The sequence below is a fragment of the Ovis canadensis genome, chromosome 10, assembly GCF_042477335.2.
Source record: "Ovis canadensis isolate MfBH-ARS-UI-01 breed Bighorn chromosome 10, ARS-UI_OviCan_v2, whole genome shotgun sequence".
Taxonomy (NCBI): domain Eukaryota; kingdom Metazoa; phylum Chordata; class Mammalia; order Artiodactyla; family Bovidae; genus Ovis; species Ovis canadensis.
The window spans coordinates 70,674,916-70,747,004 of record NC_091254.1 but is presented as its reverse complement, the minus strand read 5'-3'; positions in this window follow the sequence as shown (position 1 = coordinate 70,747,004).

The following is a 72,089-nucleotide window of genomic DNA, read 5'->3' as shown; positions in this document are numbered from 1 at the left end:
TCCTCTTCAAAGAGCTTTCTTTGGTCTCCAGAATTTAACATTTCAATGGAGGAAAGATAGGTGGCTCGGATATGAATCTATCATAGAAATACGTTTGACCAAGCAAACCATTTCATGTGTGTATGTATGTATATAAAATTGTGTGTGTACGTATGTATGTAATAGATGTTATCTGTATATGCTTTAGAAAAAAAATCAGAAAATAGAACAACATATATTGTAATAAATATTTCAACAAATATGCCTCTTATTATTCTCATTTTGGTAGACTGGCATCCCATGATGAAGAGGGGACCCATAGATATAAAACAGCCTTTTTAGGCTGATAGCCACTGTTTTCAGGGATACAATGCTCATGTGTAGCATTGAGAAACTTTTCCATAATTTTTATGATATAGCAAATTACCAGAAATTAAAAGGATTCAGGGGAGAAGATATCCCCAGTAGCAGTTGTGATGATTTTCTTTATGTTTTAAGTCTTTGGAAATCAGGATACCAGAAAAAATATGAAAAGCAGAGAAGTCTCAGTTACCCTGACATACATTTCCAGGCTCATTCTTAAACACTTATCCAATGTGGGTCTAGACTCTTATCAAATTGACAAATAACTACCTTGAAAGGATATTAAACTTTTCTTCAGAGTAGGAAACATATTGACATGATTAAGAAATCAAATCAGAAACTTGCAACATATTAAAAAAAAAAAAAGAGGGAGCAGAAAAAGTATAGAAAAGCATCCAGTTCAGTTCAGTCGCTCTGTTGTGTCTGACTCTGTGACCCCATGGACTGCAGTACGCCAAGCCTCCCTGTCCATCACCAACTCCCAGAATTCACTCAAATTCAGGTCCATTGAGTCACTGATGCCATCCAACCTTCTCATCCTCTGTCTTCCCCTTCTCCTCCTGCCTTCAATTGTTCCCAGCATCAGGGTCTTTTCAAATGAGTCAGTTCTTCCCATCAGGTGGCCAAAGTACTGGAGCTTCAGCTTCAGCATCAGTCCTTCCAATGAATATTTAAGACTGATTTCCTTTGGGATGGATGGGTTGGATTTCCTTGCAGTTCAAGAGACTCTTAAGAGTCTTCTCCAACACCACAATTCAAAGGCACCAATTCTTAGGTGCTCAATTTTCTTTGTGGTCCAATTCTCACATCCATACATGACTAGTAGAAAAATCATAGTTTTGACTAGACAGACCTTTGTTGGCAAAGTAATGTCTCTGCTTTTTAATATGCCATCTAGGTTGGTCATAACTTTGCTTCCAAGGAGCACGGGTCTTTTTATTTCCTGGCTGCAGTCAGCATCTGCAGTGATTTTGGACCCCCCGAAAATAAAGTCTCTCACTGTTCCCACTGTTTCCCCATCTATTTGACATGAAGTGCCATAAGTAAAATTTTAAAAGCTGCTACTTGGGTAACCATTAAAGAGAAATATAACAACAGATATCACTAAATAGGTAGTAAATTTATAATTTTCTTTTTCCTTCTTGCATTGCTCAAACTGTCAACTTGTATCAGAAAACCCAAATAAGACACATAAGGGATAAGGAAACTAAATTTCAGCAAAAAATGAGGAAAATATGAGCAATTGATCACTTAAATTATTTGGATATGTTTAAATTCCTGGCTCCTGTAGTTTCAAGACTAGAATATTTTCAACTACCTCAAGTTATTAGAAAGTTATCAGCAATCATTATTTTTTATAAATGAAGAAAGTGTAGAAGATGGCACTGAGCCTGGAAATGCCAAAGTAGTTTTTGTGTTCCATGAGATAAAATCATGTCTGTTTTCATAACTTTGCTTCATATTTAACAGATACTCCTGAACATCTATTCCAGGTTCTGACCTAGAAAATGGAGACAAAAAGAAGAATATGTGGGGCTGACCTAAGACAATATATTTGTAGTGAATGTAGTTTTGTGAGATTGTGTATAACAGAAACTGAGTTCTCATGTAGAGATAAGTACAATGTGCTGCCCAGGAGAGAAAGTAATCAATTTTCACTGTAGGAAACATACAAATAAGACCTACATAAGAAATGGCATCATAACACATAAGGAGATATCTGAAGGGCAGAGGAAGCAGCATTAAATGAATCCTGAATATCTATTGCTTATTCTAAGACTAATGGGAGTGACTAGACAATAGGACTCATGTGAAATACAGAAGGAGAAAGAGTTAGAAGATAAGGTTGTTAAATTAATTTGGGATAAGATTCTATATGCCACAACAAGAAGTTTGTTTTAACCTCAAGACCTTTGATATAAGGAAAAAAAGGGTTAAAATACCATTTTTTTCCTGGGCATAGTAGCAATTTGTTGTTTTAAGTTGTTTAGTCGCTCAGTTGTGTCCAACTCTTTTGCAATGCCATGGAGTGTAGCCCAGCAGGCTCCTCTGTCCATGGGATTCTCCAGGCAAGAATACTGTAGTGGGTTGCCATTGCCTACTCCAGGGGATATTTCTGCCCCAGGGGTTGAACCTGGGGCTCCCCCATATGCCGGGAGCCAGCTTGAGGGACTCTGCCCTTGGCAAAGGTCATGAGGAAGGGGGCTCGGCATATGCAAAGGCAGGATCGAGCCTCAGGAAACCCCCTGTTCCCGAGCATCTACCCCAAAACCAGAGTCTCTTTTATGCTTTCACCTATACCTCTGAGTTTACAGGGGGCTCCCCCCATCACCATTTCTCTCGGAGAAGGAGTTAACTTGCAGCTCCAGTCAATAAAAATTCCTAGGTGTGACAAGGGTGTCTCAGGTCAAACCTCTCTGCTGGCAAACTAGCTTGTGTGACCGGATTATCCATACTCCTGGCAAACACATGATTGTTTACTACTTCTCAACCGTAAACAGCATAGAGAGTTTGGAGTATTTTGAAAGTCTTAATTAGCATAGGGCTTTTCTCATTGTTGAGTCAATGATTGCCACCACGCCTCCATATCCTTAGGCACCTAGGAATATATTAATCAATGTATTTGGAATATAGAAAAGGAAATAGGGTATTTTTGATGTTAGCAATACTAGACTTTTTGAGTTAATGAATTTTATCTTTTGTTATAGATCACTGTACTTTGTTATAAATCACTATGTTCTTGCTATGCAAAAATGTAACTTTATCACAATCTTAAGACTGAATAGATCTTAAGGGGAACAGTGGTGAAGGGTTTTCATTTGTTAGGCTGATGTTTGCTGCTAAGTCTCCATATTCCCTGCCCTTATAATGAATATAACTAGCATATAGGAGAAATAAGTATTAACCTTTAGGATTAATCATGTTAACCTTCAGTTCAGTTCAGTCGCTCAGTCTTATCCAACTCTTTGTGACCCCATGAATGGCAGCACGGCAGGCCTCCCTGTCCATCACCAACTCCCGGAGTTCACTCAGACTCACCTCCATCGAGTCAGTGATGCCATCCAGCCATCTCATCCTCGGTCGACCCCTTCTCCTCCTGCCCCAAATCCCTCCCAGCATCAGAGTCTCTTCCAGTGAGTCAACTCTTCGCATGAGGTGGCCAAAGTACTGGAGTTTCAGCTTTAGCATCATTCCTTCCAAAGAAATCCCAGGTCTGATCTCCTTCAGAATGGACTGGTTGGATCTCCTTGCAGTCCAAGGGACTCTCAAGAGTCTTCTCCAACACCACAGTTCAAAAGCATCAACTCTTTGGTGCTCAGCCTTCTTCACAGTCCAACTCTGACATCCATACATGACTACTGGAAAAACCATAGCCTTGACTAGAAGGACCTTAGTCAGAAAAGTAATATCTCTGCTTTTGAATATGCTATCTAGGTTGGTCATAACTTTCCTTCCAAGGAGTAAGTGTCTTTTAATTTCATGGCTGCAGTCACCATCTGCAGTAATTTTGGAGCCCCAAAAAATAAAGTCTGACACTGTTTCCACTGTTTCCCCATCTATTTCCCATGAAGTGACGGGACCAGATGCCATGATCTTCGTTTTCTGAATGGTGAGCTTTAAGCCAAATTTTTCACTCTCCACTTTCACTTTCATCAAGAGGCTTTTTGTTCTTCTTCACTTTCTGCCAGAAGGGTGATGTCATCTGCATATCTGAGGTCATTGATATTTCTCCCGGCAATCTTGATTCCAACTTGTGTTTCTTCCAGTCCAGCATTTCTCACGATGTACTCTGCATATAAGTTAAATAAGCAGGGTGACAATATACAGCCTTGTTCAGTTTAGTTCAGTTCAGTGGCTCAGTCATGTCTGACTCTTTGCGACCCCATGAATTGCAGCATGCCAGGCCTCCCTGTCCATCACCATCTCCTGGAGTTCTCTCAGACTCACGTCCATCAGGTCCATGATGCCATCCAGCCATCTCATCCTCGGTCGTCCCCTTCTCCTCCTTCCCCCAATCCCTCCCATCATCAGAGTCTTTTCCAATGAGTCGACTCTTCGCATGAGGGAAGTCCCATGTTAACCTTAGGTTAAACAAATTCCTTTCTTAGTTGTAACCCACTACACCCTCACCCTATAGGAATGCAAATTTATCTGCTACCTTCAGAAGGTAGCGCCTGGTTTAAGAAAAAACACCCTTGGATAAAATAAGATTTTTGGTCATCAGAAAGAAAGCATCATAAAATGTCAGCAGGCCTCATAGCCAGAAGATGATGTAAAAACCATAAGACCTTTGTATAATTTTATATGAAGCACCTGATTTTGACAAGGGTCAGGTCTGCTGACCCCCACTTGTCTCTGTATTCATCCCTATGTATAACAAAAAGTATATAAGCAAACCTGAAAAATAAAGAAATGGGATCAGTTTCTGGAAAGACTGATTCCCCCGTGTAGTTCTCTCCCCTTCTGGCTGAATTCCCATCTGGTATGTGGGTACTCACCAAGCCTGCTAATTCTGCCTGGGCTTCTAAGATCGGACCAGGGAGACCTCAGTGCCTCCTCTCCTTCGGGAGAACGGAAAGACGCCTGTGGTCTACATAGGTGGTGATTGGTATTCCACATAAACCAAGTTATTCAGCCTCTTTTACTCCACTAATTTTCCTGCTACACTATCCATTTCTAATCTCTCTATATATCTGTAATTAAATAAGTTTTTCCTAGGACGCCTACTCCGTCTTGCCTTCGAACTACCCTGGATCCACCAGGGCTGGACCCTGGCACCCATATATGTCTCCTGCATTTCAGGTGGATTCTTTACAGTTGAGCCACCAGGGAAGCCCTATAGTGTTAATAAATATAACTTATTTTGTATACCTGTCACCCATGTAAACATGGCAACAGGGGCTTACAAAATGGATGTTGGAGCCACGTGGCTGGCTTTGGTCTGGCACCTAAAAAGTGGGAACACATATGCACACACAAGGACGTGGACTCGCAGCAGCTGTGCCTGTGCCAGCCAGGTGGAGGGAGGGGACAGTTGGGTAAAAGGCAACCCTTGTGACTCTATGCCAGCTGACACTCCTTTGTCCAAAGTGCCAAGGAAGCTGGAACAGCAGAAGTTACTCTGTGTGCTGGCTGAGGATCCAGGGAAGGTTTCTGTAGGCCACTGCAAGGAGTTCAAATTTTTATCCCTAGATAACAGTAAATCATTGCATTTTAAAAAGTAGTTCAGTAATGAGTTTGTGGAAGATACTTCAGTAGTATGGGTAGAAAGGATTACTTGAACCAAGGGCAAACAGTGTAGAGACACCAATTTAGATAACATTAGCATTTAGGTAATAGTTGTATTAAAGCAGTGGACCAGCCTTTTGAAGTGAGGGTGAGATGCGCAGGAATGCCATTGGTCAGCCTGTTTAGTAGAGTTTAGTTAGAATTGGAAGGGATGCAACCATGGAGAGTGGGTGGGAGGGCAAGTCAGAAAAGACAGTGCTAGGTGTGCTTAGTGATTTTTTAGATTACAATAGGGTTTTTGCATTATATAATCCTCATGCTTTTATTATCACATTTTACATTTGAAGAAGAAACTGAGACTTAGAAAATTTAAGTTATTCGAGTCAAATTTAATAAGTATTTCACAGGAAAACCAGAATGTGAAACTGTTCTAATTCTTTAGTATTGTTTCACTAGAATACATGGAAGAACAAAAGCAAACAAAAACATTCAAAACTGTATAAGCAAAGAAAATCAGAGGATATTTATGGTTTATGGAAAAACTACAATATTCACAGTTGTAAGTCATTTTCTTGATTTTATACTGCCTACTAGTAACCAAGAAGTGCTAGGATGATTTTGTATTCGCCTTTGCCAAACTCTGAGCCTAAAGTGGCCATTATTTTTGTAAATAAAATTTTATTGGGACTTGGCCAAATCTAATTCATTTACTTATTACCTGTGGCTTTTCTTGAGTTCTAATGACAGAGTTCAGTTGCAGCAGTAATTTATGCTTAGCCAAGCCTAAAATATTTACCCTCTGATCATTAAAGAAAAATACTACTGAACCTTAATTTTGACCATTTACTGTACTACCTAACAATTTGTATTTTATGTAACCAGTTCTTAAATATATTGAAATATAATCACATATCACTGGTTGTATATTAAAGGAGTAGAAGCTAAGAAGTGTGATAAAAGAAAGAGGAAATTTCATGTTTACTTAGAAGGAGATGTAAAATATTTCAAATTTGAAGATATTATTGCAGTTACTGTGATTTGTCCTCAACTTCTCTATTCCAGTGATTTGCTTTTTTGTTTTGTCTGTTCTGTTATTGGTTGTTATATCTAAAAAGTCTTTACCATATCCAAAGTAACAAAGAATTCCTATTATCTATTTTCTGGAAGCTTTATCATATTTCTGTTGTAAGTTTAGGTCTGGGCCCCGCACTTTGCTGTTTGTTTTGTTTTGTTTTTAATTGTGGCTTATATGAATCAGTGAGTCTGTTTCACTCTCCCTTTTTCATATGAATACCCAACTGTACATATATCATGTTTTCAAAAGTCCATTCTGCCTCCATTTGGTTGTTGATTCATTGTTTAGTTGTTAGTCTTTTCTGATTCTTTGCAAACCCACGGACTACAGCATGCCAGGGTTCCCCATCCTGTCCTTTACTATCTCCCATGGTTTGCTCAGATTCACGTCCTTTCTTTTCTCCTTCTACCTTCGATCTTTCCCAGAATCAAGGACTTTTCCAATGAATCGACTCTTCGCATCAGATGACCAAAGTGTTGGAGATTCAGCTTCAGTATCAGTCCTTCCGATGAATATTCAGGGTTGATTTCCTTTAGGATTAACTGGTTTGATCTCCTTGCAGTCCAAGTCTTCTCCAGCACCACAGTTCGAAAGCATCAATTCTTCGGTGCTCAGCCTTCTTTATGGTCCAACTCTCAGTTTTGGTATCTATCATAGATTGAATTGTGTTTCCCTAGAATTCATATGTTGAAACCCTAATCTCCAGTGTGACTATAATTTGAGATAGTCTGTTTAAAGTGTTTGTAAAACAAAATGAGATTTTAAGACTCTGGCTGTGATCCAATAGGACCTACATCCTTATAAGAATAGAATGAGATGCCAGAGCCCTTTTTCTCTTCATATTTGCACCATGTGAAGGTCATGTGTGCCGGGGTCCAGCCCCAGTGGATCCAGGGAATTCAAAGCGGGGATGGCGTTGGTGAGGAAAACTTATTTATTTATTAATATAAGATTAGATTAGGAAGAAATAGTGTAGTAGGAAAATTAAGTGGAGAGAAAAGGGCTGAATAACTTGGATTACGTGGAAGACCAATAAAATTCCAGACAAGGAACTTGCACCATCTACGTTGGGCCACCGGTGCTCGCTTGAATATCTAAGGGTGCCTCGCCTTAGACTCCCTTTCGTGCTGGTCTTAACAGCCAGGGCAAGTAAGTAGAATTGGTGAGCCTCCACGCCTCAGATGGGAATTCAGCCTGAAATTAAAGTAAAGAGACACGGGCTCTCCTTCTATTGTCCTTCAAGGCCTTTTATACTTTTGATTATACATAGAGATCAATGGGTAATACAAAATTATGTAGCGTTAGCAGCCCAGACTCTTTCTATATATCTTTGTATACAAAAGAGCTCAGGTGATTTACATTATCTTCTGGCCAAGAGGCTTGTTAACACTTTTTGGCTCTCTTCCTTAATGAATGTTAATTTCGTTTCCCCTGAAGTGTTTTTCTTTAATCTGCATCTCCTTAAAGCACTAAAGTTACATCTCTATAGAACAAAGGCGCAGTGGGTTATAACAAAGAAGGTACTTAACTCAAAGATCTAATGCTGCTACTTGTTTTTCTATATACCAACTATATCAACAAGTAAAAGATATGAAAATTTGGCAGCAAATATTGGCTCAACAAATGAAACTTTTAATCAGTCCTATTCTAATGATTTTGACTCTTTGGAAGCCCCTACATTCCTAGGATGTTTTAAGTTTCCTGTGCCTCCTGCGGTTAGGAGGCCTCAAACAATCACATGCGCAGCTGTAGAGTCCTGCAGCCAGGCTAGAAAGCCATCAGAGGGGTTTTTGGATTGAAACACTCTTTCAAATGCAGAAGACTAAAGCCCTGAATTGACTTTTTCCAGAGAATGTCAGAAGAGTGGAAAAGCAGGCAGATTCTTATTTTTTGGGGGGTGGATGCTCAGGAAATTCCACGGGGGAAACCTGAGGTCTGATTAGCCTTGCCATCAGAGCTCTGCCGCATAACCTTGTCACGGGTGGAATTCCTCACGCTGGCTCCCAGCACATGTGAAGACACAACAAGGCAGCCATCTGCAAGCTGGAGAGCCTTCACCCAAAAGTTACCCTGCTCACACCTTGATGTTAAACTTCCAGCCTCCAGAACTGTGAGGGAAACACATTTTTGTTATATGAGCCACTCAGGCTGTGGTATTCTGTTACGGGAGTCCAGACAGCCTGCAATAGCATTCTTGTCAAAAATTAACTGATGAGATATATGGGTTGTATTTCTACTCTGAACCATTGATATATTTGTTAATTCTTATTTCAAAGCATAGTCTTCTGACTAACATGGCTTTATCATAATGCTTGAAATCAAGTAGTATGAGTCATCCAACTTTGTTCAGATTTTTTAAATTATTTTTTTTACCTGATCCTTTACTTTTTCATACAAGTTCTAGATTCAATTCAAAATCCATTCTGGGATTTAATTATGATTGTGTTTAATCTGTAAATGAGTATCAGAAAGATTTATAACTTAGCTATATTGAGTTTTTCAATCAATGAACACAGAACATCTTTCCATTTATGTCTTTTTTAATTTCTTTCATCAATGCTTTGTAGTAAGCATATATTATATTTGATTAGTATGTATGAAAAGTGAAAGTCACTCAGTAATTTCTGACTCTTTGTGACACCATGGATTGTAGCACACTAGGATCCTCTGTCTGTGAAATTCTCCAGGCAAGAATACTGGAGTGGGTAGCCATTTCCTTCTCCAAGGGATCGTCTCAATCCAGGGATTGGACCTGGGTTTCCTGCATTGGAGGTAGATTCTTGACCATCTGAGCCACCAGGGAACTCTAATCCATACCTAATTATTTCATGTTTTCAATGTACTTTGAAAAATTGCAAATAGTATACTTTAAAAATGTAAATTTCCTATCATTCATTGAGAGTATAGAAATGTTTAAATTTGTTATCTTTATATCAACCTGTCCTCACTGTTTTGATTATTATGATTAATTAAATATTCTACTCATGAGTCATCATTATTTTATTGTTTCACATTTTTTTTAGTTTTATTGAGATATATAATTGATGTACATCACTGTGCAGGTTTAATACATACAGTCTGATGGTTTGAGTTACATGTATTTTGAAAGAATTACCACAATAGGTTCAAATAACATTTAGCATGTCATATAGATATAATAAAAACAAAGAAAGAAGGAAAGAAAAAGATGTCTCCTTGTCTTTACACCATTCCTATGTATTATACAGCAATGTTAACTGTAGTCAGCATGTGATAAATCATATCCTAAGTCCTTTTTTATTTTATAATTGGAAGTTTGTAGCTTTGATCACCTTCTTCCGATTCCCCTTCCCTCCACCCTGTACCTCTGGTGATCACAAGGCTGATCTCTTTTTCTATGAGTTTTTTTTTTTTTTCAATTCCACACTTGAGTGAGCTCCTACAGTATCTGTCTTTCTCCGTCTGACTTATTTCACTTAGGTTTATGACTTCACAGTTTATCCATGTTGTCATGAATGGTAAGATTTCCTTAAGTTTTATGGCTGAATAATATTCATATTTAACCTTTATCTCAAAGATCCACAAAGCGTCAGACACGACTCAGTGACTAAACAGCGACAATCTTTATCTCACGACTTCATCAAGAGACACTTAGATTGTTTCCTTGTCTGGGCTTTTATGAATAAGTCTGTGATGAACATTGGGTGCAGATATATTTTCTAGTTAGATTTTTTGTTTGTTTGTTTTATTTGATGTATTCCCAAAGATGGAATTACTGGATCACATATTTGTCTTATATTTAATTTTTTGTGGAACCTTCATATTGTCGTCTATAGTGTCTGTGCCAATTGATACTTGCACTAGCAGTACACAAGAGTTTTCCTTCTCCATATCTTCACTGGCATTTTGTAATCTCTTGTCTTTTTTGATGCTAGCCATCCCAACAGGTGTTATTTCATTGGTGAAATAACATGAGGTGATATTTCATTGTGGTTTTAATTTACATTTTTCTAATGACTGGTGATGTTGAACATCTTTCCACATATATGTTGGGCTTTTGTGCATTGTTTTGAAAACGTTCCTTCTTTGGAAAAATGTCAATTTAGGTCGTTTGCCCATTTTTAATTGTTTTTTTTCTTTCAATTTTTATCTTTTATAAAAACAGCAGAATAAGGATGTTGTAAAGTTTCTTGGTAATATAGCACTACTAAGACATAAAACAATCTCTACTTGTCCGTATCTAACTTTATGCTCAAAAATGTGTTGACGTTTTGCTATATATAGTACTGTTTCTATTCTGGAACTTACAAACATAAAGAATCTGATACTATAACAACTGCCTAGCATGTCATTGTAACTTAAAATGTGACAGTTAATGATTGGGGTGAAGTAAAGCAAAAGGGGCAGGAGAGCTACCAGAGAATGTGAACATTTGAGAAGAGTCCTAAAAATGAATATCAGCAACTCAACAGAAGAAGAGAACAGAATTTCAAAGAATGATAAGTATATCCAGTATTGTAAAAGTATGGAAATGAATGGTATTTTTCTGAAATTTTAAGCTATTTATTTATATATATGATGTGTATGCCATGTTTTGTTGGAGAGGGAACAATTAGTATAGAAAGGTCGGAAGGATCAGTGAATGGAGGGCCTTCCTTTCAATACAGAGAATTTAAATGCATAAAACAGGGGGGAAAAGAGCAGTTATTCTGAAGGAGTATATTGAATTGGAGAGAGAATATGAAAGGGGCAGATTAATACAGTGTGCTGTGCTTAGTTGCTCAGTCATGTCTGACTCTGTGCAACCCCATGGACTGTAGTCAGTCAGGCTCCTCTGTCCTTGGGGATTTTCCAGGCAAGAATACTGGAGTGGGTAGCATATCCCTTCTCCAGGGTATCTTCCTGACCCAGGAACTGAACCAGGGTCTCCTGTATTGCAGGCAGATTCTTTACCAGCTGAGCTACCAGGGAAGCACCAGATTAATAAGGAGTGGTAACTAAATGGATGTGCAAGTTAAAGGAAAAGATTGCCTATAATTATTTCAATTGGGCAATAGAGTGATTTCTTTCAAGTTGTATCAGTGAAATCTCTGCTATTTCAATAATAGTATAAGTAAAATTTTTTAATTTTCTTTTTTCACTTAATAATCAATTTTGAATTCACTGCTATTACTGTAATAGCTTACATACTATTCTAGTAAGTGACTGTACTGAGTTTAGTTAATCTCTGCTTGACTGCTGAATATTTAATCTCTAGTTTTTCCTCTTAATAAAAGGAAAACATGCTCTTGCTAAACATCTTTATACTTTTTCTTCATTTTCCATTTTCCTTAACTCAAGAGTGGTAAGTATCAGTATGAGGAAAAGAGTTATGAATAGTTTTTGGAGTCTTGAATTTCCTTATTTTCCCATAGTAAAGTATAAAAATTACAGTTATCCCACAATCTCAATTTTTATCTATTTTATACCTTTTAATTTAATTTTATTTTATTTGTATTGTAAATAATTTATTTTTAACAATGGATCATTGTCAAAAGTTTTAGAAACCCACACTACACTCGTTTCTTTCAAAATAGGAGCTGGATTTACACAACTTCCTAAAATGACACTCCTTCAAAAAGCATGACTTCTAGAGTTTTTGAGTAGTATCATAGTGTAGGACTTGGGCACTTAATTTTATACCACTTAGGTTGCATTTTCATCTGTGGTAGACAGAAAATGATTCCCTAAATATTTCCACATTCGAATCCCTAGAACCTGTAAATATATTACCTTACATGGCAAAAAGAACTTTGCAGACAGGATTAAGTTTAAGTGTCTTGGGATGGAAAGAGTATCCCACATTTCCCAGGTGAAAACAATATAATCACAAAGGTTCGTACACAATGGAGGCAAAAGGATCAAAATCAGAGAGAAGCTGTGACGACAAAGCAGAGGGTGTAATGGAAAAAGTGGCTGGCAGAAAAATTATTTTTGTTTCCTTAATATCTACATAAGTAAGGTCATAAAATATCACTAGGATATAAAATAATGAATAATAATTTTGCATAGCTATATTATTAAAATTGTTTTTTGAACACGATTTTTTTAAGTTCAGAATTTCTGTGTTCTTAAGATATATACTGCAATTTTAAAGAATATTGAATAGAATTTAGAGAAGTTCATCATGTAAAATTTAAGCATTATATTCCTACTCCAACTCCAGGTAAATCCATAGGGTCAAAAAACAAAAGTCTAATTATTGCTAGTGTATGCCAGCTATAAATACCCTTTGGTACTGATTTCTTTTTTTAAGACAATATATGATATATTCAGTGTTTCTGTCTTGGATGTTCAAGAGATTAAATTCTTTTGTCTTTCTTAACACAGATTAAATTTACACAGGGAAAACACCCTTGAATATGGCTGAGGGTTTTTTGTTGTTGTTATTGTTTTATTATTAGAGTAAAAAGATTTAATAAAATATCTTTAGCTCCTTAGGGAAATAGAGCAATAAAAGTGCAAAATAATAAATATGGATGACTTTACAAGGCTACTTTATGAAGATGAAATATTCCTGTCCTACTCTCTCTAGATAAATGAAATATAGTGAAATAATAATATACATTATTTTATGTATTGGTTCCTAAATATCCATATCAGACAAGTCTATATATTATGAAAGCTAATATGAACACATTTAAACTTGTTTAAATTAAATGATTGGCTTCACTTAATCATAATTTTAAGGATAAACTTTAAAGAAAAATTTAAGTATCTTAAAGTAGAAAATGTCTACTAGAGGATAATTCTGAACTATGATCTTCAAAAATCAACACACAGAAATCCCTTGCATTCCTATACACTAATAATGAGAAAGTAGAAAAAGAAATTAAGGAAACAATTCCATCCACCATTGCAATGAAAAGAATAAAATACTTAAGAATATATCTTCCTAAAGAAACTAAAGACCTATATATGGAAAACTATAAAACACTGGTGAAAGAAATCAAAGAGCACTAATAGATGGAGAAATATACCATCATATATACCACCATGGAGATGGAGAAATATACCACCATATATTCTTCATGGATTGGAAGAATCAATATAGTGAAAATGATATACTACCCAAAGCAACCTACAGATTCAATGCAATCCCTATCAAGCTACCAGTGGTATTTTTCACAGAGCTAGAACAAATAATTTCACAATTTGTATGGAAATACAAAAAACCTCGAATAGCCAAAGCAATCTTGAGAAAGAAGAATGGAACTAGAGGAATCACCCTGCCTGACTTCAGGCTCTACTAAAAAGCTACAGTCATTAAGACAGTATGGTACTGGCACAAAGATAGAAATATAGATCAATGGGAAAAAAAAAAAAAAAAAACAGAAAGCCCAGAGATAAATCCACTCACCTATGGACACCTTATCTTCAACAAAAGAGGCAAGAATATACGATGGATTAAAGACAATCTCTTTAACAAGTGGTGCTGGGAAAACTGGTCAACCACTTGTAAAAGAATGAAATTAGAACACTTCCTAAAACCATACACAAAAATCAACACAAAAGGGATTAAAGATCTAAATGTAAGACCAGAAACTATAAAACTCCTAGAAGAGAACATAGGCAAAACTATCTCCAACATAAATCACAGCAGGATCCTCTATGATCCACCTTCCGAAATACTGGAAATAAAAGCAAAAATAAACAAATGGAATCTAATTAAAATTAAAAGCTTCTGCACAACAAAGGAAACTAGAAGCAAGGTGAAAAGACAGCCTTCGGAATGGGAGAAAATAATAACAAATGAAGCAACTGACAAACAACTAATCTCCAAAATATACAAGCAACTCCTGCAGCTCAATTCCAGAAAAATAAATGACCCAATCAAAAAATGGGCCAAAGAACTAAATAGACATTTCTCCAAAGAAGACATACACATGGCTAACAACACATGAAAAGATGCTCAACATCACTCATTATCAGAGAAATGCAAATCAAAACCACAATGAGGTACCATTTCACACCAGATAGAATGGCTGCGATCCAAAAGTCTACAAGCAATAAATGCTGGAGAGGATGTGGAGAAAAGGGAACCCTCTTACACTGTTGGTGGGAATGCAAACTAGTACAGCCACTATGGAGAACAGTGTGGAGATTCCTTAAAAAACTGTGAATAGAAATGCCTTATGACCCAGCAATCCCACTACTGGGCATACACACCAAGGAAACCAGAATAGAAAGAGACACATGTACCCCAATGTTCATCGCAGCACTGTTTATAATAGCCAGGACATGGAAGTAACCTAGATGTCCATCAGCAGATGAATGGATAGGCAAGCTGTGGTACATATACACAATGGAGTATTACTCAGCCATTAAAAAGAATACATTTGAATCAGTTCTAATGAGATGGATGAAACTGGAGCCGATTATACAGAGTGAAGTAAGCCAGAAAGAAACACACCAATAAAATATACTAACACATATATATGGAATTTAGAAAGATAGTAATGATAACCCTGTATGTGAGACACCAAAAGAGACACAGATGTATAGAACAGTCTTTTGGACTCTATGGAAGAGGGTGAGGGTGGGATGATTTGGGAGAATGGCATTGAAACATGTATAATATCATATAAGAAACAAATCACCAGTCTATGTTCGATGCAGGATACAGGATGCTTGGGGCTGGTGCACTGGGATGACCCAGAGAGATGGTACTGGGAGGGAGGTGGGAGGGGGGTTCAATATTGTGAACACGTGTACATCCGTGGTGGATTCATGTTGATGTATGGCAAAACCAATACAGTATTGTAAACAAAAATAAAGGAAAAAGAAAATAATGCTTCATGATTAATAGTTCTTTAAGTTCATCTTTGTTTGTAAAAACATTAGTAAATACCAACTTTATTCAGGTATGGTGTGTATTACTAAGACACAGAGATTAATAACTCATATTTATTGGCTAATTCTTAATGAAAAGTCATGTATAGCTTATGATAGTGTTTTAAAACATATAATGGTTATATTTCTAAGTGTTAAAACTATCCTTAAAATGTTAGGGTTGATAATGCATGACAAAACTTTAAAGAAGATGTTTTTCTAATTAAGCATAATGGGAAGCTTCTGGGGCAAATAACTTGGCATCACAGCACAGATACCAAAGTCAGAGACACATTGGAGTTAAAGTAACATTACAGCATTGAAACCAGAGAGGAGTATTGGGAAAGCTTGCAAACTTTCATATACAATAAACATTATAATGACTGAATGTCCTTACAAGGCCTTGCCTAAAAGGCCTACTGATCAAAAGCAAGTATAACAGAAAACAGTAGAGGCTGATTGCTTTCTGAATTTAAACTTTTTATAAAAAGCAAAAAGAAAATTCACAAGTAGAAATGTAGGGTGAACACTTCGAAATACTGCAAACACACTTACAATAGAGTAGGCTGAGACAAGAAAGACTGATTTAAAAAATACTATAGGCAAGCTAAGCAATGATAGCTATAAACTTTATGGATTCTTTAGCATTACTTAGAAATTTATTTGGTTAATTGATTTTTAAACATGATTTTTCAAAGTAGATTTATGCACATTTATTAAATTGTTATTTTGGATTGTATAATTTTAAATATTAAAATAAAGAGTCCAATTATTTTAATTGAGAAAAAATAAACAAGATTTTATATTTAAAATTTCTTATCTATTTTCTTACTCAAAGGAGAGTTATTATTAATCACCATGAGACTCTGTGTTGTTGTGCTAAGTTGTGTTTAACTCTTAGCAGCTCAATGGACTAGAGCCTGTCAGACTCCTCTGTCCATGGGATTTCCCAGGCAAGAATACTAGAGTGGGTTGCCATTTCCCTCTCCAAGAGATCTTCCCAATCCAGTAATCAAAGCCTCGTCTCCTACATCTCCTGCATTGTAGGCAGATTCTTGACCTCTAAGCCACCAGGGAAGTCTTATGAGACTCTGTAAGTACAGTTAAATCATGTAGTGAAGTTGTGTCTGACTCTTTGCGACCCCATGGACTGTAGCCCGCCAGGCTCCTCTGTCCATGGGATTTTCCAGGCAAGAATACTGCAGTGGGTTGCCATTTCCTTCTCCAGAGGATCTTCCCGACCCAGGAGTCAAACCCAGGTCTTCCACACTGCAGGCAGACTCTTTACCATCTGAGCCACCAGAAAACGAAATACCCATCTCATTACAGGCTACATATATGCACTTTTCTTAAAGGTGACTAGAACAGTATAATGGCAGTTAATTAGATATCACTTCATCTGAAAAATAAATAGAATTCATTTAAAAACTATAGAGAAGATTGAATATAAGAGTTATGTTAAAATCTCCTTTACCAGGATTATTGTCACATGCTAGAAACTCTTGCAGGCTTGATTTTTTCACTACAAATGTAGTTTCACAGCTAATGTCTGAAATTCCTCATGGGTCTAAAATTTGGGGGCATGACACATTTCTTTCCATGCAATGAGTCTGTAAAATTTATACTCTGATCCCCCAAAAAGGAAGAATAATTAAAACATAATGGAAACTATATATGTTGTTTGCTTCCTTTCCTTATTATATAATTTGGGAAGCATACTGAATATGTCTCTGAGCAGAACCATCATTTATTTATGTTAAAATTTCCCTCAGCCTCTAATACCAATCAAACCATGAGGATATCTGGAACATTAACCATCTTCCTACCCCTTAACGTAAGTAAGTTATGAGTTTATTGTTTTTGGAACTCAACTGGACTGATGCAGGTAATTGTCTCTGAAAATGTAAAATAGGCATAAATATAAGCTTTGAAGTATATTGATTAAAATGAAGCCTAATAATAAAAGAAATATTTATTTTGAATTTTAATGTGTGTCCAGTCTAAGTAAAGTTTACTTACAAATTATCTGAATTGCTAAAAATAAACAGATAAATTTAAATTAAAATTAGCAACTTTATACACTAGCCTTATAATGCATGATAATTGGCAACATTTTATTTGCTAGCTTTTTAAAGCAAGGTTATAAGAAGAAAAAACCTTTTGTTATATCTATAGAAAGAATGAAGGGGCTTCCCAGGTGGCTCAGTGGTAAAGCATCCAGGTTTGATCCCTGGGTGGGGAAGATTCCATGGAGAAGGAAATGGCAGCACACTCCAGTATCTTGCCTAGTAAATCACATGGACAGAGGACTCTGGTAAGACACAGTCCACAGGGTTGTGAAAGAATCAGACATGACTAAACAGCAACAATAGAAAGAATGAAAGAAGGATGGGAGAGAGGAAAGGGAAGAGTGAGGATGGGAGGTAGCAGGCATTTTAGTGAATTAACTTTAGAAATTCTCACACAGCTTAACTGAATGGATGATTTAAGTTCTCGGGGCCTCAATTTCATTATATTTGAAATGGAGAAACTAAGGAGCATTTATGTATTTTATGAAATTAAGTCTGTGAAATATCTTTGGAGAAATAGCAGTGTACAAAAAGAAGGTGTTAATTTTTAACTTCTTGAGGTTGTACAAATGGAAAGCTCAAAACAGAAGACAGAAGTCATACTGACTTGCAATCATCTGAGCTAACGTGTGGACAACTCAAATCAATACTGCGGCTTTGTCTGTTTGCAGAATAACTTTAAAGGTGACTGTAAAGGGAATTGTCAAAACTCCCTCAACTGGAGCAGGAAATGATGAATGCTAGTAATAGCTGTCTAAAGGGAGCACATTCGATACCCTATTTAGTATAATACTCACTTTTTTCTTTGTGGTTTAAACTTTTTAAGGTTTTAAATATCCTTTTTTAACTACTCTAATAGGATCATTCAGGATACATTTTGCCACAGTTGAGAGATCTTTGACAATTCCCCCAGTCACATATCTTTAAAAGTTACCAGGCAGTTGTATTACAAACTCAAGACTTTAAAGATTTCTACCTTTCTTACTATTTATCTCATTGAAAGGATCATTTACTTAAAGAAATCACATAATTGTATCATCCTGCACTGTGGTTAGGGCTTTTGGTATTTTAAAAGATTTTTTTTTTTAACATATGGGATATTTTGCTTAGGTAAAAGTTGCATTTTTGAGCTTTTTTTTTAAAACATATTTTCAATATTTTCAAAACATTACAAAATCGTTAGGAGACTCCCGTGTTAAAGTCTTGTCAGATATTTCATTATAAACTTACATTAGGATTCCACCTATTTTAAATCATCAACAGCTTCAGCCAAGCACAATCTGTTAGTAAAGCTGAAATTTGTTTAGGGAGTGTTGTAAATGAATTGCTATAGTTATATCTCAAAGGTGACAAAATGAATTTGCTGATAGAGCTCTGTGAAATTAGAATGGAACCATAAATCAGGGGAAGCTACTAATTTTCCAAGATTCAGTGACATACTGGGAATAATGTAGTTTATGGTCAATTCTTTTTTTATTGCAAAGTACTCCAACAAAGCAAAACAAGAGGAAGTTAAATATAATCAAATTTGTGATCAAATCTACAAGTGTACTTCAGCTTTCAGTTATTTGTATGTTATCTAAAGAAAATGCATAAACCTTATCTTGCTTTCCATTTGAAGGCATTCACTTCAGTTCAGTTGCTCAGTCCTGCCCAAACCTTTGCAGCCCCATGGACTTCAGCATGCCAGGCTTCCCTGTCCATCACCAACTCCCAGAGCTTACTCAAACTCATGTCCATTGAGTTAGTGATGCCATCCAACCATCTCATCCTATGTCATCCTCTTCTCCTCCCACCTTCAATCTTTCCAAGCATCAAGGTCATTTCTAGTGAGTCAGTTCTTCACATCAGGTGGCCAAAGTATTGGAGTTTCAGCTTCAGCATCAGTCCTTCCAATGAATATTCAGGACTGATTTCTTTTAGGCTGGACTGGTTGGATCTCCTTGCAGTCCAAGGGACTCTCAAGAGTCTTCTCCAACACCACAATTCAAAAGCATCAATTCTTTGGTGCTCAGCTTTCTTTCTAGTCCAACTCTTACATCCATACATGACTACTGGAAAAAACATAGCCTTAGCTTAATTTCTTTACAGTTCTGTAAAAACTCTTCAGAATAATGAATTTTTCTGGACTTAAAAAATTATAAAATGCATTTCAATAGTAAGACAATTATTAGAAAGGCACTTTAATTTCAAGCTGGATTTGTGTTCTAATTCTAATGTCAAATTCTTATAAAAGGATATATTATTAATTTAAAACATAATGTTTGGACTATAAATATATAGTATCAATTAGTAATTTATAAAGTCATTTCTATGTCATAAAAATGATGCTGGTTATGAATTATAAATTCATACCTAAATACCTAAATACCTACACAATTCAATTAATTGTGTAGGTATTTAGCATTTATGGGCTTCCCTCGTGCGTTTAGTGGTAAAAAAATCTGCCTGCCAGGAGACCCAGGTTTGATCCCTGCATCGGGAAGATCCCCTGGAGAAGGAAATGGCAACCCACTCCAGTATTCTTGCTTGGAAAATTCCATGGGCAGTGGAGCTTGGCAGGCTGCAGTCTATGCGATCACGAAAGAATCAGACATGACTTAATAACTAAGGAGGCTATGTTTGTAAAATCAAGCAAAATATAAACAGTGTGGTCCACAAAAATAGGAAAGATTCCTGATCTAACAACTCTACTTGAATTAATTTTAATTTTTGTGATGTCTAAAAAATGTCTTAACTGCTCTTTCAGTTGTGTTATTTGTAAAGAGGCTATGATAAGGCTTTTTCAGGATTGCCTTGCAAGACATGTCCTCAATAAAAAGTTTAACTCACTGCCTCCTTTATCTTTATGTGTGCCCCAGCAATAAAAGTAATTTTTTAATAGGGGTTATGGTGTGGGGAGTGTATTCCTGTGAAATCCACATAAAGTCTGCAGAGAACCATAGCCCAAGGATAGGTATTTGAGGGTATGATTGAATTTATATTGAACATCTTTCAAGGAGAGTACAAAAGGAGCATATTTTGTACCGTCTCCCAAGAGGTAATACTGCTCAATATGAGTGTGAGATGAAGAGTGGGTAATAATACCTGAGTAGATGAGACAGTTGAACAAATGTGCAGCTCTTCCTTTCTCAAGTCAAGTTAAACAGTTACATTTGTCATTTCTATGTACTATGTATTTTTCAAAATAGCACATAAAAAAACGTTCAAAATTGCAGTTAAAAAACTAGTACCATTGTGTTATCCACAAATCTACCTATTTATATTAGCACCCTGAGTGTACAATGCATTATATTAGGAAATGGAATTCTAAGGTTCTGTTTACCTTTGATTACAATATACATTTGAAAAGATGGTGTAAAGATCTCTGTAGAACCTGCACCATTCTTATACTCTACTCTTAATATCTTAAAAGTGTGTGTTTTTTTTAATTGAGTCTTTTCATAAATTAGTAGTACTTCCACAATAGTTTGACATTTCTGAAAGGAAGTACAATGAAAAAATCCAAATGACAGACCTTTATGAACTATCAACAATGATGATTCCTTGTTTTAGGGAAGAGACATAAGAATCATAATATCAATTGGTTCATCTTTTCATTTAACTTTCACAAGTATAGTAATCCAGTTATATTTTTGACCCTCAGAACAAACGCATTGTCAAAGGTCTTCAAAATCTTTAAGCCTGCCTAAAGTATTGAAAAAAAAGAAAATAATTCCAGTGAAACAATATAAATCCATTAATATTTCTTAGTAAGAAGAGCAAGTTTAAAGAGGCCACTTACTGTTAGTTCCCATCAGTGACTAATTTTACACTATTAATCATATCGCAGTTAAAAAAAAAAAAAAAGGTATGGATAAAGACCTACCAATGGTTGTTAGAGTTGAGGGTAGAACTCAAATCTCCTAAATCCTAGTGCAGCCCACTCCAAGCTCTGCAAATGATTTTGTTATATGTGAAGTATAAGCAGATATCTATCATATACTTCAGTGATCTTTCTCCTCCACATGCTTTCACTGTTAGTTGTCACGTTAAAGTCAACTGACTATATATTTTCTATAAGTTATAAGAATATTGAACATTGTAGAGCTAAAAATCTTAATTAAGAAAAAATACCTTTACCTTTTCTAATGTGGTTCATTAATGTTCATTGAGTATATTTGTGTTTTAAAATTTTCACTGGTCATTATTCTTTTTAATGAATAGTGACATGATAATATTTTGTGAAGAGACAGAAAGATAAAAAGATCTTTCATTGATCTTGTAGGCAATGCTCCTTTTGAAAATGACTATGCTGCTGCTGCTGCTACTAAATTGCGTCAGTCGTGTCCAACTCTGTGTAACCTCATAGATGGCAGCCCAACAGGCTCCTCTGTCCTTGGGATTCTCCAGACAAGAAATGACTATAGTAACATACAAAAGGCAATATTTGTTCTCTTGATTTTCTTCAAATTGGCAAGGCAAAATTTAACAATAAAATGCAAAGTTAAGCAGTAAAAAATTGAGGAAGTATTTTTTTCTAAGAAATAAACTTGATTGGATCATACCCTTAGTCTTCTATTAACAAAATATTGAGATATCCCTAGATATTTCATAAAACATTTCAGGAAGGCAAAAGACAGATATGTGAGATAGAATGGGAAAAAATGAGAAAATATATGACAAATGGTATTTAAAATGTGTTTTGACACTTCATTTTTATAATAATAATGTGCCTTTATGCCTTTTACTTAATGTTATAATTGAAATTTAAACTGACATTCACCCATCTGTTGCTTATAAAAGACAGAATCATCTGTCATTAATTTAAAGTTCTCAGGGTTTTATTTAATTGGAGTTTTGAAATTAATACCAAGCAAGAAAAAAGTTCATGGTGTTTTTCTAAAATTTGTACTAGAAAGGCACAATTATGTATCTACATTTATTCTTAACTGCTTCCTCTCTTAAGATTAAAAATTTTGGAATAAAAATGTTATTTGACTCTCAAATATAAAATCAATATGCCACCAAAATACATATATTCTGATTAATTTTTAAACAATAAGCATAACTATTTTCAACTATTAAAGTTTTCTTTTAGTTTGCACTTGGAAATATGTTTTCTGAAAATTCAAAGAGACTAAGAACAGTATCATATGCTGATGCTTCATTTAAGAATAACTTTATGTACTTCATTTTTATTTTGGCTCATGCTTTAATATTTATGTCAAAGTAAAACTGGATTCTATTTAGACTTTAATTGGAAAAGTGTTTTCAACATGGAATTTAAATTTTCCTAAGTTGGTGATAGATAGGGAAACCTGGCATGCTGCAGTATGTGGGGTCACAAAGAGTCAGACAGGACTGAGCAACTGAACTGAAGTCCTGCCAACCCAAGTATTTTAAAGTCAGAGTAATGGTTAAAGCTATGACAAACCATGACAGCGTATTAAAAAGCAGAGACATCACTTTGCCGACAAAGATCTGTCTAGTCAAAGCTATGGTTTTTCCAGTAGTCATGTATGGATGTGAGAGTTGGACCATAAAGAAGGCTGAGTGCTAAGAATTGATGCTTTCAAATTGTGGTGCTGGAGAAGACCCTTGAGAGGCCTGTGGGCAACAAGGAGATCCAACCAGTCCGTCCTAAAGGAGATCAATCCTGAATATTCATTGGAAGGACTGATGCTGAAGCTGAAGCTCCAATACTTTGGCCACCTGATGTGAATAGCCAACTCATTGGAAAAGACCATGATCCTAGGAAAGATTAAAGGCAGGAGAAGTGGACAACGGAGTATGAGATGGTTAGATGGCATCACCAACTCAATGGACATGAGTTTGAGCAAACTCCAGGAGATAGTGAAGGACAAGGAAGAGTGGAGTACTGCAATCCATGGGGTCACAAAGAGTCAAGCACAACTTAGTGATTGAACAACAACATATGGATAACCAACTCCTACAATTTACCATTGCAATTAGAGGACTCCAGTAGGATACTGGATTGAAATTGAAAGAGCTGCAAGGAACAAACTATATTTAGGGAGGAAGTTTTAGGAAAATCTAAGGACAACAGGGCTCTAGAGTGATTTAAAGTTTCTAACATCTATTGGTATAGCAGATATTGAGCTGAGCCCAAGCCTTGACAGATGAACATAAATCTCAAAATGAAAACATATTTATTTTGGTTACTGTTACCAATTCACTATGTCCCGACTTCAATATTAATTATAAGGCATGTTAAAAGTCAAGAGCCAGTACAGTTTAGAGGGGTAAAGCAAGGAGATATGCTATGGATTTTGGAATTATCAGACAGGGAAGTTAAAATTACAATGACAATATGATAGATTTGTAATTTAAAAAGTAGACACCACGCAGAACAGAAGGGTAGTATACATAGAGAGATAAAAACTCTTAAAAAGAATAAAAAAGGAAACACTAGGAATCAAAAACACATTCACAGAATTTTTTTTAATGTCTTTTATAGTCTTATCAGTGGATGAAATAACCCTGGAAAGAATCAGTGAGCTTGAAGATATGTCAGTAGAAACTAGCCAAAAAAATGTAAAAAAAGTGGAGCCTCCATCTTTGGAATAGTAAGAAGAGGTAAATGTGCAGAAAAAAATAATTAAAATAATAACATCAGAGAATATTCCCAAGTTAATGGCAGACCCCAAACCACAGATCCAAAAATCTCAGAAAACACTAAGCTGGGTAAATATCAAAGAAAAAGTTTTCTGGGTAACCTCAGAAAACAAAAAACAATAGGAAAATCTTGAGAGAGCCCAGATTATAAAAGTACAATTTCAATAGAGGAAAATACATAAGAATTGATAAAGAATTTTCATGAGAAATCATACAAGCAAGGAAGGAATGGAGTAAAATATTTAAACATGGAATAAAAAAGAAAAAGAAAAATCCTGCCAACCAAGAATTCTTTATCTGCCAAAATTATACTTTAAAGTGAAGGAAAATAATTTTTTTTTTTTCAGACAAGGAAATCTAAAGGAGTTCATTACCACCTGACCTATCCTGGAATAAATGTTAAAAGAAGGTTTTGCTCTGTGGCAAATAGAATATTTATTAATCATATTTCTTTATTGGTTTTAGGTCTATTAATTTTTTCTTCTTGATGAGGTCTTAACTTTTGTTTTTAAAGGCATTTTTCCATTTTGTATAATTTTTTTACCAGAAAGCTCTTCAAGGGATTTCATTTTAATTATTTAACTTCTATACCATAAATAATAATGCCTTCTTTTCAGGCTTCCTTTTGCAATTAGCGTAGTGTTTTTTTTTAATTATTGTTTATTGGTCAGACTAGCAAAAAGATTATGAATATTTTTCATGTTTTGGTTTTATTAATTTCCTTTATGTTTTCCTGTTTTCTACATCAATAATATCTAATCTATTTTGTATTTCTTTCCCTTTTATGTTTGATTTGAGTATAGATTTATCTTCCTTTTCTAGTTTATTAAGCTGGACACCTAAATAATCTTAGATCATTTTTATTTTTATACATGTGTACATATGTATAAAGATATAAATTTCATTTAAGTACTTCTTTAGCTACAAAAGTACTTCTTTAGCTACAGTCCATAAATTTGAATATGTTTGTTTACCTTTTATTTAGCTAACAATACTAATTTATTTTGTGAATTCTTTTTAATATATGTTTTCATTAATTTCTCATTTTTATGAATTTTTCCATATTCATTTTTAGTTAATTTCAAAATTTATTTTATTTAAAAAATATATTTTATGTGATTTCAATTCTTTAAAGCATATTATAACTTGCCTGAGTATATGGCTTATTTCGGGGAATGTTAGATATGAAATTGAAAACCATATGTATTGTGGCATTGTTGGGTGAAATGTTGCTCAGAGTTTAGGTCAAATTGTTTGATGAAGTTCTTCAAGTTTCTCATATACTTTCTAATTTTTCCACCAGGTTTTGAATAAACTACTGAGAAGTATGTTCAAACCTCCAACTAATAGTGTTGAGTTGTTTGCTTCTTGCTTAAATTTTGGTTTTGCTTCATATACATTGTGGATCTGTTGTTAGATGTCAATATGTTAATACTTGTTTTATCTTTTTGACTAGTTGACCTATGCAGAGTGATTATAAAATGTCCCTTTTCTTCTCTAATAGCACTCCTTTTACTAATTCTTTTGTCTTTTTTCTTTAGTTGGTGAATTTTTATAACTCTACCATCTAATTGACTAACTTTTAATCTTTGAACATATTTTTGATAGCTTTATTAAAGTCTTGCTCTGCTAAGACCTATAAGATCTGTAGTTCCTTCAGAGGTGATTTCTATTGAATCATTTTTCCTGTACATAAGTTATACTTTCTTGTTTCTTTGTGTATTTTGTAATTATTGGTCAAAAACTGAACATTTCTTAATAGAGCAACTCTGGACACAGATCTACCATCTTAAAGATTGTCATTATTGTTATTTGTTGTCTAGTGATTTGTCTGACTTAATTCTGGGGTAGGTAACTATATAGAGGTGTGTCACCACTACTCTTTCCTTTTTTTGTTTTTTTGTTCCATTTTTAAGGCTAGAATCCTCATAGTGGCACCTGGATTATCATAGCTTGGATTAAATCACCTGGATTAACCAGGTGATTTGGTTGGTTGGAACCATTCTTAAAAATCTTTCTCCAGCCAGTAAGCCTTCCAACTTTTGCTGATGGATATGCATATATAGGTTGGAGGAGGCATTCAAGTTCTGGCAAATTAAGACTATGTCCCAATTTTTGCTTTTCTACGGCATTCTCATGTCACCTTTGTTCTTGTATAAGACCTCAAACCAGCTAGATATGTGTAGATGACTATGTTGTGATTAGGAGTAAAGCAGTACTTCTCAACATAATTAACAAATAGATAAAAATATGTGCTATGAAATAGTAAATATGAAAAAGCAATGAATGATCTTGACAAGTCATGACATTTTACTGTTTGGTGTGATATTTTATTTATTTGATGGCTCAATAACACCAACACAGATTTTCAGTTAAGAACATACATGCTCTCATAACACCATGTTTTTCTTCCTAGTACTTATCACAGCTGTAAAGTTATACCTACTTAAGAAATTCTGTTTTATCTTGACCACTAGACTGTAAGCTTAATGAGGACAGAAACCATATCTGCTCTTGGCTCACTGTTTCTCTTCCAGAGCCAACTAAGCTGAGCGACACATAGTAGATGTTTATTCAACAATTAATGAAAAAATGAAAATTATATACAATGCTGAGTCTCAATTTCCAAATGAGAGAGGAGTGTGAGGTAAAGGCCACCATACGTGCCTTACCAAGCCTCCCACAACATATAGTATTTCTGAGCATTCCAGTCCAGATCTCAGCTCTCAGCATCCACAGCTCTGCGTGAGCGTACTCTCTGGGCCCTGGTGTCGGCTCCACAAAGGAGAAGGCCTGAAGTGCTAGGCCCTCCCTGGAATGGCCTTCAGAGCATATATGAGAGGGCTGGAGTGTAGATTTGTAAACTTGTTTGCCATTTGGTGGTCTAATTCTGAAGACTGTGTTCTCTACGCTGATAGCAGAACTCACAGCAGGATTAAACAACAGGTCCCACAGAGAGGACTTGTTCAATCACAGCATCTTTATTGGCTTCTGTTCCTTCCTATCTGAATTTCCTTGTTTTCCACTGGCATTTTCTGGGATCACATCCCAGAGAAACTACCTGTATTGGGATCCTTTCTTAAGACTAATTCTGAGGGAACTCAAATTAAATCAGACTAGTGCTTAGAACTGGCAAGAAGAAAGACTTTTTATAGAATGAGATTTATTGTAATCATCTTATTCTTGCCCAAGTGTTTTTGTTTGTGATAAAACTTATTTGTTAGTTATACTAATGAAAGTTTTATGATTTAGCATATATCATCAGTTATTTTTACACTGATATTAGAAAGCAGCAGTTCACATAGTCTTATGAAAAAGTCTCTTCCAGATCCCTAGCCTTAAAATACACACTTAGAGTCTTGGTTTCATTGGCTTTTTCATGTAAACCTAACAAGTTACTGTGTCACTTATCTTTCTTTTCACTAGTTCATCCATCCAGTGATCAGTCCATCGATTGGCCCATTTATCCACCTATCCTTTGAAAAATATTTTTTTGAGCAATCAAGTTGGGTGAATATATATATATTTTCCTATGAGTTCATAATGGCTCACTGCTGGGAGAAAAGTAGAAATTTTGCTAATTATATGCTAGAGAAGCTACATGTACCAGTGTTACTCCAGCCCACGAATGAAAAAAATAAAAATTTGTATTTGAATGTGAATTTGCTCAGTAAAGATGCCTTATGTATCAACTTATCAGCATATTTCATTAAAATAATTTCTGTCTTTAAAACTACTATGGATTATAAAACAGCATGCTGAAAAACCAATCTCCCAAAAGCATGCCAAATCTTGTTTAAACACATAATGATAACTTTTCCCAAATCCAAAGTATCTTGTTCATCTAATAATTTAAAAGAGACCAAAAAATCCAACTATTACCTTGTGAATATCTGAAACCTTCCATAATAGATATGAATAAACCAGTCTTGCCTTTAATGACAAAAGATTGTCCTCTTGATGGAGCTCAACTTTATGAATCATACCGTTTTTTCACTGAATTCAGTGAAGCCAAAACGTTTCCATGCTGGTATATCAAATTTACAAGTTTTACACATATAGTATCACATGACACACAAACTTCTTTGTTATCAAATGGATGTGTGAGTTAAGATAAATATCATCCACAGACAATCCACAAAGGCTGTTACAGCTAAGTGAAATGTATGAAATGCATTTCAAACTTCTATTTGTCTCCATATCATTCATTCCATTGCACCAGCAGATTGTACTTTTTAAATGTATCTGGTTGGCTTTAGCTAATAGGCAACATCAAATGTACTTCAACTTCAACTTCAGTTGTGAAGTACATTTGATGTACTCCCTTAGAATTAATAAGGGAGTTATTAATAACTGAACTGTTCAGTTCAGTTCATTTCAGTTGCTCAATCATGTCTGACTCTTTGTGACCCCATGAATCGCAGCACGCCAGGCCTCCCTGTCCATCACCATCTCCAGGAGTTCACTCAGACTCACGTCCATCGAGTCCGTGATGCCATCCAGCCATCTCATCCTGGGTCATCCCCTTCTCCTCCTGCCCTCAATCTCTCCCAGCATCAGGGTCTTTTCCAATGAGTCAACACTTCACATGAGGTGGCCAAAGTACTGGAGCTTCAGCTTTAGCATCATTCCTTCCAAAGAAATCCCAGGGCTGATCTCCTTCAGAATGGACTGGTTGGATCTCCTTGCAGTCCAAGGGACTCTCAAGAGTCTTCTCCAACACCACAGTTCAAATGCATCAATTCTTTGGCACTCAGCCTTCTTCACAGTCCAGCTCTCACATCCATACATGACCGCAGGAAAAACCGTAGCCTTGACTAGATGGACTTTAGTTGGCAAAGTAATGTCTCTACTTTTGAATATGCTATCTAGGTTGGTCATAACTTTTCTTCCAAGGAATAAGCGTCTTTTAATTTCATGGCTGCAGTCACCATCTGCAGTGATTTTGGAGCCCCCAAAAATAAAATCTGACACTGTTTCTACTGTTTCCTCATCTATTTCCCATGAAGTGATGGGACCAGATGCCATGATCTTCGTTTTCTGAATGTTGAGCTTTAAGCCAACTTTTCCACTCTCCTCTTTCACTTTCATCAAGCGGTATACAGGACATTTAAAATAACATTGAGGGCACCTTCCAGAGGTATATTTCTGAGATTATCAGACATTCTTTTTTGCCTCCTGCTTTCAAATTAAGAAAGTTAATTCATAATTAAAATAAATAAATTTATATTTAAAAAAAGAAAGTTAATTCATGAAGTACTTTAAAATGCTGTATTCTGTACTTGTGAATCACCACATATCACTAACAGTGATGAATATTGTTATTCTTTAAGTTTTTATAAAGACAACTAAAATGTCAGAAGGCAGGTTTGAAAAAAACTCAAATTGGGCTTTCATTAAACCTTATGGCGAAGTTTTTGTTTGTGTTCATAGTTTTGTTTATTTTTAATGGAAGAATGTTTATTCAAACTCTCCAAAAAATTAATCACAACTGATCTAGGATATTTTAATTATGAGAAACATATTTCTAAAATAAAATCATGGGAATAAATTTCATAGGTGCAGGATTTAGTGAAGTGTCACCTACCCAAAGACAGATTTATCAAGTCCCCAGGAGATACTTTTTATGTTCTCTTGTGTCAGTTTGCATTTACATTTTTAAAGTAGTTTTGTCTTACACATGTGAAGTCAATAGCTAAAATGAGGCCCGTCTACCAGAATGTCACACTTTTTGTAACAGGATAGCATACATCTTATAAAAGATTATTACTAAGTAAGAAAATAGGCAGGAATAGATGTGAAGAGATTTTCCATATCTGTCTGGAAGTTCCGATTGCTTCCTCAGAGAGGAAGAGATCAAATAGAAGTGGAGTGGTGGGGTCAAGAACAAAGAAAGCATCTGTTACTTACAAGTAAATGGATCTGGACTGGTTTCAGAATGTGTGGAAGGAAATAAAAAAGTGACAGGTAATGATTTTGGCTTCCCAAATGTCAGTGTTTGATGTGAGGTAGAATGGGAAGTCATTTCTTAAGAAGTGAAAGGGGAAACTAAAAATGAAAACAATTTTGGTGGCTTTTTAAGTTAATCCAAAGGGACAGAGAGGGAGAGAATTTGAGAATTTCTCCCAAGGAAAATAAGTACTACAATCTAAAATAGCTGGCTGGCTGAGCACCCATTCTGAAGGCTGTCACTGGAAATGTGTCTAATAATAATCAAAACAGTATACCCTACCTGGTGTTGAGCAGCCTAACCAGTGAAATCATCATGGAAATAAGCCAGAGATTGTGGAAAAAAATGGATAAGTATGTTGGTTCCTCAAAAAGATTCTTCTACTAAACTCATTTTTTATGTGCATCAGCCTCTTTAATGATTCTGTTGGAGAGGAGTAATAATCTTGATTTATTGATGAGAAAACTAAAACGCAAATGGTTGAAATAATTAGTCCAAAGTGAATTATATTTTAATGAGAGTTCTGTCTAACTCGTAAATTCCTCCCTCTGGAATAGTCTTCTATATTTTCACCTTCAGTTATGTAGAATTTATATTTTTCTGTCACTGAACACAAGATATATGTGTTTGTGTGTGTGTGTGTGTGTGTGTGTATATATATATATATATATGAAAGCCCATATATATGAAAGTGAAAGTGTTTGTCACTCAGTCATGTCCAACTCTTTGTGACCCCAGGGACTGAAGTCCCCCAGTCTAGTACATATGTGTGTGCATATATATATATATACATATATATGTATGTATATGTGTTTGTGTGTGTGTGTGTGTGTGTATAAATAGCTTCCCTGGTGGCTCAGACAGTAAAGAAACCACCTGCACTGTGGGTGGGTAATGGAATGGCTACCCACTCCAGTATTCTGGCCTGGAGAATCCCATGGACAGAGGAGACTGGTGGACTACATTCCATGGGGTCGCAGAGTCGGACACAACCGAGCAACTTTCACTTCACTTCGTATAGGTATATACATGCTTTAAGTTTCAAGATATCACAGAATTAAAATGTATGTATCTTAGCCATGTAAAACTTTTGCATGATTTAATAAAATCTCACCTACTAGTGCCCTAGGTGAAGTCTGCAGATCAGAAGCCTGAGAAACAATTTGTTGATGATCACATAATTCTAGGTGATAGGTTAGGGGATGAAAGGGCTCATGGATGAGTGAGCTGGCATTGGTACATGCCTATTAAACTAGCTTGTCACAGAGTGTAAGGATGACTGCATTGTTCTAAAATGAAAACAGAGAGGACTGGCATGGGATTCCACAGCTTCTATGTGGCTGAGCTCCCTTATGAATGATACTTTGAATAAAAGGCTAGGATGCATGGCCTTGAGAAGTAAATCTGTAGCATGCAGGTCTCCAGCCATAATCATCTCATAGAGAATCTCAAGGGATAGTTGGTAGACAAGTGGATCTGAGTGGAATATCATTCAAAGGCATAAACCAAGGAGACTGTTACTCTTGGGAAAGCCAACAAGGAGTAGGAGTCCCTACGAGGGAATTTATGCTTCTCTCTGGGGGAAAGTAAACCCGGAGTCTTGGAGTCCAATCGGCAGCAACACAAAGTAGCAAACGTAGACTGCCCAAGCCTGGTGGAACAGCACACTCCAGGGCAGATCCAGACCCAAACACTAGGTTCTTACCGTTCTGGATGAAACTGAATATTGCAAAAACTATAATTTGAAGTGTCAGAGTGTGGACTGGCTTTCAGAAATGCCCGAAAGCCTTCTGAGCTTAATCTATGTCGTTATATGGCTTCACTTTTCCTAAGTGCATGTAAAATAGGCATTTCATAAATAAGGAGTATGCTGATCACGTTATGTTATTTGAGTGGCACCTCTCCCAAGCCACATTAGTTCAGTTCAGTTCAGTCACTCAGTCGCGTCCGACTCTTTGCGACCCCATGAATCGCAGCATGCCAGGCCTCCCTGTCCATCACCAACTCCCAAGCCACATACCATCGTTTAAATATCTATCATCAGAAGACCTAGATTCTTTTGTGTAAACATATCATCTTAATATCACTGCATTTGAAATGCAAGTATTCTGGTTAGGTAATACCTATCAAAATGTCAACACAGATGTCTTTGACCATTTATCCTGATGGGAGACTGGAGGTATTTCTTATGATTGTCTGCAAATAGAGAGGAGGGTAATCTGAAAGCTTAGGTCTGTTGTGGTGAGAGAGGCAGGCAGCCATCACATCCTCCAGGGATACATGGTGATTGAAAACAAACCAGCAGAGCCTCTAAAATCTGGTTTTGTTTGTTTAGGTCCCCAAGGGGAACCCCAATGTCTTTGAAGGGCTTGTGCAGTACTTAAGAGTGGGGAGTATATTCCTAACAGTTTAAATCTTTACCAGGTGACTTCCAGCTGCCATGAATAATAATAGGCATGGTGATAAAAACAGTGAATAAAACATGCATAAAAGCCTCTATTATTATTTTACCATTTTTACTACTCAAGAATATTACAGCAATTTGTTTGTACTTGAGTTAGTTTTATTATTCTGCTGTTTTAAAATTTTACAAATAATATATCATATGTTTTCTTCCTTTAAATATGTTAGTTCACTGAAACATGACAAATTAAGGATTCAAGTGTCATATGAGATCTTGAACATAAATGAGCTTAAACATGGATAGAGGAGGAGAAAAGATGAGCGGCTAGATAATGACTGTGGAGAACAAAACGTTTAATGTTTGTATCAGAGCCTTAAGGTAGCCTAAAGACAAGGTGCAGGATCTTCAAGGTTTCTTCCCCCATAAACCAAATGATGATGTGCATGTGATAAAAATAACATGTTCTTGAACAGAACATATGAGCATTACTGAAAATTATTTCCTGTCAATGAACACATTATAAGTGATTATTTCATGTTAAAATGTCATCTTTTCTTATCAATTTGATCCTGTATTAGTACTAAACATATGTATAGTATTTTCACTAAAAACAAACAAACAAACTCCTTGTGGCAAAAATATTACATTCAAATCCCCCTCCACCAAAGCCTCAATATTGTCAACATTTGTTAAAATTCTATTCTACCAACATGGATAAATCAATGCAAGAGCATATGTTCTTTGACCCTCAGAGAAGACTGCCAAGTAAATTTTAAGAGACTGTTCATGTCTCTATAAATGCAAACAAACAAGGGGCTACCAAAGCATTGAGACTACATAATTCACCATGGCTCATTTGCACAGAAAATTATAGAACTTGGAGATCCTGGGAACAGAGCAAATGTAAGTGAGTGTTAGGCACCAAACATGTCAGTCCATAGATCATTTGGCTGCAGTATTACTGCCTACTCCCAGTGTATGCTATTACAACACAATGAGTATAATAATAATATAAAACATATTTATTTGTCAGATTCTAAATGTATAAACATTCATTTAAAATAGCTGGCATCTGTGTAATGATTCAGAAAAATGTATTTATTTAGCCAAGTTTATGTTTAAGTCATTATTCATAATCTAACTTCTGTTGCAAATTTTCCATAGAATAAGTAACTGTGTGACTAAAAGAATATCAGGAAAAAAAACTGTAACTTCATCTCATCATCTGAAAGAAACAAGTTTGTAATAGTTGTTTTACATGAAGAGGTGTGTTGAGATAATTGAATGCGATAACTGATGATTCAGAGACAATACTAATAAAGCACACTGAACATTCCTTGAGGAACTCATTCAGCAAAGTTCAACAAAACCTCTTGTCTAAATTTTTGATGTGAGTTGCTGAAACTAAAAATGTTCCTAAAATCTTTTATAGTCTCAAGAAGCTATATCTCAATGATTAACAAAGGGTAAGCAATTTTCTAAAGATGAAAAGAATGATACAGGTTAAGATGTTCTTTTTTTACAGAGTCTGTATAGGCACAATTATAGAATTCCACATACATGAAATGACAGTAATAGGTGTTTATCTATCTTAATGAAAATGATAGATTAAAATAGAAGATCCAAACATTTTATTTCAGGACACTTATATATTTCTAAAATTTCCATTAATTATATTTCCATCACTAATATTTCCATCACTAATATTTCCAAACATCTAACCTCCTACACAATGTCAAGAATTTGTGGTTAAAAAGATGTTCTCTTTTGGTCTTAAATGACTGCATATTATAAAAGAAATTTATGCATCCTTCCTGATTTAAAATCTTACTATTTGTAATTTTGCGTTATATCCACAACAGCTGACCAGAGGATAATTTCAACAGTTGTATGATTTAAGGCATGTCTAACATGGTATCCAGTGATTCCTACCTCATTGTATTTATACACCTGTGTGATCCTTTTCCCTTTCATATGGGTCAGATTTATAATATTAACTCACTTCTAATGAATGGACTATCGCAGAAGTTTGTGATGTCCCTACTCTGACTGGGTTACCCGAAGACTATATATTACATCTTAGTTTCCCTGTTAACTCAGTAGTAGAGAATCTGCCTGTAATAAAGGAGACCCAGGTTCAATCCCTGGGTCAGGAAGATCCCCTGGAGAAGGAAATGGCAACCCACTCTAGTATTCTGGCCTGGAAAATTCCATGGACAGAGGAACCTGTGGGCTACAGTCCATGGGTTGCAAAGAGTCAGACATGACTTAGCAAATAAACAACAACAACAAAAAACCTATTATATCTTAGTTCCCTCTCTCTCTTTCACACACTTTCTCTAAGGGAAGGCAGTGGCCATATTTTGAGCTGTCCTATGGACAGGCCCATGTAGAAAGGACTGTATAGGAAGCCTCCATCTAATAGCCAGTGAGGAAATGAGGCCCTCAGCCCCACAGCTCATAGCACAAAGTACTGTGAACAACCATGTGAGTGAGTCCTGGAAGTAAACCCTCTTCCAGCCCAGCCGTCAGCTGAGACTATAGCCCTGCTGCCATTTTGACCTCAATCTTATGTGAGAACATGATCCAGAGACACTCAACTAAGCTTTGCCCAGATTCCTGCTACATGATAGGACAAATATTTGTTTCTTTAAGCTGCTAAACTTTAAGGTAATATATTGTGAGGAAATTAATAACTAATACAAATTGCTTGTAGGATGCTAGTTATCATTTTCCCAATGGTGACATTTATAAAATTGTATAGCTCCTGTCACTTGCCTTCAGTCTCACAGCCTGATTTCTCAATACCTTAAAATATATTCAACATGGATGGATTCAGATGAACCAAACCCACTAAAGTTTCAAAATAAAATTTATATTATTTCCATATAAAGACTACAAAGTTTAAAAACTGTGTTGATTTCAAATATTAAAGTTTAAAAAAGTACTATTTTTGTTTTCCTCAATCTCAAATTTTGAATATTAAATACTTAGTGTAAATCCCAGAGACAATTATATATTCTGCCTTTGAAAATTGCCTAATTCCAAACAATTCAATGCATTCACTAAATGCAGTTGGGTGTATTATTTTGAAACAGACCTTATAAATATTTGGTAGATAGAAAGTGTTCTCTGTATTCACATTAGCCATGTTTAGACATACAGCTTCCTTATGCTGTGAGAAGTTGTTATACTTGCAACGAAAATAAGAAACTGATAACATTAAATGACCAATAAAGAGAAATTATAATTTTTTTAATTTAATATAACAAAACATGATTGTTTTGGTTGATTTTTAGGTTGCCAGCAACAGGGGATGGGAAGGATGGAAAATTGGTCTTAATAATCAAGGTTTGACTTGCACAAGTCTGTGCAAATAGACTTTCATGATCTGGGTAGATACATAGGAAATAAAAAATGAAAGGGTAAAATAAATGTACATTTTAAAAGAGAAAGAAAAATAGTGCTTAAAGGAAGCAGACTGAAAATATTCCACATTATTCAGAACCTTGCAGCAAAGTAACTCTTGAAGTGGCTGAAAGTAACAGCCCATGGGGAAAGACAAAGGGTGCCTGACTATTCTTGGTGATACCTGAAATGTATGATTAATTCAATTCATTGCCTATTCTGAGTCTTATGGGCATGAATCTTACTTTACAAGTTGAGAGGTAAAATAAATGTTAAACCTTATTTTTTTTTTAATTTAACCCAGTAAACTTCACTTTCAGCTACAGTCTTACATGCCCATTGGAAAACTCATTATTAGTAATACAGTTCCTTTGTCCTCCCTGGGACCTGTTCCATTATTTAGAAACTATTGCCTTAATGGGACAATTTAGCACAAAAACTTGGGGCTGCTCGCACTATCCCTGAAACTTAATGCCCAGTCTACCTGGATGCATTATGCCACCATTCCCTTCTGAGGCCTTGCTACCTCCTTAGGATATGAATGTAAAACAGGACATGGGTCAGGGATCTCACAAGTCTATCTGATCTCATAACCTTTCAAGAAAAAGAAGATCAAGGTAGAAATGTCCTCTTTCCTGCTATTCTTAGGGGTTTCTAAGTTTCTCATTTTGTGACTAAGTCCCCATAGAAGGAGAAATAAAGAGAAAAAATTTAGGAAGGCAGGTTGAACAAATTTTGCAACTTGTTAAACATGAATATTGCCAAGAGAAATATCAATAACCTCAGATATGCAGATGACACCACCCTTATGGCAGAAAGTGAAGAGGAATTAAAAAGCCTCTTGATGAAAGTGAAAGAGGAGAGTGAAAAAGTGGGCTTAAAGCTCAACATTCAGAAAACGAATATCATGGCATCTGGTCCCATCACTTCGTGGCAAATAGATGGAGAAACAGTGGAAACAGTGTCAGACTTTATTTTTTGGGGCTCCAAAATCAGTGCAGATGGTGATTGCACCCATGAAATTAAAAGATGCTTACTCCTTGGAAGGAAAGTTATGACCAACCTAGATAGCATATTCAAAAGCAGAGCTATTACTTTGCCAACAAAGGTCTGTCTAGTCAAGGATATGGTTTTTCCAATGGTCATGTATGGGTGTGAGAGTTAGGTTGTGAAGAAAGCTGAGTGCCTGAAGAATTGATGTTTTTGAACTATGGTGTTGGAGAAGACTCTTGAGAGTCCCTTGTACTGCAAGGACATCCAACCAGTCCATTCTGAAGGAGATCAGTCCTGGGTGTACATTGGAAGGACTGATGCTGAAGCTGAAACTCCAATACTTTGGCTACCTCATGCAAAGAGTTGACTCATTGGAAAAGACCCTGATGCTGGGAGGGATAGGGGGCAGGAGTAGAAGGGGACGACAGAGGATGAGATGGCTAGATGGCATCACCAATTCAATGGATATGAGTTTGAGTAAACTCCAGGAGTTGATGGTGGACAGGGAGGCCTGGCGTGCTGTGATTCATGGGGTCACAAAGAGTTGGACATGACTGAGCGACTGAACTGAACTGAAACATGAATACTCTCTAAAGTAACAGAGTATCAGAGGCCTGACTGCCATATTCAAATGGAGAGAAAAGATGGGGAAAATTACATAAAGAAAACATAAATTAACATTAAAATATTTACACTATTTACAAGACTTTAATAGGTGTGATGAGTACTAGAAAGATGAAATCAATATAATCCTTAGCTTTAATAGACTTAAAATATAGATAGGAAGGTTGGATATGTATGCAAGGTATTATATTTTAAAAATAGATTCTGGAAAATATTTTGAAATCATAATATGGATGATCAGAAAAGGAATTGCTTAGAGCTTCATAGAATAGATAAGATTTTGACAAATGAGTTAAGGTTTAAGGTACTCGTAAGTAGCTTAAAAAGAGGGAATAGAAGCTAGAGTAAAGATATAGAAAATTTGAAAAATGTGCTATATGAGATGAATATTTACTCAAAAAGAGAACTGGTCCACTGGTATAATTGTCTTAGAATGGGTACCCTAGAAAATATAGTCTGGATAATATCCTTTGAGTTAAGAATTTATGATGAGGTCCAAAGTCAAAAATACAGTATTGATTGAAAAGACAATGAGACTGGAAGGGAGGGGAGGTCTTCTGGAGGTATATATATACAGCTGGCTACTACTTTCTATTTTATGTAACTTATTACTCAGTTCATAGAAGTTTTATTTGGCAAACTATTAATTTCTAGAAGTTCTTTCCAGGTGAAGAAAAGATAAAGAATTTGTCTTCTGACTCCAGTGTTACATTGATCAGATTTTTTTCCCCTATGATATCTTAATGTTCCTGTACTTCTGATTGTAAATGCATGAACACTGTGAAAGGCCCGTGATATCTTAGGGCCAAAGAGAAAAGCTAATTCTGTGCCAAAGAGAAAAGCTTATATTCCTACCCAAGAATGTGCACCATGGGCAAGAGAAAAGGTTCTAATGGCTGAGCGTGCATGAGGTCATTCTCTGTGGTAGCTAAGATGACAAAATTTACCAAGTGTCCTGGTTCCAGGGAGACCTGAAGTGATTTATAACAGTTGCTTATGTAGTCTACACTGGCAACGGGGAACTATCCTCATACTCTTCCAACATCCAGCACCCACACCTCAGTATGGGTCTTTTTTTAATGAAAATCACGTATTTTCACTACTTTACTGAGAGGCAAAGTACAAATCCAGTTTGTCTCAGAATCTCAGTGCACTACATTTCCTACTGCTATAGTCAATCCCAAATCCATACTCCTCATTTTCTTCCTCAACCATCTATCTGAGATCTTTTCCCTTGTTCAACACTTCTGTTGGTCTTAATTGCTGGTCTGGTGGGAGCAAACCGAACCCTTAATTGTCTTATTTTTGTTAGATCACATTTCCTAAAATTGCACCTTTATGGTTGTCACTGCATTTGAAAACCAAGACTCAATCCAGTGAACTCCATAGGCTTTAGGTATACTGCACCCTAATCCCAGTGTATATTTGCATCCTGAGCCCCAAATGGTACTCAATGTCAATTTTCCCAATTAGCTAACTCCTTTCCATGCCTGCTGATCCACAGAGATGAGAAATCAAGGTGACTAGATGATAATCGCATAGTCTACTTTATCAGACTTCTTGCTTCCTTAGCAGTGTGACCCCCAACTCCAAGCTCAAGAATTAAAACCTCTAATAAGGCAAAGCCTAATACACAGGGTAAAGAAACTCAGAATTAGCAGGAGAGTCACTGGCAATGAATGGAAGGGAGCCAATCCTACATTTATCTGTTTATTTTATTTATAGTCTTGAATTTTATAGATTTTAGGGACACAGTAACTTATATCGGACATTTGGTCAAAGCGTATACTACTTCCTGGAGGAAAATACATCAGTCCCACATGGCACCAACCCTCAGCTGGTGAGTTAGCTTGGCCTTTCATAGACCATTCCAACATTTTATCTGTGTACTGTATCAGGCTGACACAGCGTATAATGCTAGCATGATGGTCTTCTTGTCAAGATGATCAAGGTTAACAAAGAACTGAAGAAGCTTTGATGTACTGGAGGGATAAGAAATTGATAAAGCTCTTCTGTCCTTCCCACATAAAAGCACATTGATTTGGATCCTATTTACTAATGGGTCTTGAAAGAATGCATTCACTAGATTAATAGCTGCATAACAGTTGCTAGAGACTACATGGATCTGTTCCAATAAAAATGCCACATCTGGCAATGGTAAAACTTAAGATAAAGTAGAATAATCTACTACAAACCACATTTCTTTCCATGCAAATAGAAAGCCATGCAAATGAATGAAAGTAGATACCATAGGACAAGGATTCCTATCTCATTTAAATATTTGAGTGTCTCTAATCTCTGCCCATTTCACCAAGGTTTTACAGTATAACTTCTAGTGTATTGCCTTGGCTGATGTCATCAAGCTGACAACACCAAGGTGTTGGAGGGGAGTTTTCAGAAGCTGCCACTTACTCCTTATTACCAAAAAAAGCTCTTATACTGCAAATGAGGGAACCTGTACAAGTATTTTGCAATCTGTTTGGAATAATCATCCTAATTTTATTCTCACATATTACAAATAACCTAAAAGTAGAAAAGTTCTGATCACAAAATTCTAATATGCAAAGGAGATAGTTCTCCCACTAATAAGCAATGCTCTAGACACCAACGTGCTGTCTTAGAATTCAATTCAATGCTAATATTATCTATCTGGGGATGGCATCATATTACACAGGTCGAGTGTTCACTTTCAGGAGACTGCCTCCCACCCCATCTTCAGATCACAAATTGAGGTTTTTACTTGTGCTTCTGATTGACATTGAAAACTCTGCTTCTGTGCACTGGTGCCCAATTAAATCTCAGAGACAGTTTTAGGTGAAGTATAACAGAATAGCTTTATTTCTTTGCTCAGCAAAGAGGGGCATGCATGCACGTGTGCTCAGTCATGTCTGATTCTTTACTGCCCTATGGACTATAGCCCACCAGACTCCTCGGTCCATGGGATTTTCCAGGCGAGAAGACTAGACTGGGTTGCCATTTCCTTCTCCAGGGGATTGTCTCAGCTCAGGGATTGAACCTGCATCTCTGCTGAGACATGGGGGGAAAAAATGGACTCAAAAATTTTGTGTCTCAACTCTGGAAAGTTGGGTGAGGAGTTTTATAGCAATAGTTCAAGGGTGGGATTGCTAATAAGGATTAGGGTGTGTTCACATCTTTAATCTCGCCTCAAGTGGCATCCTCCTAGTGAGTTTCTCTGGTTCTTTCAATCTGGCCTCTCAGGTGGTCTCTTGATGAGCTTCTCAAGATTACCATACTGTGATCTTCTCTAGAATGAAGAATGCTAACATCTTCCATTTTGGGGGGCTTTCAGTTCTGTAAAGAGCACAAAGATACTGTTATTTGTATCCCTTGAGGTGATCCACCCCCTGCCCCAAGACTGCACTATTGTTTTCTCCACCACTCCTCCTTTGCCTCTGCATCCCCTGCCTTCCCTGATTAGCAACTGTCTGAAAGTGTCTGAGCCCAGGAGCCCCACAGGATCCTGCTAAATTTCATGACCAATGCAGGTTCCCACAGTCCCCTCCTTGCTCAGTCGCTCTGTTGTATCTGACTCTTGATTCCATGGACTGTAACCTGCCAGGCTTTTCTGACCATGGAATTTCTCAGGCAAGAATACTGGAATAGGTTGACATTTCCTACTCCAACCATCCTCTCCTTGGGTTCCATTAATTTGCTAGAGCAATTCACAGAATTGAGACTACTTGTTTATTCATTGATTACAGATTTATTAAAATGTTTATTAAAGGATATGCGTCAACAGCCAATTGAAGAGATGCATAGTGCAAGATATGTAAGAAAGGCTCAGAGCTTCTGTTCCCGCTCACAGCACACCATCTTCCTGGAATCTCCGTGCATGAATCAACCCAGATTTCTGAACCCTGTCCTTTTGGATATTATGGAGGTTTCCATACATAGGCATGATTGATTAAATCACTACCCACTGAGGCTTGATCTCAGTCTCCAGCCACTCTCCCCTCCATAGAGATCAGAAAGTTAAGTATTAGTCACTCAGTCATGTCCAACTCTTTGCGACCCCACAGACTGTAGCCTGCCAGACTTCTCTGGCAATTCCCAGGCAAGAATATTGAAATGGATAGCCATTTCCTTCTCCAGGGGGTCTTCCTGACCCAGGGATTTAATTCAATTTGGGGCTCCTGCATTGTTGCCAGATTCTTTACTGTCTGAGCCACCAGGGAAGCCCTTAGGGGTCAGAAGGTGGAACTGAAACTTTCAACTGTTTAATCACAGAATTGATCCCTCTGGAGACCAACCCCAGTCTTTAGGTGTGTTCCAAAAGGCATCTCATTAAAATAACAAAGGGTACTTTTATGGGTCTCATTACTTCAGAAATTCCAAGAATGTTAGAAGCTGTGTGTCAAAAACAGGGATGAGGATGGGACCTTTCAGCCATCCCAGTGACCCAGCCATGAAGTATAAGAACCATTTAATCAATCCACATAATAGATAATGAGTTGCAGTTATTTTTAAGCCATGAAGTTTTAAGAATTCTTTGGTACATAGCGATAAAGCAACTGACACTGAAACCAAAGAAAAAGAGGGATGGAGACCAAATATATATCACTTATTATAAATTACACTGTCACAGGTAAACCTGTGAACTAATTGAAATGATTGTAAGATGAACTTGGGTCAAAATTGCATTTTATTACCAGTTCTTGTGCCTCCACTCTAACTGAAGGAACATGATGTCATCTCACATCTATCACCCCCTGTAACCAAACAGCTCTCATAATTTCTCCATTGTAAATTTTTGTTGGTAAATGGATATAGGTCTTTTTAGGAAAAGGACTGGAAGAATGTTTATTTTATATTTTTCAATGATATTTCAGATTCAGTTCTCCAGAGACCAAGATTCTCCTTTAGTTGGTAGACTCAGGGTCTGAAAACAAGCTAAGGTTAGTCGATGGGTAAGAAACAATGTTTTTTGCTTCGAAGTTAATTCTGTTTGCTTTGTGTGTGTGTGTTTGTGTGTGTTTATATATTTTTTCTAATTTTACAAAAAAGCAATTGTAGTATCATATGTAAAGAATGCCATTGCTAGATCAATAAAAAGATCCCCCCCCCTCCCCACCTCACACTGTAGCAGATAAAAAAGTTCTTTGTAGAAAATTGTCTTATCAAAGGAATCATAAAAAATGTAGTGGAAATTCTATGCATCTTAAATGAATGTATCATTTAAGATGAATTTGAAATTTAAGACAGGAAAATAATACTTGGATGAGTACTTCATTTTTTGTTTAAATAATTGAAGCATTTTCCCTGTGGGCAAAGATGGAAGACATGGAAATTGAAAAACTAAGTATCAGAACAGAGTTCTATTAAGGCGATGTTGACAAAGACCAACACTATTCTGTTTCTTTTGTTTCTTTGTTTTTATTTTGCCTGGGATGATTTATATACCACTGTTCCTAAGTAAGGCTGTCCTGGTGGCTCAGGGGTAAAGAATCCACCTGCAATGCAGGAGAAGCAAGAGACTCAGGTTTGATCTCTGGATTGGAAAGATCGCCAGGAGGAGGGCATCGCAACCCACTCCAATATGCTTGCTTGGAAAATCCCATGGACAGAGGAGCCTGACGGACTATGGTCCATGGGCTCACAAAGAGCTGGACAAGACTGAAGCGACTGGGCAGGTATGCATGTTCCTAATTAAGAAACAAAGTGTTCCAAGAATTCTAACTTAGAAAAAAAATTATGACTAAATAGAGGTTATTGAAATGTTATGTATTGAGAATAGTGATTAGAAAAAATGGTATTTTTGAAAATATTATATGAAGTTGAGAAGTGGTACTTTGGTACCAATGCATGGCAGGGAAAGATGCCTATGTAATAAAGTACAATTCACACACAAAAAATGTTTACAGGTAGTTTGTTCAGGAATAAAGGAGGGAGACCATAAATAATGTCACAATGTGCCTTGCATTTTCTGGCTGAAAGAAATAGATTGTGTTCTCCCAATCTAGTGAAAAATAACAAATACAAAAAATGTAATGTCTGATATTAAAATGTGTCATGTATTTCATCATTAATTCATAAAATATTTACAAACCCCATACATACCAGGACTTTCTTCCACAATGAGGAGAAGAGCACAGTGCTTACTCCTCAAGTGCTCATCCTAATAGTGAAGAAGGCCTGTATACATTTAAGGAGGACAGTATTATAGTGAGACTTTATAGAAATATACGATTGGAGTTTGTAGCACTGTGTTCAGTGCTGTATGTCAGCTCTTCAGAGGAATATTAGCCAAATAGATTTAAAATACATAAAGAGGAAACTTAAACTTATAAACCATGTCATAGAATAAATTGTTGGAATAGTCACCTTCATAAGACTAAAATTTTAAAAAGTATACATTTTACTTGCAAAATTCTTAAGGAGAAACTTTCAAATACCTTGTATCAAGATATTGACACAAGGTATTTGCAGAATGCAAAATACAAAGTTAGATACCCTCCTTCATTTAGAAATAGATCGAAGATATTTGGGGACTATTTAAGGGCCGGTAGCAGAGACTTTACTTTGCCAATTAAGGTCCGTCTAGTCAAGGCTATGGTTTTTCCTGTGCTCATGTGTGGATGTGAGAGCTGGACTGTGAAGAAGGCTGAGTGCCGAAGAATTGAGGCTTTTGAACTGTGGTGTTGGAGAAGACTCTTGAGAGTCCCTTGGACTACAAGGAGATCCAACCAGTCCATTCTGAAGGAGATCAGCCCTGGGATTTCTTTGGAAGGAATGATGCTAAAGCTGAAACTCCAGTACTTTGGCCACCTCATGTGAAGAGTTGACTCATTGGAAAAGACTCTGATGCTGGGAGGGATTGGGGGCAGGAGAAGAAGGGGATGACAGAGGATGAGATGGCTGGATGGCATCACTGACTCGATGGACGTGAATCTGAGTGAACTCCAGGAGTCGGTGATGGACAGGGAGGCCTGGCATGCTGCAATTCATGGGGTCGCAAAGAGTCGGACACGACTGAGTGACTGAACTGAACTGAACTGAAAGACCAGTTACTCCAAATTGCATTCCTATCCTGTAACCTGTTATCATAAAGTAAATTTTGTTAAGTAGGTTTCCAAAAAAGATAAAAAGCTTTCATGTAAATACTCAAAACTACTTTAATAATTATTTCTCAAATATTGTTAACTTGTAAACTGAAGACTGTCAGAGTTCTTAAGTGGTTATTTCTAAAATATTTCCTCAAAACCATGTTTGTTAATTTAAAAAATATATTTCCTAGATAGTTGAATTTGCTCACCAAATTTTGATATATCCACATATTGCTATACTATTATAGTTATGCAGTTAACCAGTCAATAAGAATTACATAAGCTCTTATATGTTTAAAACCTTATTTGATGAGCTTTCTGGGAATTCCCTGGTGATCCAGTGGCTAGGACTTGGTTCTTTCACTGCTCAGCCCAGGTTCAATGCCTGGTCAAGGAACTCAGTATCCTGAGATCCTACGAGCCGTGTAAGAAATGTGGCCAAAACCCCCACATTTCTTCCTGCAAGTTTATGCAAGTAAAAATAAAGTTGTGACTCTAGCATATTGTTTCAAAACACAATTCAGTACTTCAACAGAATTACAGAATATACACATATTTATTTTAAAGACATAAAATATATAAATATTTCATGCATTCATAAAAATACACATTTTTATTAATATATAAGTATTTAATTTGTATGCATGTTTGTACAAATCATACTGTTTCATCATCTGCTTTTACATTTAATAATTTATCATAAAAGATTCCTCTGTTCATGAATATAGAAGAGGTTAGCATAACTACTAAAAGCATGAATTCCAAATTTAAATTACCTGGGTACAATCCTGGCTCTTAACTCTTCAATAATGCTGAAGAAGCTGAAGTTGAATGGTTCTATGAAGACCCACAAGACTTTCTAGAACTAACACCGATAAAAAGATGTCCTTTTAATTACAGGGGACTGGAATACAAAAGTAGGAAGTCAAGAAATGACTGGAATAACAGGCAAATTTGGTCTTGGAATACAGAATGAAGCAGGGCAAAAGTTAACAGAGTTTTGCCAACAGAACTCACTGGTCATAGGAAACACCCTCTTCCAACAACACAAGAGAACACTCTACACAGGGACATCACCAGGTGGTCAATGTCAAAATCAGATTGATTATATTCTTTTCAGCCAAAGATGGAGAAGCCCTATTCAGTCAGCAAAAACAAGACCAGGAGCTGACTGTGGTTCAGATCATGAAATCCTTATTGCCACATTCAGACTTAAATTGAAAAAAGTAGGGGAAACCACTAGACCATTCAGGAATGACCTAAATCAAATCACTTATGATTATACAGTGGAAGTGAGAAATAGATTCAGGGGTTAGATCTAATAGACAGAGTGACTGAAGAACTAAGGATAGAGGTTTGTGATATTATACAGGAGGCAGTAATCAAGAACAGCCCCAAGAAAAAGAAATGCAAAAGGGCAACATGCTTATCTGAGGAGGGCTTACAAAGAGCTATGAAAAGAAGAGAAGTAAAAGGAAAAGGAGAAAAAGAAAGATATGCCCCTTTAAATGCAGAGTCCCAAAGAATAGCAAGGAGAGATATGAAAGCCTTCTTCAGTGATCAATGTAAAGAAATAGATGGAAAGAATAGAATGGGAAAGACTAGAGATCTCTTCAAGAAAATTAGAGAAGGGAAATTTTCATGCAAAGATGGGCTCAATAAAGGACAGAAATGGTATGGACCTAACAGAATCAGAAGATATTAAGAAGAGGTGGCAAGAACACACAGAAGATACACAAAAGATCTTCACAATCCAGATAATCATGATGGAGTGATCACTTGATTGTGTGGATCACCTAAAACTGTGGAATATTCTGAAAGAGATTGGAATACCAGACTACCTGACCTGCCTCTTGAGAAATCTGTATGCAGGTCAGGAAGCAACAGTTAGAACTGGACATAGAACAACAGACTGGTTCCAAATCAGGACTATATGTTTTCACCCTCCTTATTTAACTTATATGCAGAGTACATCATGAGAAACACTGGGCTGGATGAAGCACAAGCTGGAATCAAGTTTGTCAGGAGAAATATCAATAACCTCAGATATGCAGATCACACCACCGTTTTGGCAGAAAACAAAGAACTCAAGAGCCTCTTGATGAAAGTGAAAGAGAAGAGTGAAAAAGTTGGCTTAAAACTCAACATTCAGAAAACTGAGATCATTGTATCCAGTCCCATTACTTCATGGCAAATAGGTAGGGAAATAGTGAGAGACTTCTTTTTTTAGGGCTCCGGAATCACTGCAGATGGTGACTGCAGCCATGAAATTAAAAGATGCTTACTCCTTGGAAGAAAAGTTATAACCAACCTAGACAGATTATTAGAAAGCAGAGACATTACTTTGCCAACAAAGGTCCATCTAGTCAAGGCTATGGTTTTTCCAGTGGTCATGTATGGATGTGAGAGTCGGACTGTGAAGAAGGCTGAGCACCAAAGAATTGATGCTTTTGAACTGTGATTTTGGAGAAGACTCTTGAGATTCCCTTGCATAGTAAGGATATCCAACCAGTCCATCCAAAAGGAAATCAGTCCTGAATTCTCATTAGATGGACTGATGATGAAGCTGAAACTCCAATACTTTGGTCACGTGATGTGAAGAACTGACTCATTGGAAAAGACCCTGATGCTAGGATTGATTGAAGGCTGAAGGAGAAAGGGATGACAGAGTATGAGATGGTTGGATGGCATCACCGACTCAGTGGACATCAGTTTGAGTAAACTCCGGGAGTTGGTGATAGACAGGGAGGCCTGGCCTGCTGCTGTCCATGGGGTCTCAAAGAGTCAGACATGAGCAACTGAACTGAACTGAACTCTTCACAAATTATTACCACAGTGTGCATTACTCAGCCTTTCTTCACCTAATGGTCACATTTTGCCATATTTTGAATATAATTTATTTATTCAGTTTCTAATTCATTAAGATGTATAGAATACTCTATCTTTGGTATTGTAAGTTATTAAGTTATTATAAGTTATTCCTGATAAATAACCTATGTACAAATGTACATAAGGCAATTCTCATAAAAAATGCCAAGAAGCCTTTTTGTAGGTAAAGTAATATGCAGATAAATATGTTTTCCTCTTCCAACAACAGAAAACTTGACCATACTGGATTTTAACTATGGTTTACTATCCTCAATTAAGAAAAGGTACCATACCTCAGGAATATCAGAGCTGAAATCTCAGTAATTCTAATAAACTTTCAGGCTGGACACATAGTAGCTCTTCTGACTCTTGTTTCAGTCTATGTTTAAAGACAGAATAAACAAGAAAGCCAGTGTCAAATAAAGCAAACAAAGCAATAACATTCTTAGGAACCATCCTAAATTATTTCTGTTACTTCTTATTGAAGAATATGGCAGTGCTTCTGTGCAAGACATTGCAGGAAACAGAGTAGACTATCCCTGAAGAAGAGAAAGGGCTTCACATACACAACTCAAATGACTACTGATGCTTATTTATTGTTTCTTATGAAAATATTTATAAAACTGCTTACAGTCCTTCTAACTGATGTACAATTTTAACCCCAGGATATTCTTCTTTTATAAAAAATATAATTAAATTTTAGGACTGAATTGTTGATGTGATATCTTTTTGGTATGTCAGTTTGGCTAAACTGAACTAGGGTCCATAGAATACCCTTTCTGCCATAATCCCCATTAGGTTGGGTTGCTAGGGATATTCTTTTTGGAAGGTTGAAGAGCAAAAGGGAAATCAGTCATCTTATAGTATCCACTTCCCCCTCCTAATTATTTAACGTACAGAGTATATTAATCTAGGTGTCACCAAGAAGTGAATTTGAAGATGTGATTAGAGTCCTTAGTGACTTTAAATTGCTTTAAAGGAGATTGTGCTGGAGGAGGCTGACCTAGCCAGTAAGAAGTTCAGTTAAAGAAGGGTGGGCCTTTACTGAGGGCAAGACTCCACATGCCACTAGATTTTCAATTGCTCTTCTGCATCTGAGAATCTTTCTGTCTGACTGCTGTCCAATGACCACAGGTTTCAGATCAGGCATGTAGGGATCATACCTGTTCTAGATCTTCCCTTCTTTGCAATCCTAAGAATTTTCAGTTGCTTAGTCAACCCCTAACGTTATATAGAATGATTCCTTATAATAAATTCAAATGCAAATATAAACAAAATCAAATACAAATACAAACCTACACATGTATGTCCCTAATGATTGGGGCTCCCCTGGTGGCTCAGGTGGTAAAGAATCCACCTACAATGCAGTAAACCTGAGCTTGATCCCTGGGTCAGGAAGGTCCCCTAGAAAAGAAAAAGGCAATCCACTCCAGAATTCTTGCCTAGGCTGGTGGGCTACAGTCCATGGGGTCACAGAGTCTGACATGACTGAGTGACTAACACTAACGATTCCATGATTCTCAGAGTGAACCCTGTTTAAAACACTAGATATAATAATTATGAAGCCATCAGAAAGTGCCTGTAACATGGTGGAAGAAGAAGAGGATGAGTAGGAGAGGGTGAAGGAAGAGTGAATATAGATACTCAGGGCAGCATTGTGTGCCATCATTAATTCATCCTGATGGGGAAATACTTTCTTTTAAGTTTTGATCGAAAACTACAGCCAATATAAAAGTAATTCTGTGACTGACAAATACCTAGTGAAAACCCTTTGGTGATTCATTGAAAGGAAGAAACCTTCAAATATCATTATTCAAGATTTGTACATGAATTTTAAACATACTATGTCCCTGACTTCCTTCCCCTGAGCAGAAATAAGTAGAATAATTTTGGAGAATGTACTGCAAATTGTAATATAATATGACCTGAGGGAAAATAATGTGTATGATATATAGGGGGAAAGAAAAAGGAGAACTCTAGACTGGATAAGTACACAGATCAAGATAAGTATCCTTTAAAGGCCTGTTTGTATAAAGAAGATGAAAACGCTGCAGAGGTCCCTCTGTATATTATTTGCATTCAATAAAATGATTATCATAGACTGCCTACAATTCCCATTTCATAGGACATTATCATTCCAAAATAGTCCTTTGTTTTCAATCATAAATTTCTCAGAGATTCCCCAAATTGTTCTAGGCAGACCCATGAATATTGCAGAACCTCCCCATTCTAATACTCACAGGAAGCAAGCCAGAATAATATTAACTTTTAGAGCTTTTTAAAAATAATTTTATTGATTGATGATTGATTTAGCTGGGCCTTTGTGGCTTTGCACAGGCTTTCTATAGTTGTGGTGAGTGGAAGCTACTCTTCATTGCAGAGCTCAGCCTTCTCATTGTGGTGACTTCTCTTACTATGGACCACAGACAGGCTCTAGGGCCAAAGGGCTTCAGTAGTTGCCTCGTGAGGGCTCAGTAGTTGTGGAGCATAGACTTAGTTGTTTTGTGGCATGTGGAATCTTCCTGGACCAGGGATCAAACTCATGTCTCCTGCACTGGCAGGCAGATTCTTATCCATGCTACCATAAGGGAAGTCCAATATTAACTTTCTTAGACTGTTTCTTTAAGAGAATAATTTATTTATGGGAATGAAACACATGAAATTTATGTGTATAGAATATAAGAGTCTAAAAATACTAAGCATAACAAAGTACTGCTACATATAGAGATAGGTTTATTTTTATCTTTTCTAGCATGTATGTATATGTAGGCGGGGGGCTTCTCCATGGCTTAACAATAAAAAATCCTCTTATAATGCAGGAAATGCAGGAGACACAGATTTGATCCTTGGGTTGGGAAGATTCCCCTGGAGGAGGAAATGGCAACCCACTCCAGTATTCTTGCCTGGGAAATCCCATGGACAGAGGATCCTGGTGGGCTACAGTCTGTGGGGTCACAAAGAGACATGACTGACCACCTGAGCACATGTATATACATGGGTACTGAGAAGAAACAGAATATACTGATCTTTAAAATCTAAATTTTTAAAGTAGATAGGCTAAATCCAACTTCTAGCTGTGATATGCTACCTATGTAAATGTTGGAAAATTAACTTTCTAATTCTTCATGTCCTTATCTGAAAACAAAGTACAGATAATTAGTTCCAAATGTGTAGGACTGCTTTGTACAGTGCCAACAACAGCCTCGTAATAATGAACCTAATGTTAAGTACATACTGTTATCTTAAATTGTGAATATGTGCTTTCTTTTCTTTTGCCACCCTATTTTCCACTTCCTTTCATGTTTCCTTTTAGTTACATTGACACATAATCAGAAAGATTAGCTTAAGTTTATAAGTGTGTGTGTGTGTGTGTGTGTGTGTGTGTGTGTGTGTGTGGTTGTATGTGTACCAGTAGAGTGCATAGCATACTCCAAAATAAAGCATTGTGAACTTTAAACCTGGGCATATTTTGTAATGGGACAAAGACTAGCAAATCTCAGGTAAAACCTGGCAAGAGAAGCTAGAGGCATCTGAGCAGTCAACTAACATCGTATCGGGAAAATATAGCAGCAAAGTACGGCAGATGTGGAGAGAGAGACAGCTAAGTGAATTCCCAAATCAGCTTGGCTTGAGCTGTCTTCTTGTCTGGCAGAAATCTCACAGCCTGTTATTATTATTGCTTTTTTAAAAAAAATTAATTTATTTATTTTTACTGTATTGGTTTTGCCATACATTGACATGAATCCAGCATGGGTGTATATGCGTTTACTCCCACCTTATTTACAAAATCCCAACTTTGATAAACTCTAACATTCACAGTCTCTTTTCCTGAAATCTTTTGGAGGAATAAACATAAACATGAATATGCCTATTGGTTTCATTTACATATTTGCAGTCTCAAACTGACATCAAGTACTTTACTGTACTTCACAAACTGACATTCAAGTACTGTTTTCAGTCCTATTTGCATTCACACTCTCCCGGATACTATCTCCTAACTATTTTCCCCTCCATTTTAGAAAGACTCTTGTATTCCTGCTCTTCCTTCTTCCAGGTCTGATGACAGTACTGCACGATTTAGTCTGAGGATGGAAGCCTGCATATTGGGGCATCTCCTCCCTTGTCACCACCAAACTTAAAAACTGACATACGCTTTTCCCCATTTTCTTCTACCCTCCCTTACGCTGGACAAAGTTTCACAACTCCTGTCTCCTGTCCAAGGTTTATTTCTCTATTTGTATCCTAAATCTTAGTGCTTCCCACACCAGGTCCATGAGAATCACTTTAAGACCTCATTACCAGTGTATATTCTTGGGTTATATCACCAGAGATTCTGCTAATCAGACCTTTCCCCATTCCAAGGTGGCATATGCATGCAGGCACACACACACACGTGCACATGCATACAAATGCCTACCTATAAATGCTTACACCTGTGCATATATTCACATATATACCTGTTCCCTCCTACATACTCACGTAGTATAGATACATACACATTTTACATATACTGTATATAATATAATATGGCTATTCATATATATTGTTTGGACAGAATTGTGTCCCACCAAAAAATTCATATGTTGAAGTCCTAACTTCTAGTACCTAGGAAGATAGGGCTGTTTTAAAAGATAGGAGCTTTAGATAGGCAATTAACATAAAATAAGGTCATATAGATAGTCCCTAAATACAATATCACTGGTGTCCTTATAAGAGATTAGGACGCATGCATGAGCAGGGGAAAGATAATGTGAAGACCCAGGAAAAAGATGGACTTCTGCAAGTCAAGCAGAGAGGCCTCTGAATAAAATTAAACATGCTAACATCTTGATCTTGGATTTTTAGCTTCCAAAATTGTGAGAGAATAGAATTCTGTTTAAGCCACCAGTTACTTTTATTTGTTACAGTCACCCTAGAAAACTTACATGCATAGGTATACCAACTGCCCTCTCCAATTCATACACACAGAGATATGCATATATACACCTGTGCAGAAAATCATTAAGCTCCAGCACTATTAATTTTATTTCAAATTTTTTAAAAACTTTGAATGTGTCAAACTCATACCTATGGTAGGAAGTTTGGACATGCTTGCCCTCATGGATGGAATTCCTCTTTCCCACTCTTCTCTTGGATTATTTCTTTTCACCTTTCAAATCTCATCTGCATTGTCACCTCTTCCAAGAGCCCCAGTAGTGAAAGTAGTCATCCTCCTTGTATATTGTTATTTATCTCTGTCCATTGTTTTACTCAAAGCGCTTGTGACAAATCAACATCTTATTATCTGTCTTTGTAATTTTGTTTTCCTGATTAGATCATGAAAGAATTCAGCTACATGATGGTAGAATCAATTGTTTTCCATTAAAAGTTCATATTCCTAGTATTAGCGTGGTGATTGGAATATACAAGATATTCCTATCTGTTGAATATACAAATACAAAAACCTCTAGCTGAATTCTCTTCTGGGTAGTGAGTCTTTGTGTGTGTGTGAGGGTGAACGTGTGTGTGTGTGTGTTTTGTGATGTGTGTGTCTGTGTTTTCCCTTTTAGGAGAAGGTAGGAATGAAAATTGGGGATAAATAAGTTGCCTCAATAACTGTCTCTCTGTCTGTTGATATTTCCTGCTGCTGCTGCTGCTAAGTCGCTTCAGTCGTGTCTGACTCTGTGCGACCCCATTAGACGGCAGCCCACCAGGCTTCCCCATCCCTGGGATTCTCCAGGCAAGAACACTGGAGTGGGTTACCATTTCCTTCTCCAATGCATGAAAGTGAAAAGTGAAAGTGAAGTCGCTCAGGCATGTCCAACTCTAGTGACCCCATGGACTGCAGCCTACCAGGCTGCTCCATCCATGGGATTTCCCAGGCAAAAGTACTGGAGTGGGGTGCCATTGCCTTCTCCTAGAACCATTTTAATTCCAGGTGCAGTGAAGGAATAATGACTCAGTTCTCTACACTCATTAGCATTTTACATAATTAGAAAGCAACCGTTATATGTATTAAGATAATGTAAGCATGAGGTAATAGATAGGACTTGTGACAAAGTGGCTATGGAGAGCTTAGGAGAGGAAACACAGATATTACTCAAATCTTTCAAAACTGTGTGACAAGAATAATGTTAGCACCAGCAGGGAAAGCAATTCAGGAGAACTCTTGGGGAGAATAAATAATATAAGAAATTTCAATTTTATATATGTCACTTTCAACATTGTGTTGAAATATCAGATTGAATGGTCCAGCTGGTTGTGCAAAATTTAGGTCTGGAACTTGGAAAAGTTTCAGTGCTGGATGTATGAACATGCTAATGTCTTGGTGCTATCATTCTAGCCGTGGAAGGCAATAATATTATTTTTATCAGCTGGAAAAAGGTTGTGACTAAAATATGAAAAGCTTTAAGTAGTCTTTCAATGAGTATTTTAGTAATGTATCTAAGTTGGCACTCTCCTCCTGGAAAGATATGGAGTTTTCTAGTTTTTATCATTAAACTCAGTTATAATGAGTTTTAGTCATTAGCTTTCATTGATTAGCAGACATATTTATGCTTTAGTCACTGATGGATAGTTGATGTCTTTGGTGTTATTATACAAGTGTCCAATGTAGAGAGTCAAGGGAAGAGGATATTACCTTCTGAGCAAGCATTTATTTCCTCATGAAAAAAAATGAATTATGCAGAAGTCAGTTACGGTCTCTTTAATGGGATTGGTTTGATAAGCAATGAGGCAATTATATTCCAATTACCAAGAACCATTTGCAATTGATAATGACTTGAGAGCAGAGTCCAAATGATGATTCCTATAAATGAGACCATGTTACTTTTCCCTTCAATAATTGATATAATGATTATAAATAATTATTATAATAAATTAGGTAATTTATATATCCAATATCAGTGAGTGATCAGCCTAAAATTTTAAATATGCAATGTTGTCTGTAACTCATTTTACTTCTTAGCCTCACATAGGCACAAGAAGTGTTATTAAAAGATATCCATTGTTGATTGGATTTTGAATTTAAAGCCTATAAGGAAGGACAAAGATCAGAACTCAACATGCTGTGATTTAAATTCTGTTTCTAGCAATTGATTTGTTACAAGACATCCTGCCATGTCTACAAAGACATCCTCTGATTTTCAACAGCAATACCCTAAGAAGGACTGACATCTGAGAATCATATAACAAGGCTATTGAAATATAACCACAAAATATGTAGAGATCTATAAGAAAGCATGTAACTTTTCATACACCACGCAAAACTTCTTCCAAATTAAGCTAATTTTTAGGTTGTATTTTCATATTTAGTTTTTAAAAATGTCATCATCTGGGCACTATCTCTTAATTTAACATCAAAAACAGCATATCAAGTCTGAAAATTTCTGATCTGTATAAGCAGAAAGTTATATTACTAAAGTATTCCCAAAGATATTTGAGTATTTAAAAATAGATTATCAATTTTACAGTTTCTCCCTGTGATGAAATTTGTAGGTTCTCTCCCTAAAACAGACATTTCAGTTCATTTCTTCCAGCTTTTTGGCAGAAACAAAAAAGTGAATAGCTAACACCTGGTTACTAGCTACCAGCCAACCTTGCAGTTTCAGCCTCTGTGGAAATGAAGTTTGAATCTTAGAAATCAAGGTAAAATGAAAGTTTAAAAGCTTTAGTCTGTTTCCTCAAATGCAAGGGCTGTATCCACAGAAAGAGAATTAAGGGGAAAAAAATTCAGAGCATATATTGTAAAATTCAGCTTTAATATTTTAACCCTGAAAGTAGAAATAGAAATATCACCAAATAATTATAACTGAAATTGACAGTTCTCATTATCCATTGTTACTTTAGTTTATTGACATTTTAAGATAAAATTAATGAGGAGTCAGTGTTTTAACTGTATATAATATATATATTTAACACAGCATTCTTATAAATATCTCAGAACAGAGGATGATTGAGACTTCATTTGATATTTCTATGGAAGAAACTATTCTGGGAAAGGAAATTATAATATTTTAACTTTTAAGAGCAATTTTAGGTTCATAGAAAAATTTTAACTTTTTAAGAGCAATTTTAGGTTCATAGCAAAATTGAGCAGAAGGTATGGAGATTTCTCATAACTCCCTGACCTCTCTACACATGCATAGCTTCCCCTGTTATCAACATCCTCCTCCAGAGTGGTACATTTGCTGAAACTGATAAACCTGCAATGGTACATCATCATCACTCAAATTCCACACTTTGCATTAGGGTTCATTCTTGGTGTTGTGTGTTCTGTGGTTTGTGGACAAATTTTTAGTCACATGTCTCCATCATGCAGAGTAATTTCACAGCTCTAATAATCTGCTGTGCTCTATCTATTCAACCTCTTTTCTCTCTAACTCCTGAAAACCACTGATATTTTTATTGTTTCCACAGTTTCACTATTTCCAACTTGTCACATAGTTGGAATTGAACATTATGTAGCCTTTTCAGGTAGGCTTCTTTCACTTAGTAATATGCATGTAAGGTTCTTCTATGTCTTTCATGGCTTGATAGCTTATTTCTTTCTAGTGCTGAATAATATCCCATTCTCTGGATTTTCTACAGATTATTTACCCATTCACTTACTGAAGGACATGTTAGTTGCTTCCAAGTTTTGCAAATTATAAATAAAGTTGCTACTAGTATTGATATGCAGGTTTCTGAGAAGGCAGTGGCACCCCATTCCAGTACTCTTGCCTGGAAAATCCCATGGATGGAGGAGCCTGGTGGGCTGCAGTCCATGGGGTTGCTGAGAGTTGGACACGACTCAGTGACTTCACTTTCATTTTTCACTTTCATGCATTGGAGAAGGAAATGGTAACCCACTCCGGTGTTCTTCCCTGGAGAATCCCAGGGATGGTGGAGCCTGGTGGGCTGCCGTGGGGTCATACAGAGTTGGACACGACTGAAGCGACTTAGCAGCAGCAGCAGCGTAGACATAAATTCTCAGCTGATTTGGGTAAATATCAACGAATATAATTACTGGATTATATAGTAAAATTCTGCCAAAATGTCTTCCAAAGTGGCTACATGATTTTGCATTCATTCCAGCAATGATTGAGAGCTCTTATTGCTCCACATCCTCACTAGCATCTGGTGTGATTAGTGTCCTGGCTTTTGGCTATTAGATGTGTCATTGTATTTTCCAGTGTTTTTTCATTGTTATTTTAATTTGCTTTTCCCTGAGGATATATGATGTGAAAAACAACTTTCTTTTCTCATGCTTATTTGCCATTTGTATAACTTCTCTGATAAGGTGTCTATTAAGATCTTTAGTTTAGATTTACAAAAACACTCTGAATTCACATAAATTCATTATTGCATTTGGTGTAAAATGGTATATACATGAAGTAGGTTAATGATATGAGGCCTTATAGAATTTTATAGTTTGTCATGAATTGACTTGTAAGCTTTTCATTTTTTCAGAAACAGCAAAGAGGCTGTTACTTTAATGCAGTAAGTGAGAGCAAAAGTAACAGAAAATGATGAGAGACAATGAGGGTAAACAGACTTTTGGAGGATTTTGACTGAGTATCCTCACTTGTGTCTAAATGAAACTAACTGGATTTTGAACAGAGAAGTAAGATAATCTTCTAATAAAAATCAATAGACCTTCTCTGAACTTCTTTCAATTCACACAAGCCCTCAACAGACCAACGTGAAAACAAATGCCCAGGTGGCACGTAGGTCACCCGAGGAATCCTCTTACAATTTGAAGGAGGGAAAGGGCAACATATATTTGTCTCACCCTAAATGTGGATATAAATACTTTAATTTAGCATACACAAGGTTAATACTTAACTATGTTTCTTTTTTTTTTTTTTTTGCACTTGATCATCAGTTAGTCCATTCGATTCTCTAAATAATCTCCCTAACCTTCCAGAAAATCCTGTTTATTATTTTGGTTGATCTGCCTCTCAATCCCCTTTATTGATTCCTTGCATTTATATAAAGCACTCACCAAAGTAACCTGCTTTTATGGGCTTAAATATGCATATTTTATGAAGCCTTTAATTAGAAACTCTTCCTTACTGTTCATTCACCCAACACACAGGCACATCCTTTGGAATGTTCTTGAAAGATATGCACCACTTTGAGAAGAGTCTGTCCCTCAGCTGAACAGCTTCCGTGGTGGCTCAGCTGGTAAAGAATCCACTTGCAATGCAGGAGGCCTGGGTTGGATATCTGGATTTGGAAGATCCCCTGGAAAAGTGAATGGCTCCCCACTCCAGTATTCTGGCCTGGAGATTTCCGTGGACTGTATAATCCATGGGGTTGCAAAGAGTCAGACACACTGAGTGACTTTCACTTTCATTTTATTATGTAAAGTTACATAAATATAGGAAAGATCAAGGCATTTTTCAATGAAAACACATGTGACAACCATTAAGATTCTAATGTTATCATATCACTCTAAATGCTTTATTGCATATCTGTCTATCCATTCCTCTATCCATAGATTAATCCATTTTGTTTATCCATTCTTCTATCATTGACACTTGAGATGTTTCTAATTTTTTCACTTTTTTAAAAGTTGCTTTGAGTGTTTTTTATAAAGTCTTTTTGTGAAGATCTCTTTATTTTCCATTGATAAATATCCAGGCGTAGAGTTTCTGGAATGTAGAATATGCATATGATTAGTTTTCAAAGAAATTGAAATTTCTCCCAGAAAGGATGTAATATCTTAGATTCTCATGAAATTCTTTGCCTTATTCCAGAAAGAGCAGAGTCCCAGTTACTCCCTAATCTCACCAGCATCTTGGGCTATCAGTATTTTAATTTTATTCTGGTGTGTATTTGCTGGAATTTCATCGTGGCTTTTATTTGCCTTTTCCTGATAACTAAAGGTATTCAAAACTTTTACATGTTCTTCTTGACCTTTTGTGTATCTTCTTTGTGAAGTCTGTGTTTTAATCATTAGTTCTTTTTTATTGGTACTTTTTATCAGTGAGTTGTGGATATTCAGTTCTTTGTCAATGTATGTATTATCAATGTTTTCAGCTAGTTTGTGTCTAGACCTTTTTATTTTCTTTAATTGGGTATTATAATGAGCATATGTTTTAATTTTAATGAAGCCTAATTCCTCTGTTCTTTTCTTTCTTGATTACTGCTTTCTATAACCAATCTAAGAATCCTCTACCTAGCACCAAGATGATGTTTTCTACTTTCCTTTGAAGATTGATGATATTAACTTTTGTATTTTTGTCTATTCTTCTTCTTGAATTAAATTTTGTGTAGAACATGAGACATGGGATGTTTCTCTTTCCTAACAGATATTGAGCTATTTCAACCACTAGTTGAAAAGCATCCTTTCCTCACTGGCTTGCTTTGGTTAATTTGTTAAATATCATGATTGTATACACATGAGTTTGTTTCTCAGCTCTATATTTACTCCATTCCATTTGTCAATTATTATACCAGTCTCTTCTACACTCTTGGCTTTTGTAGCTTCTAGTAAGTCTAATCATTGGATAGTATAATTCCTCCAACATTGTGAGAATTTTTGTGAATGTGATATTCTCCTCTTGCCACTCTTAAATGTGATTATATTGGTATGGTTCATTATTTAGTTTCTCAAGTTTATTTACCACTTATTAAACAGTGGAACATCTTAACTTTTTTCCTAGCATCTTTGTGATCCCCAAATTTATGAATGTTCTTTGTTTATTGTACTCAGATTTGATGATTTCAATACTGAAGTGAATAAAATGTGGTGTCTACAGAGGACTCCTTTCATACAACTATAGTACCTTCTGTTTGTAGAACCTGCAGTGTTTGATAACTTAAATAAAATTTATTTATATAAATTAAAATAAAAATAGGAGGAGGATGCACTGTAAACAGTGTAGAACTAGAAAATTTTCAGTTCAGTTCAGTTCAATCACTCAGTCGTTTCTGATTTTTGCGACCCCATGGCCTACAGCACACCAGGCCTTCCTGTCCATCACCAACTCCCAGTGTTTACTCAGACTCACATCCATTGAGTCAATGATTCAATCCAACCATCACATCCTCTGTTGTCCCCTTCTCCTTCCACCTTCAATCTTTCCCAGAATCAGGGTCTTTTCAAATGAGTCAGTTCTTCGCATCAGGTGGCCAAAGTATTGGAATTTCAGCTTCAATATTAGTCCTTTCAATGAGTAGTCAGGACTGATTTCTTTTAGGAAGAACTGGTTGGATCTCCTTGCAGTCCAAGGGACTCTCAAGAGTCTTCTCCAACACCACAGTTCAAAAGCATCAATTCTTCAGTGCTCAACTTTCTTTACAGTCCAACTCTCACATCCATACAGGACTACTGGAAAAACCACAGACTTGATTGAATGGACCATTATCGGCGAAATAATGTCTCTGCTTTTTAATATGCTGTCTAGGTTGGTCATAACTTTTATTCCAAGGAGTAAGTGTCTTTTAATTCCATGGCTGCAGTCACCATCTGCAATGATTTTGCAGTCCCCCCAAAAGAAGTTTGTCACTATTCCACTGTTTCCCCATCTATTTGCCATGAAGTGATGGGTCCAGATGCCATGATTTTAGTTTTCTGAATGTTGAATTTTAAGCCAATTTTTTCACTCTCCTCTTTCACTTTCATCAAGAGGCTCTTTAGTTATTCTTTACCTTCTGCCATAAGGGTGATATCATCTGCGTATCTGAGGTTATTGATATTTCTCCTGACAATCTTGATTCAAGCTTGTGCTCCATCCAGCCCAGCGTTTCTCATAATGTACTCTGCATATAAGTTAAATAAACAGGGTGAAAATGAACAGACTTGATGTACTCCTTTCCTGATTTGGAACCAGTCTGTTGTTCCATGTCTAGTATTAATTGTTGCTTCCTGTTCCCAAACAAATTTCTCAAAAGGCAAGTCAGGTGGTCTGATATTCCCATCTCCTGAAGAATTTTCCACAGTTTATTGTGATCCACACAGTCAAAGGCTTTGGCATATTCAAAAATGGAAATATATGTTTTTCTGGAACTCTCTTGCTTTTTCAATAATCCAACAGATGTTGGCAATTTGATCTCTGGTTCCTCTGCCTTTTGTAAATCCATCTTGAACATCTGGAATTTCACTGTTCATGGTTTGTTGAAGCCTGCCTTGGAGAATTTCAAGCATTACTTTACTAGCATATGAGTTGAGTGCAATTGTGCGGTTGTTTGAGCATTCTTTGGCATTGCCTTTCTTTGCAATTGGAATGAAAACTGACCTTTTCCAGTCCTGTGGCCACTGCTGAGTTTTCCAAATTTGCTGACATATTGAGTGCAGCACTTTCACAGCATCATCTTCTTGGATTTGAAATAGCTCAAATGTAATACCATCACCTCCACTAGCTTTGTTTGTAATGATACTTCCTAAGGCCCACTTGACTTCACATTCCAGGATGTCTGGCTCTAGGTGAATGGTCACACCATCATGATTATCTGGGTCATGAAGATCTTTTTTGTATCACTCTTCTGTGTATTCTTGCCACCTCTTCTTAATATCTTCTGCTTCTGTTAGGTCATACCATTTCTGTCCTTTGTTGAGCCCATCTTTGCATGAAATATTCCCTTAGTATCTCCAGTTTTCTTGAAGAGATCTCTAGTCTTTCTCATTCTATTGTTTTCTTCTATTTCTTTGCACTAATCATTGAGGAAATCTTTCTTACCTCTCCTTGCTTTCTTTGAAACATTACATTCAAATGGATTCATCTTTCCTTTTCTCCTTTTTCTTTAGCTTCTCCTCTTTTCACAGCTATGTGTAAGGGTTCTTCAGACAGCCATTTTGCTTTTTTGCGTTTTTTTTTTTCTTATGGATGATCTTGCTCCCTGTCTCCTGTACAATGTCATGAACTTCTGTCCATAGTTCATCAGGCACTCTGTCTATCAGATCTAATCCCTTGAATCTATTTGTCACTTGCACTGTATAATCATAAGGGATTTGATTTAGGTCATACCTGAATGGTCTAATGGTTTCTGTACTTTCTTCAATTTAAATCTGAATTTGGCAATAAGGAGTTCATGATCTGAGCCACAGTCAGCTCCTGGTCTTGTTTTTGCTGGCTGTATAGAGTTTCTCCATCTTTAGCTTAAAAGAATATAATCGATCTGATTTTGGTATTGACCATCTGGTGATGTTCATGTGTAGAGTCTTCTCTTGTGTTGTGGAAGAGGGTGTTTTCTATGACCAGTGTGTTCTCTTGGCAAAACTCTATTAGTCTTTGCCCTGTTTCATTCCATACTCCAAGGCCAAATTTGCCTGTTAGTCCAAGTGTTTCTTGACTTGCTGCTTTTGCATTCCAATCCCCTATAATGAAAGGAAATTTTGGGAGGGGGTGTCAGTTCTAGAAGATCTTGTAGATCTTCATAGAACCATTCAGCTTCTCATCTTACTGGTCAGGGCATAGACTTGGATTACAGTGATTTTGAATGGTTTGCCTTGGAAATGAACAGAGATCATTCTGTCATTTTTGAGATACTGCATTTCAAAATCTTTTTGACTGTGACGGCTACTCCATTTCTTCTAAGGGATTCTTGCTCATAGTAGTAGATTTGATGATCATCTGTGTTAAATTCACCCATTCCAGTTCATTTTAGTTTGCTGATTCCTAAAATGTCAACATTCACTCTTGCCATCTCCTATTTGACCACTTCCAATTTGCCTTGATTCATGGACCTAACATTCCACGTTCCTATGCAATATTGCTCTTTACAGCATCGGACCTTGCTTCTATCACCAGTCCCATCCACAACTGGGTGTTTTTGCTTTGGCTCTATGTCTTCATTCTTTCTGAAGTTATTTCTCCACTTATCTCCAGGAGCATATTGGGCACCTACTGACCTGAGGATTTCATGTTTCAGTGTCCTATCTTTTTGCCTTTTCGTATGGTTCATGGGTTTCTCAAGGCAAGAATACTAAAGTGGTTTGCCATTCCCCTCTCCAGTGGGCCACATTTTGTCAGAACTCTCCACCATGACCTGTCCACCTTGGGTTGCCCTACATGGCATGGCTCATAGTTTCATTGAGTTATACAAGGCTGTGGTCCATGTGATCAGTTTGATTAGTTTCCTGTCATTCTGCCCTCTGTTGGAGAAGGATAAGAGGCCTATGGAAGCTTCCTGATGGGTTCAGTTCAGTTCAGTCACTCAGTCCTGTCTAACTCTTTGCAACCCCATGAACCACAGAACACCAGGCCTCCCTGTCCATCATCAACTCCCGGAGTCCACCCAAACCCATGTCCATTGAGTCAGTGATGCCATCCAACCATCTCATCCTCTGTCGTCCCCTTCTCCTCCTGCCCTCAATCTTTACCAGCTTCAGGGTCTTTTCAAATGAGTCAGCTCTATGGGAGAGACTGACTAAGTGGGAAACTGGGTCTTGTTCTGATGGGTGGGGTCACGCTCAGTAAATATTTAATCCCATTTTCTGTTGATGGGTGGAGCATTTTCCCTCCCTGTTATTTACCTAGGGCCAAACTATGGTGGTGGAGAAGGCAATGGCACCCCACTCCAGTACTCTTGCCTGGAAAATCCCATAGACAGAAGAGCCTGGAAGGCTGCAATCCATGGGGTCGCTGAGGGTCAGACATGACTGAGCAAATTCACTTTCGCTTTTCACTTTCATACATTGGAGAAGGAAACTGCAATCCACTCCAGCGTTCTTGCCTTGAGAATCCCAGGGACGGGGGAGCCTGGTGGGCTGCCATCTATGGGGTTGCACAGAGTCAGACATGACTGAAGTGACTTAGTAGTAGTAAACTATGGTGGAGGTAATGAAGATAATGGAGATCGCCTTCAAAAGATCCCATGCATGTACTGTTACACTCACTGCCCCCAACCCTGCAGCAGGCCACCAGCAACCCACACCTCCACAGGAGACTCCTGGACATTCCCGGACAAGTTTTGGGTCAGTCTCTTATGGAATCACTGCTCCTTTTCCTGGGTCCTGGTGCACACAAGGTCCTGTGTGTCCTCCAAGAGTCTATTTCCCAGTCCTGTGCAAGTGAAGTTGCTTAGTCATGTCCGACTCTTTGCAACCCCATGGACTGTAGCCTACCAGGCTCCTCTGTCCATGGGATTTTCCAGGCAAGAGTACTGGAGTGGGTTGCCATTTCCTCCTCCAGGGGATCTTCCCGATCCAGGGATTGAACCCGGGTCTCCCGCACTGCAGGCAGACGCTTTACCATCTGAGCCATCAGGGAAGCTAGGTGGCTTATAAGCTAGGTCCTGTGTAAGTTCTGGCATCTATGGTGGGGTTAATGGTGACCTCATCCATGAGGGCTTATGCCATACCCAAGTCTGCTGGACCCAGAGCCCCTGTCCCTGTGGCAGTCTACTGCCAATGCATACCACCACAGGAGATGCTCAAACACAGTTCTGTCTCAGTCTCTGTGGGGTCCCTGAGTCCTGGTGCATACAAGCTTTTGTTTTAGCCCTCTGAGCATCTCTGAAGGGTATGGGGTTTTATTCTAAACGTGAATTCACCCCCCTACCATCTTGCTCAGGCTTCCCCTTTGCCCTCAGGTGTGTAATATCTTCTCACAGCTGCTCCACCGCCATGCAGCCGCTGCTCCAGCGCCTACCATCTTGTTGGGTAGGGTATCTCCCCATGGCAGCTCCAGCAAAGTGCAGTCACTGCTCCTGAACTTGGACTTGAGGTATCTTTGTATGGCCACTCCAGCGTCATATGCAGCCGCTGCTCCATATGCAGCAAATTTTAGATTCTTAGAAATCTATTATTTTTTTCCCCACCTACTAGAGTCCCCTTATTTATTTTTTTAATTGAATGAAGAATCCTTTAAATCTATAGTGATTTACAAATTTCAAAAGTTTCACACATGATTTCATATAATTTCATAACAACTTTTTTACCCCACCCCTGTACTGCCCCTCCCTCTTCCCCCTTTGCTACTCAGTGGTAAACACTAGTTTGTTCTCTGTATCTGTGAGTCTGCTTCCCTTTTGCTATATTCACTAGTTTGCTGTATTTTTTAAATTCCACATATAAGTGATATAATACAGTATTTGCCTTTCTCTGTCTGACTTATTTTACTTAGCTTAATGCCCTCCAAGTCCTTCTATGTTTCTGCCAATGGCAAAAATTCCCTTCTTTTTTTATGGCTGAGCATTATGGCATTATATTACATATCATATCTTCTTTATTCATTCATTCATTGATAGACACTTAAGTTTCATCCTTATCTTGGCAATTTTAAATAACATTATTATGAACATTGGGGTACATGTATCTTTGTGAATTAGGTTTTTGTTTTGTTTGTTTGTTTTGGATATATACCCAAGAGTGGAATTGCTGGGTCATATGGTAGTTTTAATTTTAGTATTTCTTCTTTTTTCTGAGAAACCTCCATACTGTTTCCACTCCAGTTTAAATTTCTTGCATCAGTTTATATTCCCACCAGCAGTATAATAATGTTCCCTTTTCTCTACATACTTGCAACGTTTGTTATTTGTGGTGGTTTTTTTTTTTTTTTTGGATGATAGCCATTCTGTCAGGTGTGATGATATCTCATTGTGGTTTTTACCTGCATTTTCCTGTAATTAGTGATGTTGAGCGTTTCTTCATGTGCCTGTTGGCTGTCTGCATTTCCTCTTTGAAAAAATGAGCTCTGCCCATTTTTAATTGGGTTGTTTGATTTTTTGATATTGAGCTGTATGAGCTGTTACTATATGTTGAATATTAACCCCTTATTGATCATATCATTTGCAAGTATCTTTTTTTGTCCATGGTTTCCTTTTCTGTGCAAAATCTTTTGAAATTAACTAGGTTCCATTTATTTATTTTTGCTTTTGTTTCCATTACTTTAGGAGACAGGTCCAAAAAAAATATTGCTGAGACTTAAGTCAAAGAATTCTGCCTATATTTTCCTCTAGGAGTTTTATAGTATCCAATATTACATTTAGATGTTTAATCCATTTTGAGTTTATTTCTATATAGAGTGTTTCATTCTTTCATATGTAGCTGTCTAGTTTTCCTTGCACCACTTATTGAAGGGACTGTCTTTTCTCCATTGTATATTCTTGCCTTCTTTGTCACAGATTAACTGGCCTTAGTGTGTGGGTTTATTTCTGGTTCTTTATTTTCATCTGTTGATCTATGTCTCTGTTTTTGTGCCAGTACCATTCTGTTTTGATTACTTTTTAGTGTGCAATTATATTTTTCTTATCTCATTTACTCCTCAAAACCATGTGCAAATAATTATATACATTTTATAAATTAAATAAAGTTTGAGGGAAATAATATAATCTACAAAATTACCCATATGTACTATTTGATTCTGACAGTATAGCTCTCGAGGAGATATTACTGGAAACCCTAAAGCCTGGAGGCTTCTTTACTTGGTATAATGCTGAAGACCATGAAGTGACTACAAGGGAGTAAGCAGACCTGCCACTTTGAATAACTCCAGAAAGTGGAGTTCATCCTTTATGTGAGAGTGTTGTCCTGAATTGTGTAATGCATGCAATATATTAGATGTTTCTGTTTGCAAGTAACTAAATTCCTTCTAAAAATTAGACTGCTATAAATGAGATTTATTGCCTGACAGATGGGGAGAATAAGGAAAAGTCAGAATTGATTATGTTGTTTTGATTCATCATTTCATGGCCATCATTAAGATCCTGTTCTCTCTGCTCTTGGGCTTCCAGAACAGGTCAAATTAATTTCAGTGTATGATTGCTATTGAGTATTTCCAGGACTGCAGCTACCTACAGGGAGAAATAAGGCTGGTGTCCTCTAATATATTCATTTTCTAGGGCTGCCAAAACACATCACCACAAACTGGGTGCCTTAAAATGGCAGAAATACATTCTCTCACCGTTCCAGAGTCCAAATTAAGATGTCAGAAAGCCCATATTCCTTCAGGCAGAGGAACCTGGCAGGCTACAGTCCATAGGCTTGCAAAGAGTTGGACATGATTGAGCACGCACACACACACATGTAAGGCTATGTTCCCTCCAATGACTAGGGAAGTGTTTTTGTATTCCTGTCACTATTTTTTTCTGGCTTTCAATCTCCTTTTTACTTCAAAATATTATAGTTGAAAGGGACTTCCCTGGTGGTCCAGTGGTTAAGACTCTGCACTTCTAATGCAGGGGTTTCAGTTTCAATCTTTGTTCACATCACTAAGTTCCCATATGCCGTGTAAAATAGCCAAAACTTATAAAAAAAGAGAAATTAAAGTTAGTTTTCAAAAAATCGAAATTCTACATGTTGAGCACTTAATAGGCTCAGTATGCCTTTTCTTTCCATGTTCTACTTTTCTTTTTGTGGGTGCTGCCAGCTTGCACTGCCCTCCAGGGCTCAGTGGCAGGTGCAGGTGGGGCCGGGTGGAGGGGGGCTCACAGCCCGTGCTCTGGCCCTTCCCCTCAGAGGTTCTGACCTGAGTCCAGCCTGGGTGAGCCTCCTTGCTGAGGCTCTGCAGCCACTGCAAGCTGTGGTGCACATTCTCCCCTAGCCACTCCACTGAGTCTTGTCTGGGTAGAAGGTGCCCTGCAGGATGGCCTCCCAGCCATGTAGGGTGTCTCCTGTCATTCCTTAGCTTGTGGCAGCCTAACTGATCTCTGTCTCTCTTCACATGGCTTTTGACCAAAACAACCTTAAGGTTTCCCTCAGCCTGACTTAAAGTTTAGACAGGTCTCTCCCTGCTGTTAGCCCCACCCCTACTCACTTCCCTCTCACTCTGGCCCTACAGAATGAATCCAGGTGGCCTAACTATAGAAGTCAATACTCTTCCTTTTCTAAGAGCATTTATTTTGGAAACCTTGTAATTTCAAATTGTCTCTCTGCCCCTTTGCATCATTTTCACAGCTCCTTGACAGATTTACAACCTAGGACCATCCTTCTCAAGCACCTGAGAGCTATCCCTTTGAAATGTGGCCATTTAGGAAGACTAAACCCCATTGGCCAGTCTCTGTGGGAGGGTAGGAGCCTCACTTAGATGGGCATATATGTAAGAAAGTTTACTTGTCCTTTGGGTAAGGCCAATTAACCAACACTATCTGAATGATTTTCACCCCACCCACCCTAATTGTTAAAACTCTCTTGCCATTTGTTTTTCCTGGAGTTGAGCTCAAACCGAGTTTTAGTTTCTCTCCTCTATAGGGGCTTACCAGGTAGTGCTGGTGGTAAAAAAAATCTGCTTGCCAATCCAGGAGACATAAGAGATGAGGGTCCCATCCCTTGGTCAGGAAGATTCCCTGGAGGAGGGCATGGCAACCCCCTCCAGTATTCTTGCCTGGAGACTTACATGGACAGAGAAGCCTGGTGGGCTGTAGTACATAGGGTTGCAAAGAGTCAGTTACAACTGAGCACACATTCACACACCCTTATCACAGTGCCCTTTAATGAAACCTCCCTTGACTGTTTAACTTTGACCAGCGCAACATTTGCTTTGATATCTCTGCCCTATGTTTGTCTGTGTGTCACCTTCTCTCCTTTTAAGGACATGAGTCATTGGATTTAAGGGTCTCCTTAAATCCAGCAGGATTCTTCTGGAGATTCTTAACTAACTTCATCTGCAAAACACACTGTTTCTGAAACACATTCTAAGGTTCTGAGAGAACACTGATTTGTGATTGACACTCTTCAACCCCATTATATGAAGGCTATTTCCTATATTTCTTGAGAAAACCTCCTCTCTTGTATCATTGCCTGAATTGGGGCATATACCCATTCTAAACCCAATCCAGTTGGCCAAGAGAATGTCACTGAGTGCTGATTGGATTAAAACTGAGTTAAGAAAATCAGTCACCACAGTAAGTTGTCTTTGTCTAGTTAAAAGAGGACTTGACTCTGCCTCTTCCTCTTGCCCCACCTCCATCCCCTTCTCCCTTCTTCTTCTCTTCCTCCTTCTTCTTCTTTTACTTAAAGAGTCATATGGTAAATATCTGTGGCACAGAAGCCTCTTCAGCTATGCCAAATTGACACTAAGTCAACCATAAGTACGTAAGTGTTAGTCGCTCAGCTGTGCCCGACTCTTTGCGACCCCATGGACTGCAGCCCACAAGGCTCCTTTGTCCATGAGATTTTCCAGGCAAGGATACTGGAATGGGTTGCCATTTCCTTCTCCAGGGGATCTGCCCAACCCAGGGATGGAATCTGGGTCTCCTGCACTGCAGGCAGATTCTTTACTGTCAGAGCCCAGCTCCAGTAGCCAGGGAATCAGCCTGAAGGTGTGAGCAGTGTTGGCAGGTGATGATGTGGTCTGTGACTCATAGTACAGAACTACATGTTTATTTCAAGCTTCAGGTTCTCTTTTATACTTTGACAAAAGCATTAGGTCAGAGGTTTAAAGAGTCCAAAATGCAGTACTTGGATGCAATCTCAAAAACAACAGAACGATCTCTGTTCATCTCCAAGGCAAACCATTCAGTATCACGTAATCTAAGTCTATACCCCAACCAGTAATGCTGAAGAAGCTGAAACTGAACAGTTATATGAAGACCTACAAGACCTTTTAAAACTAACACCCCAAAAGAGGTCCTTTTCATTATAGGGGACTGGAATGCAAAAGTAGGAAGTCAAGAAACACCTGGAGTAACAGGCAAATTTGGCCTTAAAATGCAGAATGAAGCAGGGCAAAGACTAATAGAGTTTTGCCAAGAAAATGCACTGGTCATAGCAAACACCCTCTTCCAACAACACAAGAGAAGACTCTACACATGGACATCACCAGATGGTCAACATCGAAATCAGATTGATTATATTCTTTGCAGCCAAAGATGGAGAAGCTCTATGCAGTCAACAGAAACAAGACCAGGAGCTGACTGTGGCTCAGATCATGAACTCCTTATTATCAAATTCAGACTCAAATTGAAGAAAGTAGGGAAAACCGCTAGACCATTCAGGTATGACCTAAATCAAATCCCTTATGATTATACAGAGGAAGTGAGAAATAGATTGAAGGGCCTAGATCTGATAGATAGAGTGCCTGATGAACTATGGAATGAGGTCCGTGCTATTGTACAGGAGACAGGGATCAAGACCATCTCCATGGAAAAGAAATGCAAAAAAGCCAAATGGCTGTCTGGGGAGGCCTTATAAATAGCTGGCAAAAGAAGAGAAGTGAAAAGCCAAGGAGAAAAGGAAAGACATAAGCATCTGAATGCAGAGTTCCAAAGAATAGCAAGGAGAGATAAGAAAGCCTTCTTCAGTGATCAATGCAAAGAAATAGAGGAAAAGAACAGAATGGGAAAGACTAGAGATCTCTTCAAGAAAATTAGAGATACCAAGGAAACATTTCATGAAAACATGGGCTCGATAAAGGACAGAAATGGTCTGGACCTAACAGAAGCAGAAGATATTAAGAAGAGGTTGCAAGAATACACAGAAGAACTGTACAAAAATGATCTTCACGACCCGGCTAATCACGATGGTGTGATCAGTAATCTAGAGCCAGACATCCTGGAATGTGAAGTCAAGTGGGCCTTAGAAAGCATCACTACGAACAAAGCTAGTGGAGGTGATGGAATTCCAGTTGAGCTATTTCAAATCCTGAAAAATGATGCTGCAAAAGTGCTGCACTCAATATGCCAGCAAATTTGGAAAACTCAGCAGTAGCCACAGGACTGGAAAAGGTCAGTTTTCATTCTAATCCCAAAGAAAGGCAATGCCAAAGAATGCTCAAACTACTGCACAATTGCACTCATCTCACATGCTAGTAAAGTAATGCTAAAAATTCTGCAAGCCAGGCTTCAGCAATACATGAACCGAGAACTTCCTGATGTTCCAGCTGGTTTTAGAAAAGGCAGAGGAAGCAGAGATCAAATTTCCAACATCCACTAGATCATGGAAAAAGCAAGAGAGTTCCAGGAAAACATCTATTTCTGCTTTATTGACTATGCCAAAGCCTTTGACTGTGTGGATAACAATAAACTGTGGAAAATTCTGAGAGAGATAGGAATACCAGACCACCTGACCAGCCTCTTGAGAAATCTGTGTGCAGGTCAGGAAGCAACAGTTAGAACTGGACATGGAACAACAGACTGGTTCCAAATAGGAAAAGGAGTATGTCAAGGCTGTATATTGTCACCCTGCTTATTTAACTTCTATGCAGAATACATCATGAGAAATGCTGGGCTGGAAGAAACACAAGTTGGAATCAAGATTGCTGGGAGAAATATCAATAACCTCAGATATGAAGATGACACCACTCTTATGGCAGAAAGTGAAGAACTAAAAGCCTCTTGAAGAAATTGTAAGAGGAGAGTAAAAAAGTTGGCTTAAAGCTCAACATTCAGAAAACGAAGATCATGGCATCCGGTCCCATCACTTCATGGGAAATAGAGGAAGAAACAGTGGAAACAGTGTCAGACTTTATTTTTTTGGTCTCCAAAATCACTGCAGATGGTGACTGCAGCCATGAAATAAAAGACGCTTACTCCTTGGGAGAAAAGTTGTGACCAACCTAGACAGCATATTCAAAAGCAGAGACATTACTTTGCCGACTGAGGTCCGTCTAGTCAAGGCCATGGTTTTTCCAGTGGACATGTATGGATGTGAGAGTTGGACTGTGAAGAAAGCTGAGCACTGAAGAATTGATGCTTCAGAACTGTGGTGTTGGAGAAGACTCTTGAGAGTCCCTTGGACTGCAAGGAGATCCCACCAGTCCATTCTGGAGATCAGCCCTGGGATTTCTTTGGAAGGAATGATGTTAAAGCTGAAACTTCAGTACTTTGGCCACCTCACGAGAAGAGTTGGCTCATTGGAAAGGACTCTGATGCTGGGAGGGCTTGGGGGCAGGAGGAGAAGTGTCGACAGAGGATGAGATGGCTGGATGGCATCACTGACTCGATGGACTTGAGTCTAAGTGAACTCCAGGAGTTGGTGATGGACAGGGAGGCCTGGCGTGCTGCGATTCATGGGGTCCCATGACTGAGCAACTGAACTGAACTGAACTGAGGACAGTTTCTCCTTCCTGAAAACCTTCTGGCTAATCCTGTTATCTTAAAATGTAAATTATGGAAGTGGGTTTAGTAAGATCTCTACAATCTCCAGATATTCATATGATTCATTGTAATAACTAATTAAAAGTTATGTAACTCCATTGCTAACACAATCAAGAGGGTACTCTTTCTCTCCCCTTCTGACATCTATGTCAGAAGCTTTCTCTATTCATTTTATACTTTAATGAAGCTCTATTACACAAAAGCTCTGAGTTATCAAGCCTCGTCTCCAGCCCCAGATTGATTTCTTCTCTTCCGGAGGCCAAGAGTCCTGGCGTCTTTCATGGTTCAGTAACAACCTTTCATCTTCCTCACTGTTAAAATTGTTAACAAGGTTCTCTTTTTATAAAGAGAAAGTTTAACATAGTGGTAGAATAATGCAGTCTCAGAAAGCAGGCTGACATAAATTTCAAACTTGGGTTTTTTAAAAGTTATCATGCATAATTTACTATTTGTACCTTAGTTTCCTGATATATGAAATGGTGTATGCAGTAGTACCTATCTCATTGGGTTATTTCAATGATTAAAGAATAAATGCATACTAAACAGTCCTGGCATGCTGTTGTGCCACAAGCTTTCAAGAAATCCCAGTTATAATTTTTTTATTATTTTTTTTATTAATGAGAAATGTCAAATCTTCCATGACTTTTAAGTG